Source organism: Nicotiana attenuata, chromosome 7 (assembly GCF_001879085.1).
Source record: "Nicotiana attenuata strain UT chromosome 7, NIATTr2, whole genome shotgun sequence".
Taxonomy (NCBI): domain Eukaryota; kingdom Viridiplantae; phylum Streptophyta; class Magnoliopsida; order Solanales; family Solanaceae; genus Nicotiana; species Nicotiana attenuata.
Window position 1 is genome coordinate 23,218,281 of NC_031995.1, and position 72,089 is coordinate 23,290,369.

The 72,089-nt window shown below is 39.9% G+C and overlaps 1 protein-coding gene and 1 long non-coding RNA gene across 3 annotated transcripts; one reads left to right on the top strand and one right to left on the bottom strand.

Moving 5' to 3' along the window:
- Nucleotides 23,711–25,048, top strand: LOC109230423. The gene is made up of 3 exons (XR_002068631.1): nt 23,711–24,005; nt 24,424–24,505; nt 24,604–25,048. It is a non-coding gene; the product is annotated as an uncharacterized LOC109230423 (long non-coding RNA).
- On the bottom strand, nt 25,827–38,882 carry LOC109228800. Of its 2 annotated transcripts, XM_019394005.1 has the most exons (9): nt 38,663–38,750; nt 38,032–38,123; nt 37,678–37,927; nt 35,190–35,313; nt 29,718–30,064; nt 27,862–29,632; nt 27,329–27,585; nt 26,701–26,803; nt 25,827–26,263 (listed from the first exon to the last, which is right to left on the bottom strand). In XM_019394005.1, exons 2-8 carry the CDS (start codon nt 38,088–38,090, stop codon nt 26,732–26,734), a joined length of 2,880 nt encoding a protein of 959 aa, XP_019249550.1. In that variant the 5' UTR covers nt 38,091–38,123; nt 38,663–38,750; the 3' UTR covers nt 25,827–26,263; nt 26,701–26,731. The 2 variants fall into 2 exon arrangements, with proteins under 2 accessions (XP_019249550.1, XP_019249549.1); XM_019394004.1 differs by lacking the exon at nt 38,032–38,123 and having other exon boundaries at nt 38,663–38,882.

The following is a 72,089-nucleotide window of genomic DNA, read 5'->3' on the forward strand; positions in this document are numbered from 1 at the left end:
ACAACAATCCTCTCACACACATGGCACATGACTTACTCCAGATTGGATCATCAAAACACTTTAGTCAGGGTACTTAAGCCAAATTAAGAACATACAATTTAAGGCATTCTTACAAGAGTCAACAACTGAGCCTAAGTGTCACACTAAAGTACCCGCTATATTCAAAGCATAACGACGTTAAGAGATCTTATTCCCATATCAGCCTATAGCCCACGAGTTCCTAACTAAAAGTTAAAAACTAACTACACCCGGTTCAAATGAAACCCTTGGAAAAGAACCGTGGTCCAAAGAAAAACCAAGGGGGAATTGATACACTACCTACAAAAGAAAAAAAAATTCCTTTCGACTTAGACCCTCAAGAAACCCGTCGAGTGATATCCATCATCAGGACAAGTCGAAACTTTAAATCTTTTTCATACATTCACCCATTTCGAAAAGCTAACCAAAGACCAAAATCAAGTCACAGTCCTATATATATATATATATATATATATATATATATATATATATATATATATATATATATACACATACATACATACATACANCCAGGTCACTCATGGTACTTCAGGTGGTCATTCAGGTCGACAGGGTCAACCTAAGTTTCCTCAGCTGCAGCTTTCGTGTAGATGTTATGAGTGTGTTGAGTATGGTCACAACAGGAGGGTTTGCCCGAGGTTGAGGGGTGCTCAGCCGCAGCAGACGAGGTCTTGCCATGCTTGTGGTGATCCGAGGCACATTGTTAGATATTGCCCTCTAGTTTATGGCAGCTCTCCGCATCAGAGTTCTCATGCTATGGTTCAGGCACCAGAGGTTCCACAGCCTGCCCAGCCAGCTAGGGGTGGTGGGAGAGGTGTTAGAGGTGGAGGTAGAAGTCATAGAGGTGGAGTTCAGGCCGCCAGAGGTAGAGGCCATCCAACAGCCAGGCCAGAGGCTGAGTCTTCAGGTGCAGACATTACAGGTACTATTCTGATTTGTGATAGAGATGCCTCAGTGCTATTTGACCCTGGGTCTACGTATTCGTATGTGTTGTCCTATTTTGCACCCTACCTGGTTATGCCTAGTGATGCTTTGGGTATTCCTGTTTATGTATCTACACCGGTGGGTGATTTTATAGTGGTCGATCGAGTTCATCGTTCCTGTGTGGTAGTGTTTGAGGGTCTTGAGACCCGTGTTGATTTATTGCTCTTAGACATGGTGGATTTTGACGTTATATTAGGGATGGATTGGTTGTCCCCGTATCATGCTATCTTAGATTGTCACACAAAGACCGTGATCTTGGCTTTGCCAGATTTCCCCCGTTTGGAGTGGAGAGGGACCCCAGGGCATACCACCCGGAGAGTTATTTCATATGTGAAGGCTCGACGCATGGTCGAGAAGGGGTGTTTAGCTTATCTGGCGTATGTTCGTGATTCCAGCGCAGAGGTCCTTTCTATTGATTCTGTTCTTATTGTTCGGGAGTTCCCCGAGGTTTTCCCTTCAGACCTACCGGGTATGCCGCCCGACAGGGATATTAATTTTTGTATTGATCTGGCTCCGGGCACTCAGCCCATTTCTATCCTGCCGTATCGCATGGCCCCGCCAGAGTTGAAGGAGTTAAAGGATCAGTTGCAGGATTTGCTGGAGAAGGGTTTCATTAGACCCAGTGTTTCTCCTTGGGGTGCGCCGGTGTTATTTGTGAAGAAAAATGATGGTTCGATGAAGATGTGCATACATATATACATATACATATATGTATATATATATATATATATATATATATATATACACATACATACATACATACATACAAACAAAGTATCCCCCACCCCACACTTAAAATGATGGCATGTCCCCATGGCATACAAAATATAGTAATGTGAGGTAAAGGAAACTTCCCTGGTAGATCAATCGTGATCGGAGACAGTGCCTAGGTCGAGATGACACGCCCTCCACAGCGCGCGCAGCCAAGCCATGATCTTCTTTTCCGATTTAGCATTTTGGGAGGCCAATGCATCAATTCGAGCCCCCAAGTCTGTGACAGAAGTGCGCAACCCTACCATTTCATGCTCTAAGGCTGTCATCCGCGTGTTTCATCCGACAAGAGATGTTCCTTCGGCCTCTGCAACTTGCACATGTGTGAGAGACTCTGCCCCAACTTCATCCTGCCTTTCATCTCCCTCCTCTGGTGCATTAGAATCATCACTATTTGCACCTCCAGGTACCACAGGGTCCTTCCCAATGGTCACTTTATCCGCCCGAAACTTTGTTTCTTTCTTCACTCATCCATCTACACTCAAGTTCTTTGGCACCCATGCTGCCCGACATAATCTAGTGACCAAGGAAGGAAAGAAGAACCCATAACGCCGCACTGGGCAACGGATGAACATCTCTTCGTGAATAACCTTGGCCACATCAAAATCTTGGCCATTTATGAAGCATCAGATCAATGCAGCTCTGGGACCATTCACTTCAGTGGTGTTGGAGGAAGGGAGCAGGCGGCTATTGATGATATACAGCCAACACTTCCCCTCAAAGGTGAGTGCCGCCGAATGAAACTTCTTCCCCGATATAATCCACACGACTTCCTTGTTGGGAACACATATTGTCTCAAAGAACAAATCCCACGTGGTGAATTGTCTGCCATGGGCTTCATAGTAGTCCTTCGCCTCAGGGTCCTCCCCGAACACTGGAAACCGATAAGCTCTCCGAATGGCCTCAATGGATGCATCTACATTCTTCTTTCGCACCGTGTAAACACCCTTCACATGTTCTGGAAGGTTCGCGAATAACTCTCGCACGACCATCAAATTAGCTTCGTCCGGTTCTTCAAAGAAAATATCCATCCTGCGCCGGACCAATTCATTGTACATGTTAGGATAGTCATATTGGAGGGACCCTAGATCAATTCCCCTTTCCGGTATGGGCTTCTTTGATGCCTTGTGACCAAAACGGTCCTGAGCCGCACTGGAGACGAACTTGGTACTATAATACTGGCGAACATTAGTGGAAGCTCGTGGCCGGGATGATCCAGCGTGACCACTGGAGGACGCACCGGTGGTTCTGCATTTCTTGGAAGGCATCATACTACCTGAAACAAAGATCACCATCAGCGAAAAACAAGAGGTGTGACCCAAAGGTGTTTACTCAGACTTCATCCGCACAATTGGTCACAAATTACATTCACGACTCAATATGGCATTTAAACAGACACTTGATGTGCACAATTCACCGGAACCCCCAAATAACAATTTGATAATCCCAACTTAACCACAGATAAACCAATGTCAACCTCACACGTCAAGAACAACTCTACTACAGCCTCAACATACCCACCAGCGTAACTAGAGCACAATACTAGAAGAAATCTACTACAAAATAAGAAGAAAACTATTATATAACTAAGAAACTCAAATAACCCAACAAAAATTTAAACAAGTGCCCTTACCTGGTGGACTTGTGAGTATGTTATGTGAGGTGAAGATGTTAGAAGAGAGAAGATGGTAGAGTGAGAAGATCAATTCTGTGGGGGTAGAAGGGTTGGGGTTCTTTTGGAAGAGAGAAGAGGATTATTTGTTTTGATTTGTAAGAGAGGGGTTGGGGTGGGGGATCGGGTATTTGGTTTCAGAGAAAAGGGGTAAGGGATAGCAGGGGAGGGGGGTTATTAGTGACTAGAATATTAAGAAGAAAAGAAAAAAGAATTAAAAAAATTAACTCTAACTAAGCTTGCAGACGGCGCTCAGTGCGCGGTCGGTCCGCGGTCCAAGCGCGGCCGCGCACATGAGGCAGTGTGAAACCTGATATACGCAGTCCAAGCACGGTCGATCTGCAGCCGCGGACGTTGCAAAGTTTGTGAGGCAGTGTGAGACCCATTCTGCGCGGTCTTTACGTAGTTTGAGCGCGGCCGCGGACCTGACCTCCAAATTTATTCTTGCTGCCACATTTTACCTATCTCCGGGTTGATCCCATCAGCGCCTGGTGTACTTATAACTCGCCCAAACTTACCTGCAAACTTGTTAGTACCTAAAAAAACACAAGAAAAATCCTAACTACACTAAAATCAACTACTAATTGGGTTGCCTCGCAACGAGCGCCTTAGTTAATGTCGTGGCACGACTAATACAACAGTTCAACGGGTTGCCTCCCATGAAGCGCCTGATTTAACATCGCGGCACGATGCAGGTAAGCACATTCAAGGTACGCTTAACATCGGAGGCTCAATCAAATGAATCACTGACACTACCTTTGTTTCATCCATGCCCACATAATGCTTTAATCTGTGCCCATTGACTCTGAACGAGTGAGAGTCATTTTCTGCAGCTATCTCTACGGCACCATGGGGTGAATTTCAACTACACGAAATGGCCCTGACCATCTTGACTTTAATTTGCCCGGAAATAACCTCAATCTTGAGTTGTATAGCAATACCTTATCTCCGGGTTTAAAACTCTGCTCAATAATATTTTTATCATGTATCATCTTCATTCGCTCCTTGTATAATCTGGTGCTCTCAAAAGCGTGATATCTGAATTCATCAAGTTCGTGCAACTCCGTGATTCTACTTGTTCCCACAGCTTCAATATCAAGATTCAACTGCCTCAACGCCCACCAAGCTCTATGCTCCAACTCTACCGGTAAGTGACACGCCTTCTCAAATACCAACTTGTATGGCGACATGCCGGTTGGAGTTTTGAAAGCGGTTCAATAAGCCAAAGGTGCATCATCTAACTTTCTTGACCAATCTGTTCTAGTAGCATTCACATTCTTAGTCAACACACTATTTATCTCTCTGTTCGAAACTTCCACTTGCCCACTCGTCTGTGGATGATATGGGGTGGCCACCTTGTAGCGTACATCATACTTCTCCAACAATTTCGCGAAGGCTCGATTACATAAGTGAGTGCCCCCGTCACTGATTATTGCCCTTGGAGTGCCAAATCGGGTGAATATGTTCTTTCTCAAAAACCCAATTACCCCCTTTGCATCATTTGTAGGGAGCGCTGCAGCCTCCACCCATTTGGACACGTATTCCACACCGACGAGTATGTACTTGTTGCCATATGAGCTGACGAATGGCCCCATGAAATCGATTCCCCATACATCAAACACTTCTACCTCCTGAATTGGGTTCATCGGCATCTCATGTCGGCGGGAAATATTCCTGGTTCGTTGGCATTCATCACAACCCTTTATCCATAAATGTGCATCTTTGAACAATGTTGGCCAGTAAAAGCCCGACTCCAAGACTTTGCAGCTATCCTTACTCCCCCGAAGTGCCCACCATATGGTGACGCGTGACATGCCTGCAAAATAGAAGATTGGTCTATCTCGGGGATGCATCTCCAGATCATGTTATCAATACAAATCCTGAACAGATAAGGCTCATCCCAATAATACATGAGACAATCACGAAAGAACTTTTTCTTTTGGACAGAGGAAAGTTCATAAGGAACAATACCACTCGCCAGGTAGTTTGCAATGTCTGCATACCATGGCACTTCCTCAAGACTCGTGGCTAGTAGTTGTTCATCCGGGAAAGTTTCTAGAATCTCTTCTACCTCAACTTTCTTCTCAACTCCTTCCAACCTGGACAAATGATCAGCTACTTGGTTCTCCGTTCCCTTTCGGTCACGGATTTCCAAATCGAATTGTTGCAGCAGTAGCACCCAACGAATCAGGCGCGGTTTTGACTCCTTCTTCTCGATTAAGTACCTGAGAGCAGCATGGTCAGTATAAACGATTACCTTAGAGCCTATCAGGTATGACCTGAATTTGTCAAATGCGAACACCACCGCCAGCATCTCCTTTTCAGTCATAGTGTAATTTAACTGGGCTCCACTCAGCGTTCTACTTGCGTAGTATATTGGATGCATGATTTTATCTTTTCGCTGGTCGAGAACTGCTCCAACAGCATAGTCACTTGCATCACACATCAGCTCAAATGGTTGCTCCCAGTCGGGAGCAACTATGATAGGTGTTGTTACCAGTCTCTTCTTCAATTCCTCAAACTCTACCCTTCATTCATCAGAAAACACAAAAGGGTGATCTTTTTCAAGCAGTTTACACAAGGGGTTAGCAATTTTGGAAAAAATTTTAATGAATCTCCTATAGAAACCGGCGTGCCCGAGGAAGCTTCTTATTGCTTTAACGGATGTGGGTGGTTGAAGCTTTTCGATCACGTCAACCTTTGCACGGTCCACCTCAATACCTTTACTCGACACTAGGTGCCCTAAGACAATACCTTCCTGTACCATGAAATGGCACTTTTCCCAGTTGAGTACCAAATTAGTCTCAATACATCTTTTCAATACTCTTCTCAAGTTCACAAGGCAATCCTCGAATGAGTTCCCCACCACTGAGAAGTCATCCATGAAAACCTCCATTATCTCCTCTACCATATCTGTGAATATGGACATCATGCACCTTTAGAATATGGCGGGTGTGTTGCATAGGTCAAACGGCATTCTTCGAAAAGCATAGATTCCATAGGGGCAGGTGAAAAATGTTTTCTCTCTATCCTCCGGGGAAATAGAGATCTGATTATACCCCGGGTATCCATCCAGAAAGCAAAAGCGGGACCTCCTGCCAATTTATGTAGCATCTGATCAATGAATGGCAGTGGGAAATGGTCTTTCTGGGTAGCCCAGTTCAACTTCCTGTAATCCATAAAGATTCGCCAACCAGTGACTGTTCGTGTAGAGATCAACTCGTTCTTCTCATTTTTCACTACCGTCATACCTCCTTTTTTTGGCACACACTGAACTGGGCTAACCCAGTTGCTGTCAGAGATGGGGAATATGATTCCCGCATCTAACCACTTAATCACTTATTTCTTCACCACTTCTTTCATGTTGGGGTTCAACCTTCTCTGATGTTCTCTGGAAGGTTTATCTTCCAGTAGAATCTTATGCATACAGAACGTCGGGCTGATACCCTTAATATCTGCAATGGTCCAACCAATTGCAGTCTTACACTCCGTTAATACCTGAAAAAGTTGTTCTGCCTGCACATCTAACAAACTAGATGAGATAATCACAGGTAAAGTTGAATTAGGTCCCAAGAAAGCATACCTAAGATGAGGTGGTAGGGGCTTCAATTCCAACTCTGGTGGCTCTTCAATTGATGGCTTAGATGGAGGGGTTTTCCTTTCTTCTAAATGCAAAGGCTCAAACTCGAGCTCTCTTCTCCAAAAACCTTGGCCTTCAAGAGCAAGTACCCACTCCGCCAAGTCCTCACCGTTTGTTTCATCTAAGTTCATGAGACAGGCTGCTAGAGGGTCTTTGATGTTCAGAGTCTCATCTTCCTCCTCCAAAATTACATCCACGGCCTCTATTAGAGAGCAGTTAGCAAATTCTCTTGGTCACCGCATGGATTTCTGCACGTTGAACGTTATTTCCTCATCATTTAATCTCATTTTGAGCTCTCCCATTTCACAATCAATCAAAGCTCTCCCAATGGCCAAGAATGGTCTTCCCAAAATTATGGGAATTTCCTCGTCAACCCGACAGTCAAGAATGACAAAATCTGCTGGGAACACGAACTTCCCTACGTCTACTAGTACATCATCGAGAATACCAAATGGCCTCTTCACTGTCCGGTCAACCAGCTGTAGTAACATGGACGTGGGTCTAGCTCTCCCAATGCCCAACCTTTTGTAGATAGCCAGGGGCATCAGATTTATGCTTGCCTCCAAATTGCACAGTGCCTTAGCAAACGCATAGTTGCCTATTGTGCATGGGATTGTGAAACTCCCTAGGTCAGACAGCTTCTCAGCAATGAGTCTTGTCACAACAGCACTGCAAGTCTGAGTCAGTGTTACCATGGCCAAGTCTTGAAAGTCGAACTTACGGGACATCAAGTCCTTCATCATTTTTGCATTAACCAGGCATCTCCTTTAAAGCTTCAATCAACGGAATATTTACCAGAATTTGCTTCAACATCTCCAAGGATTTCTTGTACTGCTCATCTTTCTGATACTTGGCCAATCTCTGGGGGAATGGTGCTGAAGGTCGCTTCTTCCCTGTGATTTGATTTTTTTCTTGTTCAGGCACTGCTTCTACTATTGGTTCCGGTGCAGCCTCAGTCTCTTTCACAACCTCTTTTTCTTCGTTGGTGTTCTCTTGCGTATGCTGTACCGTCACCTCCGTTAACCCTGCTGAATCATCTAACTCAATGGGTATTGGCACCAGTGTTTCCATAGGTCTGCTTTCACGAGCAATTTCTTGCTCCAGATCTAGCTCTCTACCATTTCGGAGACTCACGGCCATCAGCTACTCCGGGCCTTGCTCTTTTGGATTGATTTGTGTGTCTGCAGGTAACGTCCCGTGGGGACGATTATTTAAAGCCATCGAGATCTGTCCTATTTGAATCTCAATATTCTTAATCGTTGATTCATGTGAGACTACTCTCTCAGTTATTTTTCCAGTGGACCCAATCAATTGTTGCATCATTCCTCAAGTTTAGCAAACCCATATTCATGTCTCACAATCTGTTGTTGTTGCGGTTGCTGATAAGCCTGCTGCTAATTTTGCTGGTTGTAACCATGTTGCCTTTGGTAAGGCACCACTTGACCCTGTGGTCGCATAGCCCCAAGATTGTTGCTATTGTTGTACTGTTGTGGAGCTGGTCTATATTGTTGATTCTGCTGACCCTAATTCTGCCCACCTTGCCTTTGTCCCCCGTAGTTGGCCACATAGGTCATGTTTTCCTGATATTGCTGGTTATCACCTTCAGCACTTCACGAACAAACATAAGGTTGATTAATGCATGACGTGCATAAGCCCCCCATTAGTTGCATCAACTATGTGTACCTGCTGCTTCTGGCCTGATTCATCAACCTTTTTGGTGAGGATACTCATTTGTGTCACTAAAGTGGCCATATTTTCAGCTATGGAGTTATCTGGGTCTAAAGCCACTGAGTGCACTACAGGAGTGATTAGAGCGTTTCTTGTCGTCCATCCAGAGTTTTAGGCCATCTTGTCAAGTAGGATCTTGCTTTCTCTGAATGTTTTGCTCAAAAATGCTCCACTTGCTGAAGCATCAACATTGGCCTTCAAGCTATCAGCCAAACCCATGTAGAACCTCTACCCCAACATCTGCTCCGGGATACCATGATGTGGACATGTTACCAGTAGACCCTTGAACCTCTCCCACGTTTCTTGTAATGTCTCTGTTGGTTTCTGTCTGAAGCTCAATATCTCATTTATTTGTTGAGCAGTCTTATTTGGTGGGTAGAATTTGTTCACAAATTGCTTGACTAATTCCTCCCAAGTAGTGATGGAGTTTATGGGGAGTGAATTAAGCCAAGTCTAAGCCGCTACTGTCAATGGAAATAACAACAGCCATATTGCTTCCGGTGTCGCATTATGTTGCCTTTGTGTGTCACAGATTGACAGGAAAATCTTCAGATGCTGCTGAGGATCTTCAACGTATGACCTTGAGAATAGTCCCTTGTTCTGCAACAAGTGTAGCATGTTGTTTGTGATTTGGAATAATTCTGCTTGTATCTGAAGGACTGCAATTACGTGATACCGTACAGCATGAGGAAAAATGCATCTTATGCTTGTATGTCATATATGCATGTCAATGCAATGTATCTCAGAGATGAACTCATGTACTCACACTCTCAAAGTACTCAATCTCTTTGTCTCACACTTTCCACTCATCATGCTCAATCACTCGACACGCTCAATCCCTCAGTATTGTATATGGCCAATCCAGCCCAGGGAAGATCCATCCTGAATATATACATAGCAACTGCAAGTCAGTCACTCAGTACTGTGTAAGGTCGATCCAGTTCGGGGAAGATCCATCCCCAAAAATAAATACTTCAGAAAAGATCCATCCCTCAATATAAATCAATCGCGCTCACTGGGGGGTGTGCAGACTCCGGAGGGAATCCTTCAGCCCAAGCGCTATATCAAGCCAATCGTGGCATAAATTAATGATACTCGTTGCGGCGTGCAACCCGATCCACATATAAACAGCCATAAGGCTCGTTGCGACATGTAACCCGATCCACATATATACTTATATCACTCATAGCTCAGGCCCTCGGCCTCACTCAGTCATCAATCTCTCCAGTCTCTCGGACTCACGATGCCATGAAACTAGACCAAAATGATGATATGATGTGTCAATAATAGCAACAGAGACTGAGATATGATATGAAATGAATGAATATTACTGAGTATGAAATTGCAATTTAAACAAATAATTCAATAGCAATATGACCTCGGTGGGTCCCAACAGAATAAGCATGTAGCCTAGGCATGGTTTCTAACATGGATCACACCTCAATAGCTCAAGTACGTAGAGATTTCATGGTTACAGATAAGAACAGGTGACTACACAATACCACAGGAATAACGAAGTCACAATTCACACGGTGCACGCCCACACGCCCGTCACATAGTATGTGCGTCACCTCAACACCAAACACATAATACGTAATTCAGGGTTTCATACCCTTAGCACCAAGTTTAGAAGTGTTACTTACCTCGAACAAGACAAATCCAACATCGAGCAAGCCAAACGATGCTCCAAAAATGTCATCCCATGCGTGCCGACCTCCGAACAGCTCTAAACTAGCCAAAAGAAACTCAATTACATTAAATAAATCCCAAGGAAAAAAAATCCAAATGATAAAGGTCGAATCCTTATTCAAACAAAACCGGCCAAAAGTCATACCCGGGCCCGCGCCTTGAAACCCGACAAAATTTATTAATCCGACAACCCATTCAGTTACGAGTCCAACCATACTAGTTTCACTCAAATCCGACTCCGAATCGACGTTCAAAACTCAAAAATTCGGTTTATGAAGTTTTAGACAAAAATCCTCAATTTCTCTTTAAAACTCATGATCCAATTACCAAAAATGAAGATAAAATCCCGAAATATAATCAAAACCGAGCGTAGAACACTTACCCCAATCCTTGTGATGAACTTTGCCTCCACAATCGCCTCAATCCGAGTCTCACATCACAAAATATGAACAAAAGGCCAAACCCTCGATATAAAGGCTTCTGCCCAGCCATTTCCACTTTTGCGGACATATTAGCCGCTTCTGCGGCGTCACTTTTACGACCAAGATCTGGCTTTTGCGGAGAAGCAATGAAGACCTACCTTCGCACCTGCGGTAAAAATTCCGCTGCCGCGCATACGCGGGTGCGAGTCCAAATTGCGTTGCTGCGTGATAACTAGGGATTCTAGTTCATTTTACACTCCTTTTTACTTGAGTTTTGATTAAAAATGTATACAAATAGTCCCAAAGGCTTACATGTTGTACTTGTTTGCAGGGTTTTTCCAAAAAAGTGACAAGTAGTCAAAACCAGCTCAAACAAAGGAGTGAAACCTACACAAGTACCAAGAACAAATAAAGGCACTGCTGCAGCATAAAATCCACTGCCGCCGCAACAGACCCACCGCGGCCGCGGTCCATTTAGTACGGTCTGCGGTGGAAAAGATCAGAGAGATGCAATTTTGGAAGCTCAAGCACTGCGGTCCGCGGTAGATTCTTCGCGGCCGCAGTAACCTTATCGCGGCTGCAATCCATTTTATGCGGTCTGCGGAGAGGGGATTCAGAGAGCTGGGAGTTTGGAAGTTGGAAGCCACTGCGGTCCGCGGTCCATTTTGTGCGGACCGCAGTGAAGCCACCGCGGCCGCAATGCATTTTATGCGGTCCGCGGTGGACAGATTCAGAGACTCAGAAATCAAGCCTAACTGCGGCCACGGTGCATTTTCCGCTGTCCGCGGTACCTCCGTCAGGGGTATTTTTGTCCAAAAAATTTGGCCTTGTATATGTACTTCTTTTTCAGATTTTTAGGTTATCTAACTTTTAGCTGAGCACGTGAACGGTGGTTTTAGTCTATTTTGAGTAATTTTATAGCTGGTTTAATATTGAATCTTCAATTCTTAGTTTGTAATCATATTATATGGGCTATTCTTCATCTAAATATTTGATTTCTTCTATTATTATGAGTAGCTAGACCCATTAGCTAGGGTTGTGGCTCAACCCTAGTGTGGGTATTTGATGGGTCTTTTGTTCTAAGGCTTATATGTTTATGGGGTAGTTGATATTTGGACTGATTTGTGTTATCCATGTTGAATTAGTGGTTGCAAACACTAATTTGTGCCTATTTGACTTGGGCTCTTCTTGAGAAAGGGAACTTGAGTCTAGGAAAATCAGTTCAACAAGGAATTGGGGCGTATTCAAGAGATTGATAGCCCCAATTAAAGGGTTAAATCTAGAGATAGTAATACCCGACTTGAGCCTACATTGCTTGCATAATTTTGACACTCAATTGGTCTTGAGAAACTCAAATAGGGCAAAGTCACTCAAGCTACCGAGAGGTATAGAGTGAGTAGTGTCGTGCATTGGCTATATCGCGATCCCAAACATAACAGCTTTGCCTTAGGCTTTAGAACCCGTCAAGTATTCACCTAGGAGAAAGTCATTTCCCTAGTGCCTCGTTAACCATTTAGAAAACCTTACAAGCATTCATACTTAGCTTAATTTCGCATATCATTAGCATAAAATTAGAAGTAACAAACAAACAAATATGATTGGAAGTGTAATCGAGAGCACTACGCACTGCTAGATTAGATAGAAATCCAACTCCAAACATTGTTCTAGCTCCCTGTGGATTCGATCCCGACCTTCTCGGGTAAAAGCTGCATCGACCGCTCTTGCCACTTTGTAGTGGTGTAGGGTTGGAAGCGATCACTATGCTGACATTCGCTTCTGCACCCAAACTAACCGCATCTGCGCCTTCGCGGATGCGAATAAACCTCTGCTTCTGCAGACTCCTGCTTCCAACAACACTTCCTCTCCTGCGACTTGTTTGTGGCTTCTACGACCATCGCACCCACGCAAACCAGCCGCAGGAGCGATCACACCGGATCTGCCACCAGCAACTTAAGCCAAAAATGAACCAAACGATCCGCTCGTTCGAAACTCACCCGGGCTACTCGGGACCCCGTCCAAATATACCAAAAAGTATTATAACATAACACAGACCTACTCGAGGCCTCAAATCGCATATAACAACATCGAAACGATGAATCGCGCCTCAAATCGAACTTTATGAACTTTGAACTTTTAACTTCCAAAACTCGCACCGAAACATACCAGATCAATCTAGAATGAACCCAAATTCTGCACACAAGTCCTAAATGACATAACGAAACTATTCCAATTCCCGGAACCACAATTCGAATCTGATATCCTCAAAGTCAACTCTCGGTCAAACTTATGAACTTTCCAACCCTTCAAATTTCCAACTTTCGTCAATTTGTGCCGAAACCTTCTAGAAATATCCAAATGCAAATCCGGGCATACGCCCGAGTTCGAAATTACCATCCGGACCTAACGGAACCATCAAAACTCCTTTTCGAGGTCAAATTCACAAAAGTTAAACTTGGTTAACTCTTCCAACTTAAAGCTTCCTAGTTGTAAATCATTCTTCCAAATCAATTCCGAATAACCTGAAAACCAAAACCGACGATTTACACAAGTCATAATACATCATACGGAGCTACTCGTGCCCTCAAACTATCGAGTGAAGTGCAAATGCTCAAAATGACCGGTCGGGTCGTTACATTCTCCCCCACTTAAACATACGTTCGTCCTCGAACGTGCCAGGAGTCGTTCCAAAGCCGTCAAACCGCTGTGACCTTACCATGCATATACCCGGGGTCACCCTATTCCATATAGGCCTGACAACACAACATACTGAAGATCATTAATTCCATCTTAGTCCATAAACCTTAGAATCCAATTTTTCTAACATCCGGAATTTCCTACAAGACCCGAACCTCGTAATTTACACACTGCATAAGTCTGAACAAATTGTATCAAGCCATATCCACAACCCATCACATTATATACCACATAACTCAAATGCTCATAGCAATAATTTCTAATCACCGTAGCTGCTTAAAATAACTCGGTACAGGTAATAAACCTCATATCAAAAACCTCGTTCTAAAACCTTCGCACACTAATGATGATGAAAGAAATGCGCAGAAACTCATAACCATTCATTAGATCAACAAATCATGGACTCTCCCTCCTTCGACAAGAACTATAGCCAATTTCTAAGCCGACTTCCGATATTATTCTCCTTACATGCTATAATCAATCCGATAGTATCCATTCTAGGTCCAATGACCTCATCTCATCCAACACAACCACTCTAGTCACATGCCACATCAATACAATCTAAAGCCACAACCCGTGCAATCCGTGCACTAATAAGCAACAATCCAAATGTACTCAATCATGGGAAATGACTCAAACGAGAGAATCATCCCGCAAGTTCAACAAGTACAACCACAACCGAAATGCTACAAACCCATCATACCTAGTAGAACCAATACACACGAATATAATTCAAAGGATCATATCTTATCATAACCCCGCTGCAATGCGTGACCCCATCGAAACACTGGTCCATATGAAATAGCCCAAGCCACCCTGCTCAAAAATCAATAACCACGCGCAACTCGACATCAAGTGCCCAAGGTGCATGACCATAGCCACGGAGAAGCAAATAACACAATACCACAATCCGTAAAGAACATAACCAATGCGCAATCAATCATTCAGCACCTTAATACCCATCTCGCTCAAATTCTACCATAAGGCCCAAATAGAAACGCACCATGTGTGCATATAACCAACGAATCACAACCCCTCGTAGCATAGAAGGGTAACTCATAGAACATATCAGAACACGAATAATTCTCAACTCTAACCGAATGGCACATCCCTCAACAATAGTCGTACGGAGTCAACCAATCCGACCCGGTGTAGAATACACATCCTCATTGGGCCTACCAATGGACCCTAAATCAACTCTGGTCACCCATAAATAGATAAATAACCCTCTGAAAGTCCACAATGACTGAATCATAACACATACTATCATCTGGCCAACTTTGGGCACATCTTCATATTTCACAACCACGAAACAATATGATTAATGGAGTATTCCCGGTATCCAAATCCATAGAACACACGAATCACCATATCTGATCCCAACTCCACCGCTCGAACGACTAACACATCTCTCTTACACAATCATCCCACGAGGAATACTTCTCTAATTCTTCCGTGCCTCATAGCAATGTCTGAAAATCAGCAGTCGATCAACCGGGAGAGTGCCGCAATACCAATGAAGTATCCACAAATCAAAACACAGTGCACCTTCTAAAAGGCGCACCCTTCTCACGCAATACCAAGTAGTAATAGCATTCATCTAGACACCTGAAACCGTCCATGTTGTCTAAGAATTCATGACCTTTCCTTCAAAATTAAACCGTGACCTTGTACATACAAATCTCAATCCCACACAACACGCCGCATATATCATGTCATCACAAGAAAAGCAAGAGAATCACATAATAAACGTTGATTCACAAGCAAACTACATTCTCAATTAGCCAGGAACCTTCCATCTGATCTCATCCAGGAGAAAATCACAATACGCAACATGTTCCTCACACCAGTAGAAAATATCCACCTCGAACCGTGATAGAAATCATCGAGAACTATTTGGAATCCATTTGCACGTAACCAACTTATTAGAACCGAATCCCTCTAACTCAACTAAGCCACGCAGGCCACCAAACCCAAGATTATTGCCACAAAACACCTGTAGAGACTCACCATCTCATAAATACCCAACGAACCGATCATATCCATTATTGTGCTGATCCAACCTACTAACAAGTTGTCCTATTTCTCCGAGTTCCTTTAGAATTACCCACAAGTTGACCCTTCTCCTTGCCAGAACACCACGATCCTTACCCAAAACTTACCACAAGAGGTCCTAACATAAAACCACAACTGAGATCCCCACTCTGAAAAGACCTTCTAAAGTAGTTTCCTTCACCTCCCTGATACTGAAATATAGAATCCATAATGATATAGAAATACCGTGATTCTCGACACCATCCAATGTAAATCTCAGTTTCTAGCCATTACCAATCCGCAAAATTCTCAATTTCTACATGTAAATCTTGAATCCCTTAGAACCTTCTCAAGAGTTATCCACTCTGCTCAAATCTCAATTGCATGCCCAAATGGGCTAAACGGCATGTGCCCCATTAGTACAACAATACCCAAAGAAGTAACCCCACCTTAACCCAACCAAGCAAATTCCTACTCCATGCACACTACATCCTTCAAGAATAACCACTCAATCATTCCATGATTCCCATATACCATAGAGTGTAATACAACCCGTATCCAGAAATTCCCTTACTCGAGTCATCCTCGAACTCAACCTCTGCAAGTCATAACTGATTCACAAGTATACCTCAAACTAAAACCAATACAACACATAATCGTACAATCAAATCGTCGATAGCATACTCCTCTACTTGGCTCTAAGCCATGGAATAAAATATCTGATAACTTACAATAACCATACCCCATTACTACAGTGAGATTCAACTAAATCTTTCATGAGCTCATGTAACACAAACTATCTAATACTTCAAATTATCTACAAACCTCACATTCACCCTTGTGACAGTCAAGCCAACTTCCACAAGCGGTCCAAACTCAAATTGTAACACATAATATTCACTGTAAAGGAGAACTCTCTACAAAAAAAATATAGGGATCACGCAACCTCAGGACACCCCGCAGGAGATAACCCACCTATTTTGCCACAAACTGACATCTCTCTATACCCTTCCACAGCCACAACTACTACGCCATCATTTAATCTTCCTGAGTCTCAACTCATAACACGACATGAAAATCTACTTCCCTCCACAATTAAACAACATGAAAGATCCTTCAACACACCCATAACTCGAGACTGTACGCCAAATCAAGACAGAAATCAAGCACTCAATAGTCCTTTTTACATCTCAAGCAAACTCTTCTCGTCACATTCGAACAATCTGAACACTTTCCGCAGTCACATCATACTCGTTATATAGCCATCCAACCACTCATCGAGCCATAAATTCCACTATCACGACCCAAAATCCATTAAAGGTCGTGATGGCACCTAACACCGCTGTCAGGAAAGCCAAAAATAAATAATTAACTTGGTTCTCATTTTAGTATTTTTGAAATCATAATTTCCCTCAATTTAAGTGATAAAATTCATAGAGTAAATGATAATATTTTTACAACTACAATACTGAACAACCCATAAATGCCCCCAAAAACCGGTGTCACAAGTGCATGATCATCAACTAGGGAGTGAGATAAAATACCGTATCTGTCCGAAATACAAATTAGACAGGAAATGTATACATGACTCTGAAGGAGACTCTGCTGGCTGCGGATCGTAACATAGGATGCAGCTCACCTAAGTCCCCGCATCAACCACGCCTCTGCGACCACAAGGCCATTAGACATATATGCACCTGCACAAAAAAGTACAGCTAGTGTAGTAAGAGTACGTAAATCAATGCGTACCCAGTTAGTATCCAGTCTAACCTCGAAGAAGTAGTGACGAGGGGTCGACTCCGATACTTACTATGGGCTAACAATAAAATGTCGATATTATGTTTAAGCATGGAATACATAACATAGCTAAAAATCCAATAATCGAAAATAATTAACAATTCCCTTTACTAATAGAAATTCCCAAATTTATTTTTTTCATCATTTAACAATTTATATCCCAAGCCAATAAAGCAATGTCAATTATTATTAGTTCTAAAGAGTTATCATGCACAAGTCATGCCGAGGTCGTACGGCCCGATCCAACATATAAATATAAATTGTGCACTAAACCAACATATAAATATAAATTGTGCACTGTCGAGGGTCGAACGGCACAAACCATAGATGCATCTCTTAAACTGCCGAGGCGAACGGAACGCTCCCATGAGAGTAGTGGTAATTTACCCCGCTCTTGAAATATATTTGCAACACGGTTGCTCATAGATTTCTTAAGTTATTATAATATTCTTCAATTCTTTTTCAAAATATGAAATTCAAATGAAAACTTTCAAGTCTTGAAATCCTCAATTTTAACTCTTTTCAAGGCATTTAATAAGCGTACTCGATCTCAATTCTTTTCAAGGCAAATAATAAACATAATCAAATAATGGTATCAATAAGGCATGGTGTAAACCTAAAACTACCCGGACATAGGCATAATTAGTAGCTACGTATGGACTCTTGTCACCTCGTGCGTACGTACCCCCCACGAATTGAAGCACATATTAACTCAAGTCACCTATGTGGTAAATTCCCTCTTACACGGTTAGAAAAGAGACTTACCTCACTCCGAAGTTCCATATCCGGCTTCCAAGCCTTTCCAACAACTCAAACTGATGCCCAACGCTCCAAAACTAGTCAATAAATATGCAAATTAATAAATAAATACTCCAATACTTATTATAATCCAATTTACAATAATTTCCAACTCCGCTCGAAAAGTCGATAAAATCAACCCTCGGGCCCACGTGCCCGGATTCCGAGAATTTTCGAAGATAAACATTACCCATAACACCACGAACTCAAATATATAATTTATTCTCAATTCCATGCCCAAATTCGTGGTCAAAATCCAAACATACCAATTTCTAGGTTTTCTACCAAAACCCCAAATTTCCACTAATTTTCCATGAATTTCCATGTTAAAATCTATATATAATCCAAGTATTTAACTTGCAATATGTGGGAAGCACTTACTTTGACATAGATGATGAAGATGGAGCTCCAAAACCGCTCCTAGGTCGGCTCCCAAGGATAAAATGAGATGAAATGATCCAAACCCGTTTTTGCAAACTTATACACTACCCAGGCGACTCTTCTTCGCGTTCGCGATGAACAAAATTCTCAAAAGCCATTTCCAAACTTTTCTCAGATAGCATCTAGTATAATGGTTATAATTTTTTGTACGAAACTCCAAATGATAAATGGTTTAACTTTCTGAAAACTAGACACAAAGATATACAATTTTAATCTTTTGGTCATCTACCAATTCCTTATAGATTTCGAGATATAAGCTGCCAAAGTCAGCCCTGTGCAACACAAATTTCTTCTTCATCTTCCCAGACAGCTTGTAGTGTACCAGCCATAACTTTTTGGACACAAATCCAAATGGTAAATGGTTTATCTTTTTGAAAACTAGACACAAAGGGTTACAACTTTTTTTTTTGGATCATCTCCAAATTCCTTATAGATTGCAAGATATGAGCCTCCGAAGTCAGACCTGTACAACAGAGATTTCCTTCTTCGCGAACGCGAGAGTCTCTTCGCGGAATGAAACAAATTCAAGCCTAATGAAACTAAGAAATTCCAACTTCTACATTCGATCCCGAAACCTCTCAAATCAAGTCCGATTGACCTCAAATTTTGCACGCAAGTCACATTTCACATTACGGACCTAATCCAACTTTTGAAATCAGAATCCGAACCGGATATCAAAAAGTCCACTCCCGGTCAAACTTCCCAAAAACCTTCAAATTTCCAACTTTCGCCAAATGACCCCGAAATGACCTACGGACCTCCAAATCCATATCCGGGCGCGCTCCTAAGACCAGAATCACCATACGGAGCTATTCCCGGGCTCGTAATCCCAAAAGGACATCGATAACATTGAAATACACTTCCACCCAAATTCATGAAATTCTTCCAAAGTATCAACTTTCCACAATAGGCGCCGAAATGCTCCCGAGTCATCCAAAACATGATCCAAACATACACCTAAGTCAAAAATCATCATACGAACCTGTTGGAACCTTCAAATGTCGATTCCGATGGTGTTTAATCAAAAAATCACACCTTAGTCAATTTTCCAACTTAAAGCTTCTGAAACGAGAATTTTCTTTCTAAATTAACTCCGAACTTCCCGAAATTTAATTCCGACCACACGTACAAGTCATAATACCTGAAGTGAAGCTACTCATGGCCTCAAATCTTCGAACGACGCGCTAGTGTTCAAAACGATCGGTCTGGTCATTACATCCACTAATAGGGATACTACCGGACTTATAAGCCCAAAAGCACGTGCTCACACAACCAAAATCCAACTAGTCGTGATAGCACCTAACCCAACTTGCTAGGTAAGCCAATTAACCTATCCAGTTTCTATAAAATTAATAAGACAGTTAAATGAAAGAAATTATCTGAATCTTAAACATTCCCCAACGACTGGTAGTACAAATCATGAGCTTCTAAGATTAGAATGTACAAAGCTGGTATAAAATAAATACATCATCTGTTCGAAATGTACATAAACAGATGGTTATGAATCAAAGGCTACCTTGAACAAGAGGCAGATATGACCAAACTGCAGGTACATCTTCAAATCCAGCTCCTGTCGATCACAGCAACGTCAGCAGCCAAAATCTGCACGCAAGGTGCAGAAGTGTAGTATGGGTACAACCGACCTCATGTACTTAATAAGTAACAAACCTAACCTTAGGTTGAAAGTAGTGAAGAGCTGGAACAAAGGTCAGGTCCAACACCAATAGCCAAAAACAGTTCATAACAACGTAAGGCAAGTAATAAAATGGGTAATTCAGAGATAAAATGCTCAGCTTATTCATAGTTTCCCGATAAGTAGTTCTGCTTTTCAAGTATATCACTGAAAACCCAAATCCTTTACGAAAATCATCGAAAATATGACTAAGTTTAAAAACAATATTTTTTTCCAAAATATCCTTTCAACAATAAATAAGATGTTTCATTTTCTTTCCAGATAGCCAGTGTAAAATACATCACTATGCCCATATGTCAGTATGTGTGAGAAGTCATGAATGACGTGATATCGTACAGCATGAGGAAAAATGCATCTTATGCTTGTATGTCATATATGCATGTCAATGCAATGTATCTCAGAGATGAACTCATGTACTCACACTCTCAAAGTACTCAATCTCTTTGTCTCACACTTTCCACTCATCATGCTCAATCACTCGACACGCTCAATCCCTCAATATTGTATATGGCCAATCCAGCCCAGGGAAGATCCATCCTGAATATATACATAGCAACTGCCAGTCAGTCACTCAGTACTGTATAAGGTCGATCCAGTCCGGGGAAGATCCATCCCCAAAAATAAATGCTTCAGAAAAGATCCATACCTCAATATAAATCAATCGCGCTCACTGGGGGGTGTGCAGACTCCGGAGGGGATCCTTCAGCCCAAGCGCTATATCAAGCCAATCATGGCATAAATCAATGATACCCGTTGCGGCGTACAACCCGATCCACATATATACAGCCATAAGGCTCGTTGCGGCGTGCAACCCGATCCACATATATACTTATATCACTCATAGCTCAGGCCCTTGGTCTCACTCAGTCATCAATCTCTCCAGTCTCTCGGACTCACGATGCCATGAAACTAGCCCAAAATGATGATACGATGTGGCAATAATAGCAACAGAGACTGGATATGATATGAAATGAATGAACATGACTGAGTATGAAATTGCAATCTAGACAAATAATTCAACAACAACATGACTTCGGTAGGTCCCAACAAAATAAGCATGTAACCTATACATGTTTCTAACGTGGATCACAGCTCAATAGCTCTAGTACGTAGAGATTTCATGGTTACAGATAAGAATAGGTGACTACACAGTACCACAGGAATAACGAAGTCACAATTCACACGGTGCACGCCCATACGCCCGTCACCTAATATGTGCATCACCTCAACACCAAACACATAACACGTAATTCGGGGTTTCATACCCTCAGCACCAAATTTAGAAGTGTCACTTACCTCGAACAAGCCAAATCCAACATCGAGCAAGCCAAACGATGCTCCAAACGCGTACTGACCTCCTATGGGCTCGAAACTAGCCAAAAGCAACTCAATTACATTAAATAAAGCCCAAGGAAACAAATTCTGAATGATAAAGGTCGAATCCTTAATCAAACCCCAAAATCGGCCAAAGGTAACACATAGGCCCACGCCTCGTAACCCGATAAAATTTACAAAATCCGATAACCCATTCAATTACGAGTCCAACCATAGTAGTTTCACTCAAATAGACTTCGAATCGACGTCCAAAACTTAAAAATTCGATATATGAAGTTTTAGACAAAAATCCCAATTTCTCTTTACTCATGATCCAATTACCAAAAATGAAGATAAAATATCTAAATATTATCACAACCGAGTGTAGAACACTTACCCCAATCCTTGTGATCAATTTGCCTCCAAAATCGCCTCAATCCGAGTCCCACATCTCAAAATATGAACAAAAGTCCAAACCTTCGATTTAAAGGCTTCTGCCCAGCCATTTCTGCTTTTGCGGACATTTAGCCGCTTCTGCAGCGTCGCTTTTGCGACCAAGATCTCGCTTCTGCGGAGAAGCACTGAAGGCCTGCCTTCGCACCTGCGGCAAAAACTCCGCTGCTGCGCGCACGAGGGTGCAAGTCCAAATTGCGCTCCTGCGCTGATATTCGCTTTTGCGCCCAAACTTACCACATTTGCGCCTTCGCAGATACGAATAAACCTCCGTTTCTGCGGACTCCTGCTCCCAGCAACACTTCCTCTCTTGCGACTCCTTTGTCACTTCTGCGACCATCGCACCTGCGCAAACCAGCCGCAAGTGCGATCACACCAGATCTGCCACCAGCAACTTAAGCCAAAAATGATCCAAACGATCTGAACCTCGTACGAAACTCACCGGGGCCACTCGGGGCCCCGTCCAAATATACCAACAAGTCCCATAATATAACACGGACCTACTCGAGGCCTCAAATCTCATCTAACAACATCGAAACGACGAATCGCACCTCAAATCGAACTTTAGGAACTTTGAACTTTTAACTTCCAAAACTCGCGCCGATACATACCAAATCAACCCGGAATTAACCCAGATTTTGCAGACAAGTCCTAAATGACATAACGAAATTATTTCAATTCCCGAAACCACAATCCGAATCCGATATCCTCAAAGTCAACTCTCGGTCAAACTTATCAACTTTCCAAACCTTCAAATTTTCAACTTTCGCCAATTTGCGCCGAAACCTTATAGAAAAATCCAAATGCAAATCTAGGCACACGCCCGAGTCCGAAATCACCATCCGAACCTAACGGAACAATCAAAACTCCATTCTGAGGTCAAATTCACAAAATTCAAACTTGGTCAACTCTTCCACCTTAAAGCTTCCTAGTTGAGAATCATTCTTCCAAATCAATTCCGAATAACCGAATAACCGAAAACCAAAACCGATGATTCACACAAGTCATAATACATCATATGGAGCTACTCATACCCTCAAACTACCGGGCGAAGTGTAAATACTCAAACCGACCGATCGGGTCGTTACAACCTCACATGTAATCCAAAGGTGGATTTAGAATTTTTACTTTAATAATATTAGCACTACATCCGTGCCCGACTCCTACAACTCCCAAATGATTAATCTCGAAACAGTCGGGTTAAATCTCACTCTCTATATTATTGCTTGTGGTGGTTGAAGGCCTATAAGTAGAGGCCATCTGTGAAGTTTCAAGTACACACAAGTTTGAATGAAAATCATCTCTTATCTTGTCTCAATTTTCTGTGCTATTCTCTTGTTTTTACAATAATTTCCTTTTGGTTTTACATGTCACTTCAAATTTTTAATTATCTATCTATATCTCTATTATTGTAAAAGTGGGAACCCTTAATCTAAAAAGTTGGAATTACTTAAATACCCCTTAAAATAACATAAATACCCTACTTATAAAAACAATCCCCAACTAGACGTTCATACTCATTCACGAATAGTCACCACCATTCTGATCACAATATTTCACTAAAGGTTCCTGCTTTTTGTTTCTAATAGTCGCAGCCTTTTCAAATATGTAGAGAAAAACTACTATTTGGATTTTTAAAATGAGAAAAAACCTTAATCACTATTGTCTGTGTTTCACTCTGTAATTATTTGGACGGAGTTGTCTTGAAACAATCGAGTAGGGCCTTTTCATTAACGAGTCACCAAAAGGAGATAAAAGAGAATGGGATCTTTTGAAATGTGAAACCATTTGGTATTCTACAAAGTCGAGATGTTTTCATTCTTGATCCTAGATTAGGTATGATCATACTTACCTCGCTATTATTTCCCATTCATTCTGGTATGCTTTTGGTTTGGCACTTTCTAATATTTAAGAGTTTATGTACCTTCAGTTACACCACTATTTATTTTGAAAGGTAAAAATAACATATTGACTAAAGAAAACAAAAGAGATGTATTTTTTAAGAGGATGTCTGGCAAATGATTTTCGACAAATTAAAAAAAAAACCTTCGAATGTACTTTTCATTTTATCAGCAGAAACTTTATACACTTGATTTGCTTGTACTTTTCAAATGGTTTTTCATTATTACAAGAGGCGGAAAAGTTAACTGATGGCATTATCTTTGATAACTCTTTATAGGAATAAACAAATCATTTTCGTGCATAAATACTACTCCTACATACTTATCACTACTTCTATTGTCCTCCTTTCCAGATGTAGTCATGTTAGTTACGGTAAAACTATTTATTGGAGAAGGACGGAGCATGAGAAGAAAGATAATAGTTACAAATGAAGGGTAAGTTAAAGTTACGCACGTCTCAGTGAAAAACTATCATTTTACGTATTACATAAATAATGAAATGTAACTAATATTATTTGTACTTTAAAACACAGGTTTGATTTCATAGCTATCAAAAAAGTTCTACTCATAGATTTGGCTATGCGGAAGCCCATGTGGAGGATGACAATATGCTGGTGGAAAGTGGAGAAAGGAAGGAAGAAATACAAAAGAAGAAAAATTAGAATGATAAAGCATTGAGCATGGGAAAGAGGTCTGAGAAGTTGGGCATTGAGAATGAGTATCATTTTTATGGATCTCCATAAGGTAACTCCCAATCTCTCTCACATGTAATCCAAAGGTGGATTTAGAATTTTAACTTTAATAATTTAGCACTACATCCACGCCTGACTCCTATAACTCCCAAATGATTAATCTTGTAACAGTCGGGTTAAATCTCACTATCTATATTATTGCTTGGCGCTTGAAGGCGTATAAGTAGATCTATGAAGTTTCAAGTACACACAAGTTTGAATGAAAATCATCTCTTATCTTGTCTCAATTTTCTGCCATTTAGTTTTATAACAAGTCACTTCAACGTTGACTAACATTTTGAAATGTTATCTATTCATTTTGATATAAGAAAGTTGAAATTTATAGTTTTGTTCATCTTTGAATATCAAACAAATTGGGATGGAGAAAGTAAGTGTTTCTTTTATTTTCTAGAAATGACACCGAATTGATTTGGTATTTAGAAGATTTTCAGTTGAGAAAAGGAAAATCAAAAAAGATTAGCAGCACAAATACATTTGTGAAACAGCTGGGAAGAGAGACTTTGGCTAGATACTGATGAAGATTTACGTTCACGGAGGCCGTCGGGTTAGTTGAAAGCAGCAAGGTGTGGGTTATTAAAAATAAAGGTTAGTTAAAGTAGTCAAGCTATCACTTAAGATTGCTGGGGGAAGAAAGAATTTTGGCTACAGCAAATAACAGAAGTGTTCTATTTTCGTCGAAATTTAAACAACTACAGAGAAACAACAACAAAAAATAGGTTATCAGAGTTTTATTTACAGAAAACCTTCGCACAAACACAAAAAATCTGAGGCAGGAAAAGAAGAGGGCAAAGATCTTTCTAGATTAGCTTAAAAATGGGGACAAAGAAATAATCACCTGAAGAAACTGATCTTCTAATGCAAAGAATCAAATCAATCAAGAAATACTTGTGAATTTCCTAACAATCAAGACCAAGTAGGCTAGCCAACTGCATCTTAAAGAAAAAAAAAAAAACATCAGAATGGCACCGAGGATAAGTTTAGCACAATATCAAGTGCTAAGGAGAGACTAATAAGTTGGCCAAATGCTTTATATAAATAGGGCTTGAGGCATTTATAAGTTTACAGAATAACTTGTCCAACCTTAATGTCTCAAATTTCAGGATATCTCAAAAGCCAATCCTACTTAATCATTGAAACGAAAAAGACCAATTCTTTTTTTCAACTGATGAGCTACAATAATGATAACTCAGCCTTCCTTCAAGGAATTATTAGAGGTGTTCAAACTAAGAAAAGCAATGAGAAAGGAAATCCATGAAAATCCATAATATAGCTAGAAAATCCTTCACAACTCCACGTATACAACAGCTAACAGAACTGCAACTTCAGTGAGACAATCAGCCACCATGAAAAAGAAAAGTTATTTTCCAGACCGTTTTGATGTATATTGACCAGATATTGCAAAGCTGACCATTGGCATAATTCAACATTTCTGGAAAAGGCCCTGATCAAAAGAAGGATAAAATAGTCAAAAATGGTAAAAGTAACACGAACAAGGCAACAGCCTTTCAAAGCACTATCTAGTTGCTATATAGTTGATGTGCCAACTCATAAAATCACCTCACAAGTTGCCCTAGCAACCAAAAATAGATAGTCTCGACTCAGATATACTAAATCAATTGGTTTTCTCATTATGGAAAACTGTCAGTCAACCAATGAACTATGATTATATACGCTAAGAGAGGCAGGCTCCATGTTAGAATACATAAACAGGTTACCGGTTTGAACTCAGTTATAGCTGCATCTTACAACTTCAACCCATTAAACAGGAGCCGTTGCTGGAGCAATTAGTTTTAGTAAGCTAAATCCACCAAATGATGTGGTAAACAGTAACGGGGTCGTCAATATGTTATAAAGAAGAATGCAAGCAACATAATGTACCAAATTTTATGTCTTGGGCCTAGATGCACCATCAGTTTTGCCCATGACGTTTGCTAAAAGAGTGGCGTGCCAAGAGTTTCCTACCTGTTGCACGATGATCATCCTGCAAAGATTTGTTATCAGATACTTGACCTCGGAAATGAAGAATTGATCCAAAAAGAATCAGCCAAAAGGAAATGAACTCCAGAAGCTAGAAATTTGAAAGTGGTGTTTCTTCAAACAGACAACAAATGCCATGGTCAGAGAGGACCACGTGAAGATATTTTCTCCACATTCCTCTCAGAGATTACTTATCAAAAGAACATTCATCTCGGAGAAACATACAAGAGATTTACTCTACATACAGATTCAAAGAAAAGGAGGATTGAGTATTGTGAGTACAATGCCCAAAAACTTATATTACTTGGCAGTGGGAGTTTCAAGGAACATCACATGATACTGCAACCATGCTATTGCCTTCTTTTCATCTGTCAATCAAGCTCATATATCATGTGACAAAGATATCGAGCAAATTTACAATACCAAAATTATAACTCACATCATATTAGAAATGACAAACAAAAATTTCTCCCCTTCACAAAGCCTAGAAAGAAGTCCTGCTGAGAATATCATGTGCAAAATCAATTACCTTATACAGAGATGCAGCTGATTCAGATTCAACAGTTTGGACTGGAACATGTCCGAGTGACTGAAAAGAATCCAAAGCATCTAACGTCAGCTGCCAACCACAGAGAGCAATAGCACCAGCATTGGAAGAGGAACTGCCACTACTACTGCAGCCAGCAGCAGCAACATTTCCATTTACCCAAGGACAGAAAAAATTATGATGTTTAATTGGATCAAATTCAACAGCTTCGTCATAGTTGCTTTCTCCAATAGGAGGCCCTGCATAACATTTTCATTTTCATCATTTCAGAAAGGTAAAATATAAAAAACCAAATCAGCAAAAGCAGAAAAGAAGAAAAACATAATTAAAACAATAAAAGGAAAGATTTTTAAAATGGAAAAAGGTGAAGTCAACGTCAACTGTGGAACATCAAGAAAGTACCCAAACCAGTGCCTAAACCAATGTAAAGTTACAGCCAAGATGTGCTGAGCATTAACAGTTCTTTTAAAAGTAAAGTAGACATTAATACCCTGCAACTCAAGTAGAAAAGCTACCTGTCCCGTTCGCAAGCATATAGCCTGACTCGAAGAATCCACAATCATCAGTAGCTGGTGCATTATTTTGGGTTACTTCGTCCTTGGATGCTTCATATGCAGAATATACAACAGCATTGCAAGAAAGAGAAGGGTGTGGACTATTCGGAAGTGTAGGCTGCATGTGACGAGTCCTTTCACCACTTTCAATGGATTCTGCTTTGGCTGAGCCAACAATTTTTGAGCCACTATCAGCCCTTCCCACAGAACGAGATGTTAGATCTTGACTATCACCATTAGGATCAACTCGGTCCACTTCTTCAGGAACATAGTCACCCATTAGTCCGGGGTCTGGAGCAAATTCACCTGTTTGCCCCTGATTTTCCGTAATTTCAGCAACTGCTTCTACATCACCGGCGACACTATCTGCTCTGTGCACTGAAGCATCTGTCCCATGGATTTCAGCTTCATGACTAGCACCCATTCCAATACTTCCTCCACTGATCCCGACGCTAGGGCCATCCCTCACATTGCCAGTGGCAGTATCTGCATTCACTACTTCTTCATCATTTGTGCTACTAACACCCATTTCACCAGCACTTCTGACCACAGCTGGACAAGTACTCTGTTGCGCTTGATTACTGTAGTTCAATTCTGAAGTTTCCACTGGATCTGCACTTCTTAACATAGATGTTGAAGGGAAATTAACATCATCAAAGTCTCCTGGGAGATTCTCAACACTTTCCATTGAATCGTCATCTGCACTGTGAACAGTGTCCATTGCAATAACAGATGAAACATGTGTCGAGTCTCGAGTAGATGGCATACCAGTTAGCTGTTCCTGCCCTCGTCCAAAGGTATCATCTCTGGAAGCATCTCTGCCAATCTCAAAACCAAGCGAGAGGCTAGGACCAGCACCTGATGAATCCTTGCCATATGAGGTAAGCTGGGGGCCAAAGGCATCAGACTGGCATGTACGCTTTGATGGGCCAGCTGAGTACTGACTACCATCATTTACTTCATCTCCATCACGGTCTATTACAGTGCCTTCAACACTATCGGCCGGCTGTACTGGCAACTGTGGCCTATCAACTGTGCTTCCACCTTCCTCTAAGTTTCGTTTGCGAGAACTAGGGCCTCGCGATTCATATGAAGCTGCATGACCACCAACTTCACTGCTCGAAGGTTGACCAATAATTGGATGTCTTCGTTTACGGACATCTTGGAATTGTTCCGGCCTCACATCCATGTTCACCTGTGAAGAGGATAATCCACCAGCCATTGTGAGATTCAGATCTACTCCTATATTTGACAAAGACCTTCCCTCTTCAGTTGTTGCAGCTTCATCAAGGTCCTCTGTCTGCTCCTTCCCCATGCCATCAGCAGCAACCCATCCACTGATTCCACTAGCAGCACTTACTCCACGTGTCAATGCCATCTTCTTGCTTGTCTCAGGGATATCATTCGTATTTGGAGCAAAGCAAGCAGGGCGGACAACAGTAAGGAAATCCCAGATTCTCACAGTGGCTCCACACAAGCTACAATCCAACAAGGGTGACCGAGATTCACCTTTAGTAGACCTGGTACCCACAGCTTTGTTCTTACTAGAATTTTTTTTCTTTGAAGCAGGTAATACGTTTTCTCCATGGCCAAAATCTTGCAAAGAAGTGTGATATTTTGTGGGACCAATGGAGTACCCACTCCTAGCTGATTGAGCAGAATGTTCTTCACAGTCTTGAATATTTGGAAGCCATCTTGGCTCCCATCCACACAGGCTTATCAACTTATGGGCCTAAAATGCAAAGAATTTTCTAATTTGTTGAGAACTCGATAGTAGAGTGATAATATGTAGCAATTAAAAGAAATGAGACTCTTACATGAGAATAGACAAGGAAGACATCTTCTATGTTGGTTTCAGTTCCTGACATAATCTCTGACCTAAAGATGGGTTCCATGCCACCGAAAGCCTGCGACTGAGCTAGAAGGCGATCAATTTCTGAACTTCGAGAGATCCTAATGTGCTCAATTGCAGATGCAGCCACAATGGGGAGTGAAGGAAATTGAAGTAATCCATCACATCGATCCTTGTAACCACCAATTAAGGCTGATGGTGGTGTAGGAGGGAACTGGACCAAGCTTTCTGCACATGTGTTTCCTCTCCAAGGACAAGTGGCCTTATGCCCTTCGTCAAGTTTCTTTGCAAATTCTTCCCCCGCAATATCAGCTATCAAAAATAACTAACAGATGAGAAAACTTTCCTCAGTATGTAGGAAGCAACAATTTCAGTACACCCACTGATTAATACAGAAGGCAGCTTTTCATAGAAACCAAACATGTAAAAAGGAAGTATTATAATGATAAATGAAAACAAGCATCATGCATAAACAGCTTCTTCTTTTCCAAGACGGTTGATCTTAGCAAAAAAGCCGAGAAAGGTATGGTTACTTTGAATGGTTCCTCTTCCAGCATATAGGCATAGAAAAAGTGGCGTGCATGAATTTCAACGACAACAAAAGCCACTACCAGCTGCATCTGTGTATACATACTTGGGGTTGGGGTTAGCAGAAAACCATATCCACTGGATCCACTTCCTTGCAAAGGAAGCAATACATGAACAAAAGCAGCAAACTGGAACTTAAGGTAAGGCAACTTTATCCCACATAACAGAAATTACGGAGAGCTGAACAGATAACACTGGAAAAGGAAAGAAGAGTATGAAAAACTGAATTTTTTTCACATAAAAAAGTGGATAGAGGCTGGATAAAACCAAACAATCAAATACTAAACAAGGGTGTAATCGCCAATTGTCCATGCAGTATTGTGGCACAGTTGAGCCATGTAGCTTCCCAAAATACAATACAAACTTACAAACTTGCATTATAATCCCATTAATTAAACAGTAAACTCAAAGAGAAGCATGCAGGGAAAGTATGATTACTGAAGGATACTCGAAGCACGCATCTAATAAAAAATATATTTCAGCTTTTACAAACTTGCATTATTTAAATTCCCATTAATTAAAAAGTAAACTCAAAGAGCAATGAGCAGGGTCTACAAAATGTATTTAGTTTTCGAACCAAGTAATGCCCTTGTGATGAATATCACTCTTGCACTAAAATCCTAGTTACTGCTGGAAGCAAAGTACGCTATTATCTTGCTCATTCTTGTTTCATGATCTCCCTGGGAGTTCTTCCTACTGAAGTCTTTCCTTTTTGGAAAAACTTCAGTAATACTTCCTTCCTATGAAAGAACTGTTGAATCTATCATAACCAGTATGAAAGAAAAGAATATTATCGCCAAAAATCAGAATTGCAACATACATCCAACCAAACAAAACAGAAAGTCTACCAGATATTTACACAAGAGGGTTCGCTAATCTGCCCTTGAGAGGATATAACTCCCTTTGTTCTTCAGAAATACCCAACCCGGAGATAAAAAAAAATAATCAAATGTTCTGCTAGATCGCTTATTTTCCTCGGATTGTAGTTCAATTGGTCAAAGCACCACCCTGCCAAGGCAAAAGCTGCGGGTTCGAGCCCCAGTTCGATTTGAAACTCTTATATGTCCACAGTTCAATACTGACATAATTTTAGACGTCTGCCTGTGTCAACAAACAATTCGAAATAACTTGACTTTTTTTAAAAAGGTCAGTGTCAAATAGCAATGATTTGAAGCACTTCTTTTTACACGGTCAGCACCATGAATAACTCTGGAAAAGATAAAAAGATCCTTGGGGTTCCATGCAACTGAAGCAGGATCTTTCAACTTAAGATTAACTCGGGTGGATTAATTGATGGTATAGTAATAATAATCTCCGCATAAGATATTACAGTGTTTGGTTGGTTGCATTAAGAATATCGCCGCATAATTAATGTAATGTTTGATTGGCGGTATTAACTAATACCCGCATTAAATTATGCGGAAATTTATGTATTTTTTCTAATAACCATGGTGCCGGGGCCAACTTGGGCGCACCTCGACTAATTCCACGAGAACCTGCTACTTCCCACCAGCAACATATTAGTGTATTATTTTATGCAGGATATGATGGAATAAGAGCATATATATTAGCATTGCAGTGATCAAACTATTTTAAAGACAAAAACCACCTTTTAGTGTAAGTAATTTATGTATAACAATCTCTTCATTATTCATCACCGCTCCACAATCCCTTCACTATTAATCAAGGTAAATTCCACAAATGGTCATATAACTATGACTTTTTTTCACCAAAATCATATAACAAAAATCACAAGTCTTTCACCTATTCACACAAGTCACAATTGCCGGAAAACTCAACTTTACAACAGCATCAAACCCAGTGTAATCCCACAAGTGGACTCTGGGGAGGGTAGTGTGTACGCGGACCTTACCCCTACCTTGTGAAGGTAGAGAGAGGGGTTGTTTTCGATTGACCCTCAGCCTAAGAAACGGTAAACAGGAAACAACCAACGATAACAACAATAAAGAAGAAAGACACTACGGGGTCATTTGGTAGGGTGTATAAGAATAGTACTGAATAAGGTGTATTAGTAATGTGGGGATTAATAATGCATGGGTTAGTTATGCAGACATTATTTCTTATCCATTGTTTAGTGTGGTGTATTAAAAATTAAAATGCATTTCATATTTTATAAGAAAATTAGTTGTTTACAAAAATGCCCTCCATATTCTTTAGCTTTAAGGGACTTTAAGGATAATTTTGTCTTTAATCATGCTAATGCATGCATTAATAGCCTTGGTATTACTAATACCATAGTTTGCTATGCATTAGCTATACGAATAATACAAAATAGGGTGTATAACTAATGCTTGTATTAGTTATACATAGGTTTAAAAAGTGTACTAAACAAGGTATTGCTAATACACAAAGCTAATGTGTGCATTATTTTCTCTAATGCACTCTACCAAACGACCTCTACGTGTAATAACAAAGATTCAGAAATAAGATACAAGAATAATACTAACAATAGTGGTAAGAATGACACGTGGAATAACAAAGATCTAGGAACACGAAAATGTAAGAATATCACTAATACTACTGGTAAAATTAGGAGAAACTCTCGACTACCTATCAACCTTCAACCCCAATTCTCAACCTCCAGACCTTCCTATCAAGGGTCATGTCCTTGGTAAGCTGAAGCAATGTCATGTCCTGCCTAATCACCTCTCCCCAATACTTCTTTGGCTTACCTCTACCCTTCCTCAGACCCGTCATGGTCAACCTCTCACACCTCCTAACAGGGGCATCGATTTCTCTCCTCATCACGTGCCCGAACCATCTCAACCTCGATTCCCACAATTTGTCTTCCATAAGGGGTCACTCCCACCTTGTCCCTAATAACTTCATTCCTAATCTTATCTTTCTTGGTGTCAGTGTTATCAAAGGCAAAAAGCGCAAAGAAGCTCTAAGGTCCGTTGGGGCTTTAACGCTTTAATGAAAAAAGGCGCAAGCGGAGAAAAAGTAAAAATATGTATATGTAGTCCAAGACTAATAATTATAAGCATGAATAACAAATATATCGACAAAGAAATTGAAAAAAAAATTACGATAAAGTGAAATATCAATTGTTTAATGTCGTCTTTTCAGGATTACACTCATTGGCAAGGAAAAACATGCCTTAGAGCCTTGATGCAACACTAAAGCGCCCACAAAGCGAGGCGAAGCGCTCAACATATTTTGAGCCTCGCTTCAGGCTTAAGCGCGCCTTTGACAACACTACCTAGTATGCCCACACATCCATCTCAACATCCTCATTTTTGCTACTCTCATCTTCTGACATGAAATTTCTTGACTGGCCAACACTCAGCACCATACAACATAGGCGGTCTAACTAAAGCTCTATAGAACTTGCCATTAAATCATGGTGGCACATTCTTATCACACAAAACACGAGATGCGAGCCTCCATTTCATCCACCCCGCTCCAATACGATGTGTAACATCCTCGTCAATGTTTCTTTAGTATATTTCAATTTATGTAAATAGGTTTTGGGTCGAGTTGGTTGGGGTCGGTCCTCTTTAATTAGGTCAATATTTTTGTTAGATCGAAAATAAAAAATAAACTGCGGAGTAAAGAAAATGCTGCATCGGAAAGTTGACTTCCCGACAAATGTGACTTTTGTGCGAATAGGTGAAAATCTTGTGATTTTTTTGGATGAAAACATAGTTGTATGACTTCGATAGAAAAAAGTCATAATTATATGACCATTTGTGAAATTTACACTTATTAATTACTGTATAAACAATCCCTCCATTATGGTTTCAGCATATATAATATGCGAAAACGACCCTTTTCTATAAGGTAAATGATTTTATTAACAATTGGGAGAAACCCCGCATACAAGCCATATCCCAAGAGAAAAAAACCTACACCAAAATATGGTTCTCAACAAAAGAGATTCAATCCTTAAGGAAAAGGAAAAAATGAACCAAACGACTCCTTAAGGAAATAACTTCCTCGACAGTTGGACTTAATTAACATCAAAGTAAGGACGAAGCGAGCTAATATGCAAAGACACGCTATTGAAACACTGCTTTTTTAATAAGCTACAAAGATTATGGGGAGCAAAAACAAAGACGAACAGAATTTAAGAGTACTTAGGAAGAGAGAGAGATATAGGTGGAGAAGAGAGAGAGAGGGGAGAAAAATGTTTTGCAAGCTTTTACGACATTTTCTTTAATCAATTCTCTTTCTCTCTCCATCCATCAAACACAGACACACATATATATGCTGAAATAGGAAAATTTTGAAGAGAAGACACGCAAACAACATATCTCATTGGCACATTTAGAGGATAATAGTCAAGATTTATCACATTCTTTTTTCCAAGATTTCTTGTTGTCTAACTACACCATCAACTAGAATGTAAATTTTTAAGGTCCTTGTTGTCCGGTTGACTACCTAATGAGAATAAGCTAAACAACTTCAAATTGTAGTAACCCTCCTAAATATTACTCCCATTTTATGTGGCATGTAGCAGTATTTAGTCTGTTCCAAAAAAAATGAACCTTTCTATATTTGGCAACAATTTAACTTTAAATTTTTCCTTTTGCCCTTAATGTCATGCTTTTATAGCCACAGAAAATGTCATGGCAAATTTAAGACCACATGTTTCAAAAGTCTTTCTTTCTTAAACTCGGTGTCGAGTCAAATTAAGCCACATAAAATTGGAATGGAGAGAGTATATCATCATTTCAAATTCCTGTTTCATTGGTCATACTTGTTAAAATAATTTAGCATAATATATGCATCAGCAATTTAATCATTTTGGGAAGTATCTTTGTGAAGCAAAATTTAATTAAAACACCTACCAACAAAGCCTCGTAAACAATGAACAATAATTCACCTTCATCAGGGGTCCAGGTTGCAGAAGAAACAAATCTCAGATTAGCACCACAAGCTTCGCACTCAATTGTATCAGCATCCACATTCACCCAGCCTCTTCTAGCACATGTCAGTGAACTTGAAGCCTGCATCAACAATTGCATTAGAAGAGTTGTGCAAAGTATGAACATGATGGAAAATTTATGAATCGATAAGAAAGGGAAAAAATAAACCGAAATACCAAAGGGAGAAGCAATATTGCTTGTCATTGTCATGTTCAACCCTTCTTTGGGATAAAGCATAAGGGAAAAGGCAGTTGTAGGACACACCACATTCAGAGTGGAAGAAAAAAACTACTATGCCTCAATTGCAAACAAGTTGAGGTCGGTTGTATGAATCCTCACTTCACTTTTTAAGCTCGACTCATATCATCATCATATAAGTTAAGTATATATATAAATAATACTCCTTCCATTCCAATTTATGTGGCGGTGTTTGACTAAGCATGGAGTTTAAGAAAGAAAAACTTTTGAAATGTGATCTAAAACAAACCACGGATATTTGTGTGGCTGTAAATCAATTCATTAAAGGTAAAGTAGGAATTCTAAGGATAAATTATTTCTAAATAAGAAAAGATAACATTCTTTTTGGGACTGACGGAAAAGGAAAGAGTGGCACATAAACCGGAACGGAAGTAGTAGTAGTAGTAGTAGTAGTAATAATAATAATAATAGAAGTTCTGTAACAAGTCTAAAACCTAATCCCAACTAGTAGGTATCACTTATATAGATCTTTTTCTTCCATTGCGTCCTATCTTTAGCTACGTCTGCATTAGTTCCAAGAATTTATAGGTCTTTCGAAACAATTTCCTTTCATGTAATTTTAGGTTTGTCCCGTTCCCTTTTAACACCTTCCCTCACCATAGTTTCACCTACAAACCGGTGCATCATCTATAGGTCGACGCAATATCAAACCATCTCAAGCGACCTACTCTCAGTTCTTCCTCAATGTGCGCTACTTGCACCTTATGGCTAATGTGGTCATTTCTAATCTTATCTAATCTTGTATGACCATACATCTTAGCATCTGTATCTCTGCAACATTCATCTTGTAGATATGTTGGACTTTAGCAATCTAACATCCACTGCCATATAACATTGACGGTCTTTCTTTTTTCCTTTTATGAAGTAATTTGTTGCATAAAAAGAAAAGGCATCACAAAAAATGCAAGATTACAAGGAGTTACCTGCAGGAAGCAGAAATACAAAAGCAACAAAAGTGGGTTGCTAGCCCCTATACAATGTCTCAATCTAGGATAAGAGTGGTAACAAACTCCAAAAAGTGACCAGGGACAACTTTGTCAAAAGATTAGTTAAACAGTTGGCTGTAAGTGAGTTATGGAGTTGAGATGCCATCAAAACATTATTTGTTTCTCTCATTCCATAGACACCAAAAAATAACTGCAGAGATCATAAGCCATATCTTTTGATGGACTTGTCAACTTTCCAAAGACTCCAACTCAAGTCTGCCTCTGTTCTGTAGAACTTACCTCTCACTTTGATAGGTTTCCTTTTATAACGTCTTTAAACCATGTGGTTTTAATCCTATGAGTAACATCTTTATCTATCATTTCCTAGAGTGGGGAAAAAACATTTAAACTTTTAAACAGGCCCGACAATTTATTATTTACAGGCTTGACATCTGCAGTAAGCATACGCTTCTCTTTCCATGGGACACCTACAATCACATCAAAGACATGCTAATGGTTTGAAGTGTAAAAGAGTTTTTCCAGAACCAATTGAATGTTTCAACTATTTAATGCAGAGTGAATGACGTTGTCAGCTCTTCTTTATGCTTGATAAAATTAACTGCCTCCAAAATTCACAGTAAAATATAATATTGTCAAAAATCTATCCACCACCTCTTGACAGTCCACAGTGGCCAGGTACTAAGCATAACTTGATTCTTTTTCTTCTAATGCCCATCAAATGTCACAGCTAGAATGTAAGTTTCTCCTTTGGGCACCTGAGTCTCAGGTTCCTTTGCAGAAATGCAAAAGGAAGACTGCATTTGGCATACGTCTACTCTCCCCTACCCCGAAGGCCCAAACTAACTAGGTGCACTTCGTAAACGGGGAAAATCCTTGCACACTAGTAATAATTTAGCTCACTAAATCGTGATGTTTAAAATCACAATAGTTAACAATCTTGTTTTGTTAAATAGCGTACCATACTGGTTACAATCTTAAACATAATTATTCAAATTCTATCACGTAAGAGGCCTCGTGCTCAATCACATCCTAATACTGGAATAAACTAACATAAAATGTGTCTCTTATCCATGTGATGCAATTTCTGCAACAAGCTCTAAATAACAATAAAAGCAAAACAGGCCAGGAAATGGGTACATCCAGGAAATTTGGGTTTGGGGTTTTTTCAATAGGAAAAACAGGGTTGACAGGATCATGCAAGTGTCTTAAGAGATGATACAAAAGGAACCTTTCAGCAGACCTTAGGCTTCCCAAACCAGTTTGTGGGTCGGAATGTGGACAGCCTCCTCAATAGATCACCCCTTTCCCATGGTCTACATGAAGGTTGTGATGATCCCAGAGCAGAACCACCAGCACTAGTGCTCATTGAAGTCCACATGGGCTGTGAACCAATACGGGAAAGTGCAGCTGCTTTTGAACCCTGCGGCTGTACAAACCGATCCGTGCCCCCAGCATTTGTTGGAACAGCAGGAGATGATGCTCCTACAGAACTGCGTCAAAAAATTAATTTATTAATTCACTTCAGACCTAACAGATTGAAAAGATTGGAGGACAACAATCAACTTTGACCAGTAACTTCTGGGTCTACACTTACTTTCTTTTTTCTTTCTTTTTTTGTGTGTGACAAAGGCCTTCTAAATCTACACTTCTCATGCAGAAATCTGATTGATGCTCCTCAATCCCAAACTAATTGGGGGTGAACATATGAAAACCACTCTATTTAGCCCCCGTTTAATCGCATGGAATTCAGATTAAGACAAACAAATACTACACTACTCTAAACTGTAGAATTCACTGTTCTGCTAGCAAAACAAAGAAAGTCCATCAACCCAAATGCCAGTAATGGTAAATAGTAAATACAACAGATAGACAAGCAAAGCTCTTAATTAAAACTTTCTACGTGCATCGACTTCACACACTTCTAAAATTACTTTCTTTCTCAGTGGCATATAGACATCAATAAATAACCCATTACAATAACAACGAACTGAAAAAGTAAAAACCTTAATGTAATAGAAAAAATGAATGACAAATGTAAGCTCTTTGTTCTCATAAATAACAAGACGAATTACAATTTCATACAGCATTGCTCAAATTCTGAACTCTAGAAACGAATTAAATCGAAAAATTAAGTACTAGAATAGATAAGAAGCTCAATAAAGCACAAACGCAAGTAAAAATTGGGGAAATTGAAAAAGCTAGGGTTTTGGGGAGATGTGGTATACCTAGCAGCAGGTGTATGGGTAGGGGGAGGAGAAGAAGCTTTGGGGGGCAATTGAGGATCATGGGAAGAGCTTATGGCTTCTTCCTTCATAATTTTTCACCTTCTACTGTGTGAGAGTGCGTGTGTTTGGAAAACTCTCTCTCTCTCCGTGATGGTGTTGGAGCTCGCTTTACTGGGACTAATTTTCTGTATTTCAGTTTCGAGGAGGCAGTCACATATGTTTCGTTGGATGGAGTTGTCTTGTGTGTGATGGGGTGTATTGTGCCTTAGCGTGAGCCTCCGGCCAAGTGGAATTGCCTTACAGGCTTACACCTTGCACTAACGACGGAGTCAACAAAACTTTCTAAGGGTCGTTTTGTTCATTGGGTTAGAAAATAAAATTTCGATATAAAATCTCGCTTAAAATAATATATGTGATTAGAATAAATAATTCTTGGATAACTAATTTAGTGTTTGAGTGGATATATTAGAAAAAATAATAAATACGTAACAATGCAACATTTGGTTGGCCGCATAACAAAAATTTAATCTTTGAATAACCAATGTAGGAATTGGTTAGTGATATTAGATAATACCTCGTAAATCAAGTGAAAACCTACACATTATTTTATGCGGAATAGAATATGAAATAATTATATTAGAATATGGAATATCCTTAGAGTAATGATATCCTACTTAAAATTTTCTTGTGATGGGTTGGTTTTCGATTGTCTTAACTTTATGTTTTAATGATCTAACAAACTTACTGTCAAAGAATCGGATACGGAACCTGACACGCTTGGTACATATCGCAAATCAACAAACTTCAGCTAACGTGAACTGCTACAATTTCAGAAGATAGAGAATCAACACAGGGACCTGATACCCTTGTGTTCCCTAACAACAGTACGAAGTCAACTGTGTACAGCTGGAAAGTTACTGCCTGCATTGTACACAGAAATAGTGCACCACAGTTCTGCAGTCACTTGTCCTTTGACCATCCAAGTGATTACATCATTCAAGTGATGTCATCCAAGTTGTATTAACTAGTGTATTACAACAAAACATCACTTGAACACTTAAGAATCAACTTGAGCATTAAAGCACTCCAACCGTTCACAGATCAAGCATTCAATTCTCAAGTGCATCAAGAATATAGTTTAACACTACTACGGACCAGTTCCTAAATCTAGTATCTTGTTGTCCTTAGTTGAGTTATAACTTTGTAATTGTTCTTCATTGTAATTCCTAAATTGCTTATCTAGAAGTGTTGCTTAGGAACCCCCTTGTAAAACCATAAACCCTTGGTGTTTGTGTCGTGACTAGAGTTAGTCATGAGTTGAAGTCTTTGTAATAGGTGTATTGCAAAGTGGCTTGTAATAGGTGTATTACAAGTTAGTGAGGGATTAATAGTTTAATTCCTAGATTGCATAGTGAAGTTGAAATCCTACCAGTGTAGGTCGTGGTTTTTTATCCCCTCGAGCAGGGATTTTTCCACGTAAAAACTCCCTTTCCTATATACTTACTGTTTTATTAGCTTCTCAGTGGAAACTCATAGAGGACCTGGTCTCTATATAGTTTGGTGAACTCATATAAAGTATCACCTTAGCTATCATATATAACAAGAACAATATTATTTATTATTTGCCGTATAATAATTCCTTCATTACTACTCACAGCTTAAACAACCAAGGCATTACTATTTCTGCATATGTGAACTAAGAGAAAAAATTTCCTCATGTTTAGGGATGGCAATGGGTGGTGCGGGTGCGGGGCGGTACAGGTTTGAGCGTTAGCGCGGCGGTGTGGGTTTGAGAGTTTACGGTTGCGGGGCGGGTTCAAATTTTAAATTAAAAAAATTACGCAGGGCGGGTCGGGTCGCGGGTTGGGGATTTAATTTTTGAACTAACTAGTATTGTATCCTGTTGAAGTTTCGTTAAAGTGCTGCTTTCATAACTAGTTTTTTTTCTTCTTTGAATATGAATTTTGGTGCATTCAACAGGAGAAGCATTAGTAACTTTTTTATAAATCATTGCACATGCAAAATCCTTAAGCGCATTTAGATTTGACATAAAAGTGAGCAGAAAGTAAATCCTACATAATGGTCGGAATCTGTGTTATTTTCAAGTCACCTGATGTGATTAGGGTGGGAGTTTATTTGTGTTATTAGCAAAAAAAAAACACAAAAAAGAGAATTTTTATATAAAAAAATGCGGGGCGGGAGGGGGGGAGGGGGGATGGAGAGTGGGGCGGGTGAATGCGGGTTTAAATCCTATGCGGGGCGGGTTGAAATTGCGAGGGTTCATGCAGAACCCGCTCCGCACCCGCACCACTTGCCATTCCTACTCGTGTTGCACTTGCTAATCTTTTGGTTCTTAGTTGCTTCTTATTCATGGTGTTTTGAAGAACGTTTGACCAAATTCAAATAAAATTTACTAAAGAAAATCAAATTAATTTTCACACGACCAATCAACTATGTTTCACGAGCTAATTGGGGTTACCAATTAGTAAATTTTTTGATAAATTATGAAAACGTTCTACTTTTGTCGAGTTTATGTTATGCAAACTTATGAGCAGAAATAACCAAGTTAAATACAAAAAATTAATATATACAATTCTTTGATGAATGAATTGTAGTATTTAGTATAAAATATTTCAAGATTTCAAAAGTATGTTGGATAAGTTAAAGTTATCTAAGTCTTGTTCTTTTAGAAGTATTTTGCTTTTAAATTTATGAAGATCTCTGATATTCGACTTAAATTATGTATATTTATATGCATATTGTCTCGCATTTTACTCATATTTCATAGATTTCGGATGTAATATAATAATTTATGCTAATTAGTAATATGTTTATGTGTAGGAATCATCCGGAGGCAATTTGAAACGAAGGTTCATGAATTGAAGCGAAAAGGGACGAAACGAGAAAAAGTCGCAATATAGTGCCACAGGCAGCGTGGGGCGCTGCCTGTGGCGCACAAAACAAATCCTCCAAATTTTCAGCGCCAGGGCTAGCGCCCCACGCTACCCTTAGCTCTGGTGACGTGAAGTTGTCCTATTTCGCCCGGGACTTGATTATTTCGACCCCAAGATGCCCCCAACTCGTATAAACAACAAAACTAAAGCTATTTTGGGAAGGAGGATGTGACTTTGAGAGAGAAACAAGTACGAAACACTTAGGAGAACATAATTCATCAATTCTTGCATTCTTCTTCTAGTCTTCATAGATTTTATGTTTGAAAATAACATTTTGATGATTGTGATGAACATGAGTGGCTAAGAACCTCATTATTCTAGCGTTATGGGTCGTTCTTGACTATTGTAAATTGATGGTTGATTGTTTTGCTTGATTTTATCATATTAATTTGTTTATTCAACCTTGCACTTAATTATTCTATTGTGTAGCTAACAGTAGAGTACTATCTACGAATCTATAGTTGAACTCGAAAGTGGAAACTATAGATTGCATATAAGGTTGAATAGAGTATGTTTTTAAATCCGGACATCGGAGAATAGATTCCTGATTAGGGTAGACATATTCTAGTTGCCTTACTTGGTTATGTTTGTAGGAAATATACATGCGTTCTTGTCAAGTTTGATTCAATAGACATATAGTCTTAGGTTGGCTTGAATAGGCGAGTGAAGCGACGAAAGAACTTCACGAGCATAATAAACCCTTTTATTCAACAAATTAGATAAGTCTGGTGATTACATCAATCCGAAAAACGCAATGACAGACGTTAGTCCCATAACCCTGGAATATCCTGATCTCATTGAATTATTCCTAAGTATTTGTTTGCTCTATTTGCGATTTTATTTTACTGCTTGCTTATTAGTTCGTAGCAATTTAGTTATAAAAACCACAATCGTCTTTTCAAACTCACCTGAGCATTAAATATATAAATAGCTTAGATTGAAAATAGTTGATCATAAATCCCCATGGGAACGATACTTTATTATCACTTTATTACTTGTCGATCGTGTATACTTGCGTGTGTGTTTGGACCCAACAAGCTTTTTGGCGCCGTTGCCGGGATTAGAAATTAGCTACTTGTCTGAAATAAACTTTTATTTGTTTTTGTTCTAGATTTAATTTGTTTTGTTGTTTCTTACTCTACAGGTGTTCATATTGAATGCTACAAAGAAGTAACAGTTTGAGCGATCTTCCGCCTTTTGATCCTGAACCCGAAAGACTCCTCTACACGTTAAGGAGGGATGCGGAAGTAAGAGCTAGAACTGCAAAGTTAGGCGTTGTAGTCCAACCACAGCCAATCGGAATGGCAGAGAATGATGAGAGACTGGTGATTGAGACAACAAGGCCTAGTCTCACGAACATGACTCATGTTATCGTTAAGCTTGACATAACTGGGGACTTTGAGCGAAAACAATACATGGTGCAACTGATCCAATCTACAGGGCAATTTGTGGGTTTACCGAGTGAAGATCCACATAAGCACATACAGAATTTTTTGGAGATTACGGATACATTCAACTATCCGAACGTTGCCAAGGACTATGTCAGACTGACCTTGTTTCCCTTTTCTCTGTTGTGGAAGTAAATGAGTGGTTGAACAAAGAGCCAGCAAACTCAATCCGAACACGGGATGATCTAGCACGAAAATTCCTTATCAAATTATTTCCCACAAAGAAAATAAAGTCACCGAGGAGACAAATTTTTGGGTTTCAACAAAAAGTTGGCGAGACTCTACGTCAAGCCTGGGAGAGGTATAAAAAGCTACTCAGAGATTGCCTGCATCACTATCACACTGATGAAGTCCTGGGTCATACTTTTGTTGACGGGTTAGACGAATCATCCAAGATGAATATTGATTCGGCTTGTGGAGGTAGTTGTATGGCTAGACCGTACACTGAAATCCAAATCATGTTGAACAATTTCACGGCTAACGATAATAATTGGCAAGTAGATGGGGAACCACGAAGATCACTTAAGCAGAAGGCAGCAGGTGTTATTGAACTTGATGATTTCTTAGCCATGAGAGAAGATATATCAAAGTTAGCCAATTAGGTAAATAATATGACGATGCAACAAGCGCAACAGATGCAGCAGTGCAACAGATGTTTACATGTTATGATATATGTGGAGAAAGTCACATGAGTAACCATTGCCCATTGAATCCTGAATCCATTTATTATGTGGGGCAGCACAACAGGGGCTCGATGAACCAGAATACTCAGTATGAGAAAACTTACAATCTAAACTGGAGAAACTATCCCAGCTTCTCTTAGGGAGATAATCAGAATAGTAATAGACCTCAAGGAAATTTCAATGTACCAAAAACTCCACCATAACATGTAGAAGATACTACTAATGAGTTGTTAAATAAGCTCTTGCTTGATAATCAAAAACTCTGTCTTGATAATCAGCAACTTCGGACAGAATTCAATAATTTGGAAAGGCAAATTGGTCAAGTCGCCTCCACTTATAATGCTAGACCTAATGGGGCACTCCCAAGTAATACTGAGAAGAATCCCATTGAACAAGTGCAAGCAATTAATTTAAGAAGTGGGAAAGTATTGGAGGAGCTGCCACCTAAAAAGTATGTGTCTAAAGAAGTTTTTGAAAGATTGGTACCTCAACCAGAGGTAGAAGCTGAAAAGAAAGATGATAAACATAGGCAATAGATAGATATAAGGCCACCACCGCCTTTTTCTCAGAGGTTGCAAAAGTCGAAAGATGAGTCCAAGTACAAAAAATTCTTAGATATCTTGATCCGGGTGCAAATGAATCTACCTTTGATAGAAGTGGTGCAAGAAGTTCCTAAATATGCCAAGTACTTGAGAGACATCGTGACCAATAAAAGAAGGTTGATAGAGTTTGAAACGGTTGCACTTACTGAGGAATGCAGTGCTAGAGTACAGAGTAAGCTCCCGCCAAAGTTAAAGGATCCTAAGTTGTTTTACAATCCCCTTGACGATTGGTAAACATAAGGTTGGTAGAGCCTTGTGCGATATGGGAGCAAGCATTAATTTGATGCCACTATCAGTGTTCAAGCAGCTCGATCTTGGAGCCTCCAGGTCTACTACTATAACTCTACGGCTAGCAGATCGGTCATTAGCAGTGCCTGAAGGAATTATTGAAGAAGTGCTGGTGTGAGTAGGTAAGTTCATCTTTCCCGCAGATTTCATTATTCTTGACTACATGGCCGATGAGGAGGTTCCAATTATTTTGGGGCAACCATTCTTGGCCATTGGGGGCACTTATCGATGTGATGGAGGGCAAGCTAAAGATGAGAGTGCGTGATGAAGAAAATACATTTAATGTGACCTTCTTACGCATTATGAGGATTTGTGTATGATCTATGTGGTGGAATCAAAGTTGATAGAGCAATGTCCTTATGTGGAGCCTAGTAGCATGGAAAAGAAAATCGAGTTAGAAGAAGTGGTGTTGCGAGCTGAATGTATAAAGGTAAAAGAGAAGAGGGCCAGAGAGGAAAGAGGAGATCCTCCTATAGCACGCAACAAGGCAAAACTCCATGGAAAGAGGAGGAAGCGAAAGCGCCTAGCCTAAGCAGAGTACTAGAGTCGTGCCACGACTATAAATAAGGTGCTTGTTGGGAGGCAACCCATCATGTATTTTATTTATTCTTATTTTTATTAGTATTACGTTTTGTTTGTTTTTTGTTTTGCACATTAGGGGAAGTATGAGTACCCGAAGTTAAAGCTAAGGAGCATATTTGAACTTAAGTGTGGGGTCGTCCCAACCCTTAATATTGAGGATCATGTTGCTAGCTAGGCCCTAGAGGGTCTTAGAGAGTATTTCTCATCCTTGTTTTAATATTTTTCTATGTGATCATATCTCGAGGACTATGCATGTCATAAGTGTGGGGTGGGAGAATTAATTTCTGAGTGTAATTGTATGAAAATCTTTTATCATTTTTTATGTAACCCATATTTAGAAGTAGTCTAGTTTAAAGTAGTAAATTTTTAAAAAATAAGAAAAAAATGAAAATTAAAAAAAATCAGAAAAAAGCTCGGACTTTTCCAGACGAGATCTTTTGGACAATTTTCTTGAGGGATTAAATCCCGATTAAAAAATGCCAAAAAGATTTTTCTTTTGTTTTTGTTAGGATAAGTAAGTAATATCCCTTGGTTTTTCTTAGGACACCAGTTCTTTTCTAAGGGTGTAGCTTGAACCGGGTATTTTATTTTTATATTTTTAGGAGTAGGATAGAAAAAAACTTAGTTGCTCTAAGATACTTGTTGACGTGTTTGGTGCTGGTACATTAGGCAATGTCATGCCCTCTATCTTCCTGCATATTTGATTTGAATTGTGATGCAAGTAAAGTAAGTAGCCTACTCTGTGACGCCTTTTTCTCTGTTGTTTGACTTGTATGTCACCTATTGCAGTATTGCTTTTCTCAACTATGTCTCCTTGCTTGACTTGAGAGTTGAACAGAATCGCCTTGATTAGGTAATGTGCAATCTGCGTGTAAAGATTTATGTTATTCTATGCTACCCTGTATAGTCTAGAATTTGCCTCGTGTGTTAATCGAAGCGAAATCATTAAATTATGCTAGTCTAGGAGATGACATAGTCAGTTCTTTGCTTAATCATAGATGTGCTTGTCACTTAAAATAAAATAAAAATCGTTGCTAGCCTTTGAGCCTATAGACCTTTTCTTTGGCACCCACATTACAAGCCGCGTCCCTATTTCGTTCTTGATTTGAGCTTGTTTGTAACGATCCGACCGGTCATTTTGAGCTTTTGCACTTTGCTCGCCAGTTCTCGGGCATGACTAGCCCCGTGTGATGTATTATGACTTGTGTAAATCGCCGATTTTGGTTCTCAGGGTAATCGGAATGGTTTTGGAAGGACAATTCTTAGTTTGAAGCTTTAAGTTTGAAAGGTTTGACCAAGTTTTGACTTTTTAGTATTCGATCTCGGATTTGGATTTCTATGATTTGGTTAGCTCCGTTAGGTGATTTTTGACCTGGGAGCGTGTCCGGAATGTATTTTGGAGGTCCGTGGTAGATTTCGGCTCGAATTGGCTAAATTGGAAATTTGGTGTTTTCCGATCGGCAGTGGAAATTTTGATATCGGGGTCGGAATGGAATTCTGGAAATTGGAATAGGTCCGTTGTATCATTTTTGATGTGTGCGCAAAATTTCAGGTCATTCGGACGAGGTTTTATAGACTTTTTGATCGAATTCGGAATTCGGAAGTTTTGGAATTCTTAGGCTTGAATCCGAGGATGATTCGATATTTTGATGTTGTTTTGAGCGTTCCGAAGGTTGGAACGAGTTTGAATGATGTTATGAGGTGTGTTGGCATGTTTGGCCGGGGTCCCATGAGGCTCGGATAAGTTTTGGAAGAGTTTTTGGAAGATTTTGGCGTTTTGAGCATAAGCATGTAATGATCCAAAGGTCCATTTTTAGTTCTACAGATCGAAATTTGTTTTTGAGTCTTTCGGGATTTTGGTAATGAATTATAGGAGTGATCTGGAATGTTTGGTCTAATTTCATCAAGTCGCGATTGGGTATTTGACGCGAATCATGAGTTAATTGTTTAACGAGCGAAATGGGTATCACACTAAGCAAATGAGCTCCGAATTGAGTTTTGATTGAAGGACTATGTTCGTATTATTATTTGTGACTCATAGGAACAAGAATCATCGGATTCCGAGTTCGTATGATGGAGTTAGAGCCTTTTTAGTGAAATTAAGGACTACTAGTGCATCAGATCTGGTGTGCACCTTTAGCGACCAGATTGGACCACTTTAGCGACCGGAAATGGCTTTTAGCGACCAGAATCGGGTTTATTAATGTTGTTATGTTTTTTTTTCTCATTTTGACGTTTTTGTGGTGAAAGAACACGGCTTGGGGCGATTTTTGAGCAAGAAATCATGGGAAATCTTGTCACTTGTGATCATTTCTACTCCATAATATTGAATTATCATCGAATAATCCGACTAGATTACATGTTTTTGAGGTGTAAATTGGGGATTTGGACCTAGTGATTTGAAAATAAGATTTGAAGATTTGGAGGCCGAATTATTATCGGAATTTAGTAATTTTGGTATGGTTGGACTCGTGGTTGAATGGGTTGTCGGATTTTCTGAGTTTCGTCGGATTTCGAAGCGTGGGCCCGGGGGCCAGGTTTGAGCCAAATTCGGGATTTTTGGTCTAATTTGATAATTTTCATAAGGAATTCATTCCTTTAGTGTATATTGATGATAATATACTGATTTTGGTTAGATCCAGAGCATTTGGAGGCCGAGTCGAGCGGCGAGGGCATTGCGGAGTAGAATTTCATTCGGATTGAGGTAAGTAATGATTGTAAATGTTGTCCTGAGGGTATAAAACCCCGGATTTCATATCGTTGTGCTACTTTGAGGTGACGCACACGCTAGATGACGAGCGTGGGGTCGTGCACCGTTGGGGATTGTGACATAGTCCGTCCTGTATGACTGTTTAACCGCGTATTTGATTGAAAATTATTTGCTATCATCATGTTTTGGGCTGAATGCCATATTTGGGCCTCGTGCCAACTGTTTTGGACCCTTAGGGAATTTTTACTACTATTCATCACTGTGTAAAACATGAAGAATGTGAATTTCGTATGTTCATGCTTGATTGTCGGTATCTATTATAGTCAAAGGTAGATTGTATGATTGAAAAACTGAATTGCTTCCCTAGTTGAGATGTACGTTGTTGGGGTGTTTATATTCAGCTTAAAGTATGTATATTTATATGCATATTGCCCACATTTTACTCATATTTCGTAGATTTTGAATGTGTAATATAATGCTTTGTCTAATTAGTGGTATGTTTATGTGTAGGAATCAACCGAAGATAATTTGGGCGAAGGTGCCGGATTGAAGCGAAAAGGTGAGGAAGCGAGAAAAAGTCACAATATAGTGCCACAGGCAGCGCTGCATGTGGCGCACAAAACAAATCCTCCAAATTTTCAACGCCAGGACTAGCGCCCCACGCTACCCTTAGCGCTGGTGACGTGAAGTAGTCCTATTTCGCCCTGGACTTGATTATTTCGACCCCAAGATGCCCCCAACTCGTATAATCAACAAAACTAAACCTATTTTGGGAAGGAGGACGTGACTTTGAGAGAGAAACAAGTACGAAACACTTAGGAGCACATAATTCATCAATTCTTCCATTCTTCTTCTAGTCTTCATAGCTATTATGTTTGAAAATAACATTTTGATGATTGTTATGAACATGAGTGGCTAAGAACCTCATTATTCTGAGGTTATGGGTCGTTCTTGACTATTGTAAATTGGAAGTTGATTGTTTTATTTGTTTTTATCATATTGATTTGTATTCAATCTTACACTTAATTATTCTATTGCATAGCTAATAATAGAGTACTTTCTACGAATCTATAGTTGAACTCAAGGTTGAATAGAGTAAGTTCTTGAATTCGGACAGATTATAATAGATTCGTAATTATGATAGACATATTCTAGTTGCCTTACTTGATTATTTTTGTAGGAAATATACATGCGTTCTTGTCAAGTTTGATTCTATAGACATATAGTCTTAGGTTGGCTTGAATAGGCAAGCGAAGCGTCGAAAGAACTACGCGAGCATAATAAACCCTGTTATTTAACAAATTAGATAAGTCTAATGATTACATCAACCCGAAAAACACAATAGGAAAGACGTTAGTCCCATAACCCTGGAATATCCCCATCTCATTGAATTCTTCCTAAGTGTGTGTTTGCTCTATTTGCGATCTTATTTTATTGTTTGCTTATTAGTCCGTAGTAATTTAGTTATAAAAACCACAATCGTCTTCTTCACACTCAGTTGAACATTAAATATATAAATAACTTAGATTGAAAAATAGTTGTTCATAAATCCTCGTAGAAACGATACTTTCTTATCACGTTATTAAATGTCGATCGCGTATATTTGCGTGTGCGTTTGGACTCAACAATCTCATAAAAGGACTACCGAATGTGAAAGACTTATAAGTATGATCACGCATAAACTGTAGTTTTCAAGGAGTTCTAAATACCTTCGACACAAAGAATATTCACATTACAATTAACTGATTTAATAATATAGGATTGTCTAAGTGATTCAATAAGATGTTCCTCTTTCGATTAAAAACTATAAAGAATAAAATCACAACTATATTAAGGGGCCGATTGGCCATACAAAAATAATCACTTTTAAAAAAAAAAAAAAATATATATTTTTTCAAAATTAGCGTTTGCTGTCACACCTTTTTTTCCCTGAGGGGGATATGGAGTTTTTCCAATTGAAGTGACATTAATCAAAATGGGATTATTTATTTATTTCAGAGTCGCCACTTGGGATAATTTATGGTGTCCCAAGTCACCGGTTTATTTTAAATCCCAAATCGAGGAAATTTTGACTCCGTTTAAAGTCTGCGAAACTAGAAGACCGAGTAAGGAATTCTGTTAACCCGGGAGAAGGTGTTAGGCATTCCCGAATTTCATGGTTGTAGCACGGTCGCTTAGCAATTTATACTTGGCTTATTTTATCTAACTACTCATTTTAGGACCTATGTTTATTTTACCTTTTACCACTACTAATCACTTGATAACTTGTATTTAAATAATTATTGAGTTACGCGTACGTATACCCGTTTTAGTTTGGTGTGTCAAGAATCACGTCATGCGTACGTGTACATAATTCACAACACTTAGTTTATTTAAGAAAATAAAAGTTTGGTCAAAGTCGCACGAACGTGTACTTTGAATTTATTTGAAAAAATCGCAATCATGTCACGCGAACATGTACACAATCACGATAGTAGTTTAAAAACCGTGCATAAAAGCATTTCTACGAGTATTTGATTAAGAGGGTGTTTGGCTAAGCTTATAAGCTGGTCAAACTGGCTTATAAGTACTTTTTGGCTTATCTACGCGTTTGGTAAAATTAAAAGTGCTTATAAGTTAAGTGCTTATAAGCCAAAAGCCATAAGTTGGTCTCCCCCAACTTATCAAATTTAAGCTTATAAGCACTTTAGGTTTGACCAAAATATTTACTATTCTATCCCTAAAATAGTTCTTTTTAAAATAAAACTTTTCGTATACTCAGTTCTTCAACTGCTTATTATTAATTTCAGCACTTTTATCCAAACACGTAACTGCTTATTTTTTAAATCAATCTCAGCACTTTAAAGTGCTTTTCAGCACCTAATGCTTATCAGCTACTGTAAATCAGCTAACCCAAACGGGCTCCAAGGCGTTCTATTTACTAAGAATGTTTGACCATGGTCACGCGAACATGTGCCTTGGTTTGTTTTGGCATTACAACTATGTCACGCGTACCTGTACATAATTGTAATAGTTAGCTCGATTTTAAGTACACCTAAGGTTATAATCATGTTTATAAGCTAAATGTCCTATGTCTTGTGACTAAGTGTAAATGTCTAATACTATGTGAAATATTTATTTGAATTAATTGGGCAGCTCATATATTAGCTGCCCAATGGACTATAATTAAGAGGCTTTTGGCCTGATAAAGGTTGAGTTCAAATGAACTGTGGCCCAATACATACATTATCAATTATTCGGGCCAGTTAACTTAATTTAATTCAAAAGGATTTGGGCATGATGATGATTGAGTCCAAATGACTCTGGACGAATGCATATTTCATTTGAACGCATTTGAGACTAAAATTTTGTGGTCTATTTTTTGTAACGCCAATTATAGAATCTGACCTATATCTCATTTGTGTTTGAAAATATGATGCTAAGAGATATGGGAAATAAACAACACAAGTCATTTATTCGAAATCAGGCCCAATTCGATAAATTTTACGGATTTCCTAAATATTTTTATTTCTTATGTTAACACCATGTTAAAGTGATAAGTTTAAAAATCATATTGTGTTTCTAAAACTTTCTGAGAATAAATATCTATAACCAAACTATCAACTCAATTCATTAGCAGAAAATCTAAAAAAAAATACAATTCCATAGACCCAATTGGTTTTGGCCTGAAAATGTACCAAGTATACTGTCCAGTTTGCTTAGAAAACTCAGTTTTTTCGTAATCTGAAAATTCAAAAAAAAAAACTACCAAATTGGAATTACTGTATTTAATTGCTTTAAACAACACAATAAAGTTACTAACATATTAAACTAGCACGTTATACAAGACAAAATATAGAAAGAACTAAATTATTACAACTTATTTACTCAACAATGAGTTTAATTCCTTATACGTGCTGATGACAAATCTACATATTACTACTCCTAACAAATTTCTTTCAAAATGCTATTTTTTACTTCTACTTTTGTAGACAAATACATGGATCTTCAGGATATATTCTTTCTATCATGAACAAATGCATGAAGCTCAAACAAATTTTGAGCAGCCTTTAGAAACATTAAACATAAATTAGCAAAAACTTAAGTAAAGTAACTTGGATAAATGACCGACTTTATACATATCAGCAAATAACTTTAGCTAAATAAATTTCAATCAATATTGGTCATGCAATAACTTAACTCACATCCAAACAAACAAAACTTGACAAACACCAAATAATAGTCATGATACTGAAATTTGACAGAATAACAAAATCTTTAAACAAACTGAAATTTACATTATCAAGAGTAGTACCTCAGTAGCAGCAAGAAACCAAAATAAGATAGAAAATAAGTCTCGGAAAAATCTGAGCAAAAGCAGCAATAAGAAATACTAAACAGGAAAACCAAAATAGCTTCAAATTTAAACTCAGAAATCCCAGCAAAAGTATGAAACCAGTAGGAGTTCTTTTCTAAAAGTGAAGGAAAGAGACTCCAAAAGCAGTGCAGAATCAGTGTATTTTTAGGGAATTTTTCAGTGTTTTTTTTCAGTGTGTGTAAGTCTAGCTCTATCAGTGTGTAAGTGTTCATATGTGTTTATAATGAAGAAAAAGAGTGTTTATATAGAGTGAGGGAGTGAAAGAGATAAGGGTTAGGGTACCAAAAAGGAATCTGCCAGCATCCCTAAAATCAGAAAAGGCGTCTTTTCCTCAACAGAAATGGACAACTGTCCAATTTCTAGTACCCTCTTATCTCAAAAAATGGACAACTGTCCAAACTTTTGGATATTTTGGGATCTTATCCCTATCCTTCCTACTCAGCATTGGGATAGTTATCCATATTCTAGAAGTTTCTAGCAAATTCTGAAAGAATTCAGAATTAAGATGTAACGACCCGACCGGTCGTTTTGAGCTTTAGCGTGCCGTTCAGCAGTTTGAGGCCATGAGCAGCTTCAATTCAGGCATTATGACTTGTACGCATGGTCAGAATTAAATTTCGGGAAGTTCGGAGTTGACTTGGAGAGGAAATTCTCATTTCGGAAGCTTTAAGTTGAGAGAATTAACTAGGATTGGATTTCAGAGTAAACGACCTCAGAATCAATATCTGAAGGTTCCAGTAGGTTTGTATGATAATTTCGGACTTGGGCGTATGCCCGGATAGGGTATTGGATGACCCGGGAGCGTTTTGGCGCCTATTGTGGAAGTTAGCATTTTGGAAGAAATTTCATAAGTTTGGGTTGAAGTGCATTTCAGTGTTATCGATGTCCGGTTGGGATTCCGAGTCTGGGAGTAGCTCCGTATGGTGATTCTGGAGTTGGGAGCGCGATCGAAAGTGAATTCGGATGTCTGTGGAGCATTTTGGAGCCATTTGGCTAAAGATAGAAATTTGAAGGTTTTGAGAAGTTTGACCGGAGGTGGACTTTTTTATATCGGGGTCGGAATCCAATTTCTGAAAGTTGGAGTAGGTCCGTAATGTCGAATATGACTTGTGTGCAAAATTTGAAGTCAATCGGACGTGATTTGATGGGTTTTAACATCGAAAGTAGAAGTTTGAAATTCTAAAGTTCATAGTAATGTGCTCTAGGACTGGTTGGTATGATTGGTTGGGTTCCCGGGGGCCTCGGGTGGATTCCGGGTGGTTAACGGATCAAAATGGAATTTTTGGGAAGGCTGAAGCTGCTGGTTGCTGTCATAACCGCACCTGCGGTTGCTAAACCGCAGGTGCGAGACCGTAGAAGCGGTCCATCTACCGAAGAAGCGGCCCAAGGCCAGGCAGCCCAAGACCGCAGATGCGGCCCTAAATCCGCAGAAGCGGAACCGCAGAAGCGGTGGGCCTGTCCACAAAATTGGCCCAGACCGCAGAAGCAATCATCTTTCCACAGAAGCGGTGGTCGCAGGTGCGGCCCAGGACCGCACATGCGGAAAACGCAGAAGGCGGTGGCCTTCATTTATTCGGGCTCTAGGTCATTTTTGTTCATTTTCACTCATTTCTTGGGCGATTTTGGAGCTCTTAGAGGGGTGATTCCGCCCAGCATTTGTGAGGTAAGTTATTTCTAATTAATGTGAGTTTAATACTTGAGTTTTGGGTAGATTAACACATAAAAATTAGTGAAAATCATGGGAATAGAGTAAAACCTAGGGTTTTGTTAAAAATAAGATTCAACCACGAAATTTGTTGTAGAATGAAGTAGAAATCATATATTCTTGATCCTTAGGTTATAAAGAACAACTTTCATCGAAAAATTTCGGAATCCGGGCACGTGGGCCCGGGGTCGGATTTTAGGAAACTTGTGTTTAAGGTTGAGAAATCGCTTAAATTGTTAGAATGCGATCTTGCGAGCTTGTATTGACTGGTTCTTACCTCGTTTATTTAGTTTTGGATCATTCGGCTCCAAATTGAGAGTTTGAGCTCGTTCTTGGTATTGGAAGTACGCTTTGGAGCGAGGTGAGTCTCCTTTCTAACCTCGTAAGAGGGAATTGTCCCCATAGGTGAGTTAATTGGTTATGTGCTCCTATTTTCGGGGACTAAGTACGCACGAGATGACGAGAGTCTGTGCGTAGCTACTATTATGCTTAAGTCCGAGTAGTCTAGGACCCAGAAGCATGCTTACTTGTAATAAATGCAACCTTGTTGACAAATTTAAAAATGCTTGAACATATTGAACTTGTAAATGAATTTCTAATAGACTAGATATTAATTCTTGACTTTTAAAAGAGAAACTTGCCTTTTTCTAAATAATTGCTCCTTGATGAATTATTGACTTGACTATTTGAATGTGTTTATCGATTGTGGAACGGGCCGAACGCCTCGGTAGATTAAATAGATGCATCTATGGTTCGCGCCATTCGACCCTCTGGAAGTGCACGGTTTAAATATTGTTGGATCGGGCCGTACGACCTCGGCATGAGTTGCGCATGCTTGTATTGCTTGCCTTGATATTTGTAGATACTAATATCTGCTCTCCCCGACTTGAGAAAAATTCTAATTAATGGATTATTAATCCGGAGACTCTAAATAAAAAGGAACCCTTATCTGTTTGTGACTCATTCGAATTTACTGTCGTTATTAATAAATCCGTGATTTATCGCATTAATAACATTACTATTGGACCATTAGTAAGTGTCGAAGTTGCCATCTCGTCTCTACTTCTTCGAGATTAGGCGGGATATTTACTGAGTACACATTGTTTTTGTACTGATACTACACTTGCTGTGCATTTTTGTTGCACAGGTTTATGTGCGACTAGTGGCTTAGTGGCATAGCGGCATGGTTGATACGGAGACTTAGGTGAGCTGCACTTATCGAGACGACCCGCAGCCAGCAAAGTCTCCTTCAGAGTATTGTACTGTATTTTCATTTCTGTCCACTTTGTACACCGAACAGTTACTGTATTTTATTTCATTCCCTAGTAAATGCTTATGCACTTGTGATACCGGGTTCTGGGATGTCTATGAGTTTATTCAGAAATTTAAAATTGTTAAATGTTTCATTATTTATTTAGTGAAATTTATTATGTATTGTTTAAACGTACAAAAGAAGTGATTTTAGAATTATTTAAAACGAGAAGTTACTAGTTATTTGTTGTTGGCTTGCCTGACAATGGTATCCGGTGCCATCACGACCCTTAGTGGATTTTGGGTCGTGACAATATGGTATCAGAGCACTAGGTTCCCGTAGGTCTCACGAGTCATGAGCAAGTCTAGTAGAGTCTCGCGGATCGGTACGGAGACGTCTATACTTATCTTCGGGAGGCTGCAGGACTGTTAGGAGTACTTCCCTTCTTGATTACTCATCGTGCGATTTGATTCCTGGAGGCTTATGCCCATGTTTCCTCCCTACTCAATCCTACGCAACGCGAACCATTTGTTATAAATCGAGAATTGAAGAATTGTAATGGTACTACCGAGGTGGTGCAGGATGTTTCTCCCTGCATAGTTGTCTGAGCTATTATCGTCGCTTTGTGGTAAGGATATTCTATCGTTTCAGCTCAGTAGTCGTACTTCTGAGAGCTCTGAGGCTAGGCACCAGTTGCCATGATGTTTATGAATGGTTGTCGCGCAGTATTGATGTGATGGTAGGATGCTTGCCTACGTGTTGGGGCGGTGAATGACCTGAATAGAGATCTACTCAGTGCACGATTCGGAGATATGATATTTCACTTCCGGCGGATGAAAAGCAATTGGCCTATTAATGTCCAGATTTGGGGTGATGGAGTAACGAGACTTGGTATTTTCGAGCGTGGTGGAATTCTCATCTGCGATGTAGTGTCATCGTTCTCGATCGTACGTGTTAAGCTTGCCGGTGTTATGATCTTCTACAATTCGCCCTTGGGGTAGGATATTGTGAAATAACATTAGAGAAACGACTATTAGATATCGCGGGGTGCGGTGGTTCAGGATTGAATCGGTGTTTCTAATGTTGTCGGCTCGAGAAAGATGTTCTCCGGAAAGGTTTAAAGTTAGTAAGCGATTTGTGGGTTCAAGTGCTACGAAGATAGATTTTATTAGGGCAACAACTGAGCAGCAAAGGATGAGGAAGGACATGTGGGGAGTGTCAGGTGGTGGTTAAAATTTCTAGAAAGCCAGATATAAGAAGCGAATGTCGAGTAGTCGATTAAAGGGGGAGTTTCGCCAAAGTGGGAGAGTGGCGGAGTTGCATATGGGCTTTGTGGTAGGATGACTACGCACCTTAAGGAGAGTTTGAAATGATTTGAGAATTTTAGTGATTGGTGATTGGGGTCTACGGATTTAATTTGAAGTATTGGCTATTGTGCAGCGGGAGATTGGATATGACGGAAAGGAGTTGTTCGATATGGAGAAGGATACAACACAACATTGATTAGGAAGATATTGTCGCACATTCGGTTGATGTCCACAAGGAGTGAATGGACTTGTGTAGCTGGTGGATGAGCACGGGCCCAGGTGGGTTATTTTCTGTGAGCAGGTCAACGGTCGCGTGGTTGGCGAAGCTTCTGCAAAGAATTCTACTAGCCATGCGGTAAAGAGGTCGGTCATGTGAATGTGGTTAATTATTTAGAGTATCCGTAAAGGGTTTTACAGAAAGATTTCGAAGGATTTGGCGGGCTGGTTATGCAAGAGCATGTCAACAATGGAGAAAGAATCTTGGTGGGCCCTAGATTTGTGTAATGTTGGCTTCAGGCTAAGTGGGAGAGTCCCACCGCCTACGATTGGGTTGTATGGTTATCTTCTTGTGAGTTTTCGGGTTATCGGCGTATTGGTAAGTTATTTCGGCCAAGGGAAAAGAACGTAAGTGGTATCTGAACAAAGGGATTGGCAAAGATGTGCTACAGTTGGCTACTGGCTCATGTTCAGGCTTTGGGAAGATTCTGGATTTATGCTTCGCACAGAGGTGATTTACAAGGGAAGTGATCCAGTTGAATGCTTCATTGAGATGGGTGTTTCTGTGCCAGCGGAGCCTGGGAGTTGGTTATATTCGGGACCAAGCCAGAGTGGGTGGCTCTCAACAACGGTCCTAGTGAATTCAAAGGAGTAAGGTGTGGTGCCTCATGATTTCGAGCCTATAGATACAGTTAAGAATCAAGCCTTGTAGAAGCTTATGAGAAGGTGCCTAGAACGTTCTACGATTTTTTGACCTGCAGTGTAGCAATTGGGAAGTATGAAATGGTTCGTGGGATTTGAGACAGCATGGTCTCGTGATTCAAGGTCACTCGGGATGAGTGCGGATGGAGTATGTTATGTGTGGAATGGAGTTATTATTATTTCTAAGGCAATCAAGGATAAATTGGAAGAAGATAGATTGATTAGCCATAGTTGAATTGGCATATTGGTGGTAATGGTCAGTTCCTTTAGCGCGATCAAGTTTTGCATGTGATTGTGACGGTACGTGTGAGGCTTGTCGGCCGCCGTAATTGATGTTATTCAGAAGTATTCTACTGTTATGGCCTGTTATGTGTAGTCGAATCCCGGAGGGCTGTGGTGGCTTAGACCACTACTTAGAGATTTGCATATTCTACGATTATAAGAATTCACTCGTGTATTGCTATGGTTCTCATGGAATAAGTTAAGTAAAAGGTTTTTATACGATGAAGTGTTATTCTATTAGTGGTTTCGGAGTTACGATGAAAATCGTGTTCTATCGTATATTGGCATGTTGGGTGCAGTGAGTGGTATGGAATTGGAAGTGAGGATCAGGGTTGCAATTCGGTGTTGACAAGGGATGTCACGAGCTCGGATGAGCAAGAAAGGAGTTTCGATGTTTAAGGTAAGCTGGTATTGTCTTCAGCGTCACCTGAGATTGGCGTTTTGTGAAAAAGGCTTTGCATTCTGGTTAAGGATTCTTGACCGCTTTTCAGCGTTAGTGCGGCCGGTGGTTTGGATGTACAGATCTGTTATCTGTTACGGAAGGTTATGGGAGCGTGCTCACGTGAAGGTTGTATTAGTGTGGCATGTAGCCATTTGATTGATTGAAGAATTAAATCAAGTATGAAGATTGTGGTGATATCGTTAATTTGAGAATTGATGCCTGGAGGGCACTCGATTTATTGGGCTGTGGACTGTGGATGATTACTCCAGTTAAGATGGTTGTTCTTGTGTGTTATGAGAAAAAGGGGAGTTATTACGGACCTTTGAAAGGTTATTAGCCTAGTTCAGTGCGATCGGAATCAACTTGAGGTCTGCGGATGGATCTAAATATGAATATGGGCTCTATATCAGGCCAGATGTGTTCATTTCAGCAATGTGCTCCTTGTGGAAGAGTAGTCGGGGTACTATTTCGTCGTCAGCTATTTCATGTAATGATACATTGCGCCGTATGAGTTGTGAGACGACTTGGTGAATTTCTTATGTGTTGAGGTTCCCCGTAGAGATGATGTTATATGAGCAGGATGGCTCTCGAGATTCAGATCGTATATCCCACCTCAGTTGTGCTTGAGTTTTGTAGCCTATGACGCTATATGTCTCCCCAGGGATGGTATTATTACGCACATAGCGTGCTTGTGACCGACATTCGGTATTTTGTTGTAGTGAGCGATCTAGCTCGGTGTGTATCTTCTTATGTGAATTTTATGTATGGATCGGGTGGCACGCCGCCATGGTTATGTTGTTTGGATCGAGTTGCGCGCCGCAACGGTGTGATGTTGAGTACAGTTCCCTGTATCTGTCTTTATGTGTTTTGTTTCTTCTTTTCCTGAGGAAAAATTATATTAGTTGTGTGCCCGCGTCACATGTATGATTCGCGAGCGGGGTGTCCGTCTAATTAAGTTGACCGCGTCGCATGTATGATTCGCGAGCGGGGTAATTGGACTTCCTTTTCAAAGTTCGTTTTCCTTTTGTATCGCGTTTGAATTGGTAGCCCATTAGCACATTGTGGCATCATATGAGACTTTTGATCATGTTCGGGGTGGCTTATTGCCTGAGGGGTTTGTACTGGGTGAGGCGAGATCATTGGATTTAGGATAAGTGCAATCTGATCATATGAAGTATATTAAGGAGCTAAGACCATTATTTGGTTCAGAATGAGGTAATGGTTCTTGTCAGGAGTATAGACCCAATGATTTGTTGATTCGGCAGTTGGGTATGAATTTCTACACACCTCTCCCGTCTTGGCGGTATTGTAAGAGTTAGAGCAAGACCTATGTAGGTCATGAGGTGCAATGGGAGCATCAGATTCGTGGAATTTCGACTGATTTGATCAGAGAATGTTATTGTGGTCCTGTGAGTAAAGTGGTGCAGGGTGTGAATACAGCTAAGGTATGCAGTCATGTTTTGGTGCTGCGTATAGTTATTGATACGGTGTTCGTATGATGGAAACAGGCCTGGCAGAGAATTCCGGATGTTGGAATTGGACTCTAAGACTTATTTGCTTAAGTGAAAAAGGATATCTTCAGATTGATCGAGCTAGGGCGCCCGGCTGAGTTGTGGTAGCACGGTAGATGCTCGAGGTGTTAAACAATGATTTCAGACAAACCCCAGCACAATTCCTAGCACGTTCGAGGACTAACATATGTTTAAGTGGGAGAGGATGTAACGACCGACCGGTTGTTTTGAGCTTTAGCGCGCCGTTCAGCAGTTTAAGGCCATGAGCAGCTTCAATTCAGGCATTATGACTTGTACGCATGGTCGGAATTAAATTTCGGGAAGTTCGGAGTTGACTTGGAGAGGAAATTCTTATTTCGGAAGCTTTAAGTTGAGAGAATTGACTAGGATTGGATTTCAGAGTAAACGACCTCGGAATCGGGATCTGAAGGTTCCAGTAGGTTCGTATGATGATTTCGGACTTGGGCGTATGCCCGGATCGGGTTTTGGATTACCCGGGAGCGTTTTGGCGCCTATTGTGGAAGTTAGCATTTTGGAAAAAATTTCATAAGTTTGGCTTGAAGTGCATTTCAGTGTTATCGATGTCCGTTTGGGATTCCGAGTATGGGAGTAGCTCCGTATGGTGATTCTGGAGTTGGGAGCGCGATCGGAAGTGAATTCGGATGTCCGTGGAGCATTTTGGAGCCATTTGGCTAAAGATAGAAATTTGAAGGTTTTGAGAAGTTTGACCGGAGTGGACTTTTTGATATCGGGGTCGGAATCCGAAAGTTGGAGTAGGTTCGTAATGTCGAATATGACTTGTGTGCAAAATTTGAAGTCAATCGGACGTGATTTGATGGGTTTTAACATCGAAAGTAGAAGTTTGAAATTCTAAAGTTCAGAAAGCTTGGATTGGAGGTCGATTCATGGTTTTAGAGTTGTTTGATATGATTTGAGGCCTCGAGCAAGTCCGTAATGTGCTCTGGACTGGTTGGTATGATTGGCTGGGGTCCCGGGGGCCTCGGGTGGATTTCGGGTGGTTAACGGATCAAAATGGAATTTTTGGGAAGGCTGAAGCTGCTGGTTGCTGTCATAACCGCACCTGCGGTTGCTAAACCGCAGGTGCGAGACCGCAGAAGCAGTCCATCTATCGTAGAAGCGACCCAAGGCCAGGCAGCCCAAGACCGCAGATGCGTCCCTAAATCCGCAGAAGCGGTGGGCCTGTCCGTAGAAGCGGCCCAGACCGCAGAAGCGGTCATCTTTCCACAGAAGCGGCGGTCGCAGGTGCGGCCAAGGACCGCACACGCGGAAATCGCAGAAGGCAGTGGCCTTCATTTATTCGGGCTCTAGGTCATTTTTGTTCATTTTCACTCATTTCTTGGGCGATTTTGGAGCTCTTGGAGGGGTGATTCCGCCTAGCATTTGTGAGGTAAGTTATTTCTAATTAATGTGAGTTTAATACTTGAGTTTTGGGTAGATTAACACATAATAATTAGTGAAAATCATGGGAATAGAGTAAAACCTAAGGTATTGTTAAAAACAAGATTCAACCACGAAATTTGTTGTATAATGAAGTAGAAATCATATATACTTGATCCTTAGGTTATAAAAAACAACTTGCATCGAAAAATTTCGGAATCCGGGCACGTGGGCCCGGGGTCGGATTTTAGGAAACTTGTGTTTAAGGTTGGAAAATTGCTTAAATAGTTAGAATGCGATCTTGCGAGCTTGTATTGACTGGTTCTTACCTCGTTTATTTAATTTTGGATCGTTCGGCTCCAAATTGAGAGTTTAAGCTCGTTCTTGGTATTGGAAGTACGCTTTGGAGCGAGGTGAGTCTCCTTTCTAACCTTGTAAGAGGGAATTATCCCCATAGGTGAGTTAATTGGTTATGTGCTCCTATTTCCGGGGACTACGTATGCACGAGGTGACGAGAGGCTGTGCGTATCTACTATTATGCTTAAGTCCGAGTAGTCTAGGACCCAGAAGCATGCATACTTGTAATAAATGCAACCTTGTTGACAAATTTAAAAATGCTTGAACATATTGAACGTGTAAATGAATTTCTAATGGACTAGATATCAATTCTTGACTTTTAAAAGCGAAACTTGCCTTTTTCTAAATAATTGCTCCTTGATGAATTATTGACTTGACTATTTGAATGTGTTTATCTATTGTGGAACGGGCCGGACGCCTCGGTAGATTAAAAAGATGCATCTATGGTTCGCGCCATTCGACCCTCTGGCAGTGCACATTTTAAATATTGTTGGATCGGGTCGTACGACCTCGGCATGAGTTGCGCATGCTTGTATTGCTTGCCTTGATATTTGTTGATACTAATATTTGCTCTCCCCGACTTGAGAAAATTTCTAATTAATGGATTATGAATCCGGAGACTCTAAATAAAAAGGAACCCTTATTTGTTTGTGACTCATTCGAATTTACTGTCGTTATTAATAAATCCGTGATTTATCGCATTAATAACATTACTATTGGACCATTAGTAAGTGTCGAAGTTGCCATCTCGTCTCTACTTCTTCGAGATTAGGCGGGATACTTACTGAGTACATGTTGTTTTTGTACTCATACTACACTCGCTGTGCATTTTTGTTGCATAGGTTTATGTGCGACTAGTGGCTTAGTGGCATAGCGGCATGGTTGATACGGAGACTTAGGTGAGCTGCACTTATCGAGATGACCCGTGGCCAGTAGAGTCTCCTTCAGAGTATTGTATTGTATTTTCATTTCTGTCCACTTTGTATACCGGACAGTTACTGTATTTTATTTCATTCCCTAGTAAATGCTTATGCACTTGTGATACCGGGTTCTGGGATGTCTATGGGTTTATTCAGAAATTTAAAATTGTTAAATGTTTCATTATTTTTTCAGTGGAATTTATTATGTATTGTTTAAACGTACAAAAGAAGTGATTTCAAAATTATGTAAAACGAGAAGTTACTAGTTATTTGTTGTTGGCTTGCCTGACAATGGTGTCCGGCGCCATCACGACCCTTAGTGGATTTTGGGTCGTGACATAAGATTTCCAAAATTGACCCTTAAGGGTCTTGGAATTGCCTCGAACCAGACTGGTTCTGGGCCTGAGTCAGGTGACTCCTGGCCTAAGGACCTTGGGCTCTTAAGCTTTTAACAAAGCTATGGGCCTGTCAATCAGACAGGCCTAATTTATGAGCCAGGTGGAACGAGCCACTTAAGTGAGTCCCATTTCTTGACCAACTACTAAATGAAAAAGCAAGCAATTGATTTAAACAAATAAACAAACAAAACAGTAATACTTAAAAAAAATAAACATAAAATTAATAAAGGTAAAACAAATAATGATAAAATAATATCAAAACAGTAAAGCAAAGAGAAAAATGAAGTTATACCTAACACTGATTTTACTTCTTTCTAACTAAGTCTGTTTGATTAAACAATTTAAATAGAATATCAGACAATAAAAAAAATAAAAACGAAAATAAACACAAAATATCACGATGAAACACGTAATAAAGGAAAACAGAAAATAACATAAAATATACCTAAGAATCTATTTTGAAAAAAGAGAAATCTAGCCAATAAAAACCCTCATGCCAGTACACCCATCTGGGATTTGAGATCCTTGATGGGAGATATTGGCGGGAGGATTATTATACGAACTAGGTAGATTTTAGGGTTTTGAAAATCTCAGATCTAAGATCTAGAGTTTTCAATAGGGTATTTTTACAATCTATGGGTAGATTGGGGTTCTAGGGGGTGTGGTGGTTGTAGGGTATGAGTTTAAGTAGGTTTAGGGTTTTGCCGCCGCCATAGGCGATTTCCAGCGGCGGCTCTAGGGTTTCTAGGTTTTCGGATCTGAGATCCGTTATTTTTGGTTGGGTTTTTAGGGATTTGGTTAGTAGGGTGAGATTCAGGGAGGTGAGGAGAGTGTATGGGGTGAGTTTGAGGGGGTTTGCAGTTCCACCGCCGCTGTAGGCGATTTCCGGCGGCGGGGCTAGTGCGGAGCTAAAGTTTCTGGCTCTTTTAGGTGTAAGATTTGTTGGTTTTTATGGTATTTTTGGGTTTTGATTAATGGGAGTGGGGTTTAGGAGGAATGGGGAAGTGAATAGGGTGGATTTGGGGTAGTTTTAGGTTTCGCTGCCGCTATAGGCGAAATCCGGCAGCGGCTAAAGGCGGTGGGTGGAGAGGCGGCTAGGTTTAGGACGGGGGTGTTAGGGCGGCTAGGGTTTTGGGGGCGACTGAGAGAGAGAGAGATGTGAGAGAGTGGGGGAGTTTGAAATGAGGGGGTAGGAGGGGATTAAGACATTTAAATACTTAGGGGAGGATGAGTTCCGGGCCGTTGGATCTATTGAAGATCAACGGCCAGGATTGCTTGGCATCCAAACGACGACGTTTGGTTTAGGCGTGATTTCAGATTGGGTTGGGGTATTTGGCTTGGGCGATTTGGACTAGGTGTATGGATTTGGGCTGGTTTAAACTGGCCCAATTCGGCCAAGACCCCTTTTCTTTAATTTTAAAAACTAATTAATTTAAATAAATCCTAAATTAAGTACTAAAATATCTTAATTTGTAAAATTTAACTAACTATCTATTTATATTATTTACACAATTAGCCAATCCTAGATTAACAAAAGAAACTTACTAATTTAAACGCTAAGAGCTAAAAATGTAAAAATAAATTTTTTTTGTGATTTTTCTTTTAATAAAATAATTAATTAACGACTTAACCTTAAAAATACAAATAACAACCTAAAATGCAATGCACGACATTTTGAACATTTTTTAGGGTATTTTCCATGATTTTAAAATATTAAATGTGCACAAACATGCAACTAAATGCAAACAATTAACAAGAAATTCCTAAGAAATTCTATAAAAATGAAAAATAATTTAGAAAAACTTATTTTTAATTTTGTAGGAGTATTTCTAGTGGGGCCAAAATTACTTGCTCACATTTGGCCATGAAATTTTTAGTTTTCACTTGAAGATGAATTTCAGAATTTGGAAAATTTTAAAAACTCCAAAATGCGGTTTTTTAAAATTTTCACTTCAAATCACTCACAAAAATTCAAAAAATCCCAAGAGTATTCATGTCCATCACAACTCTAACTTTCAAATACCATTTTCACTTGAAAAAAAATGTACTCTTTTTCAGAATTTTACAATTCTTATGTCCAATCGCCCACTAAAATTCCTCCAATAAATTCAAGCAATTAAACAGTAGTCAAATCCATAAATAATAACCAAGTCACCAAACCATGTCAAACCATAAGGTAACCTACTCCATAGATATGGAGAAAGACATCACAAAAGAGTTAAAGAATATGAAAACATTAATCCAACATTACAATCCAAACTTGCGTATTGAATTGGTATAAGAAATATAAATTCTTGTGTCTTTAAGCTTCAAATGCTCTCCAAAAGCTCCCAAGATCAAAAAGTCCTTTTTGTTATACCATGTAGGATCAGCCTGGACGAAACTACTCTTTCCAAGCCGAAACAGGAAAATGCTATGTAAAAATTGCACAAGCGCGGCGCATGGTGCGCCGCCCCATGCGGTGTGTTAGTGGAAAAGTTCAGAGAGCAATTTCTGACGGACAACAACAAAAGACACTGTAGCGAGCAACTGAGTTCAATAATTAATTAGAGTGCAAACTATGACTAAAACACAAGTTTTTAAACTACCATCAATGAGCAACTGAGTTCAATAAAAAAGGAGCACATATGCCACAAATATGTCATATGCAGTTAACATAAAATAGAACTCAATAAGCTAAGAGAGAAAAGCTCAAGCGAGACAAACACCATATACTTACTAGGGGTAGATATAAAATCCGAAAAATCGAACTGGACCGAATTAATTCGGTTCTTCAGTATGAATTTTTTGAAAGTATGGTACTTTGATATGGTCCTCGGTATTAAAATATTGATATTTAAACCGAAATACCAAACTTTTTTACTAAATGTTACTCATAATTCGCAGGCAACAGCAACGTATAAAACCATTAGCTGTATCTTTCCGTTAGGTTTATGTGTTTAGCAGACAACTGATCACGCCCAACTCTAGTCCTAAAAAGGATAAGCGGTCGCTGCAAATATAATCCGGTTTAAAAGTCCGGAGTCGAATCCCACAGAGAACTAAGGTTTCGCTGTAATTGTTCAATATCGCAAAGAAGACAAGTTTGAACAATTTCTAAATTATAATATTAAGATTTTTATATCTAACTAATTAACCAACAAATACTATATAACGGTAAAATTATCAACTAACGAGACAAAGGTTTGGAGACTAAATTAAGGAGGTCTAGAGCTATGATTTCCCCAATTGTTGATTTTATTAATCGTATGTTTCTTATAGCTTTGACTTAGTTGCCTCTATCAATCATGAACTCTCCAGCTATCATAAATCTCTCTCAAGCAATTATGATAATTTACTAGACGCACTCTCTCAAGCTACGCTAGCTAGATTCACATTACAGTTCACTTAGATCGCACCCGAGGTATCGTTATCTCTAATCCAACCTCTAAACCCTCGGTTATGACTCTCGCCTATACTCCGGGAGTGATGTTGTTCAAACAACTACCTAAATATGCACTCTCTCTCAAGCAGATACATAATAAATAGGAACGGCTAATTGAGGATCCTTTCAATTAACCAAAATTAAAACATAGTTGAACAAATAGAGATTAACAACTAACTCAAAACTATATTAATATAACAACCAATTCATCCCCAAAAGGTTCCATCAAAACCCTAGAAAACGAATTAGCTATTCATAATAGTATGTAAAACTACAATACTAAAAATCATAACCAACAATGAAAAAATAGTTAGAAGAAGGAAAAACTCGTTGAAGAATTCCGCGCCTTGCTCCTATTGTGTTCTTGACTCCTTAGGTCGAATCTCCGGTCTCCTTAGCCTCCTTAGGTCTAAATTATGTCAAAAGTGTGTTAAAAATATGTCTCCTCCTTCTTGGCCGGCTTCCTTCGTTAATATAGGGTTTAGGGCTTAAAATCCCGTGTTTTGCACTTTGGTCCGTGAAGTTTACGCGTCCTGCCGCGGTTACGCCAGGACTGCGGCCAGAGTGGCCTTCAGAATCTGCAACAGTGTTCTGCCGCGGTCCTACCGCGGTTACGCCCGGACAACGGCAGACCAGCTTCAGTTCTGGTTTTGTCCCTTCGCTTGGTGCACTTTGTGGGTATTGTATGATTGGCCTCCTTTTCTCCGTAATTGATCCCAAAAGTACTCCACAGACTTCTTTTATTGGATATAGCCTGCAAAGCATGAAAAGCACTAATCAGAGCATCTTGTTATCACTTTTTACCGTAAAAGCTATAAAAAAATGTGGTTCTTTAGGGTCTAATTATAGTCTAATTTACCTATTATCAACACCCCACACTTAAATCTTTGCTCGTCCTCGAGCAAGTTGAACCACACTTCTAGGCCTAATCGTTTGATGCATTACCCTGTTTATGTCACACCGCCATTATGAAAGAACAACCTAAGCAGTGCAACAGCCACACCTCAGGTGAAGACTCTAATGCCATGCCACACTCGTGCTTACTCTATGTACTCTAAACAGAGGTGAAGACTTGCTTTTTCTTCCGGAGTTAAATGCCATTACATCACATTTTTTAGAGAAGTTCCACACACATAAAATCAAACAACAAAGAACTATAGATAGAACGAATTCACTCACTCTCAGTAAAGAACATTCACATGCCACACAGATACACCATAAGCTTGCCCTTAGTGTAATACTCTACTAATCGATTTGTTCAGTCTAAGATCAATAGGGCTTCATTTGGTTGGTATAGTGACTAACCTCCCTAAGCACTTTTAATACAATAGTTCCCCTTATTCCAATTTCCATGTTCAGCCCAGTCATTCTTCCACACTTGTTTCATAAGCTACCCCTCACTTTTCCTAGGTACAACTGGCTTTTTCTTGCCATTCAATATTTTAGGACCACCTATTTACAAGGTCCTTCTTCTATTATTCATTTTTTTTAACAACCATTGCACCATTCAAGTATTTTCCTGATTTTCCTTTTCCCACTCCATTACCACCCCACACTTTGACTTTTATATGATCTTTAACGATTCAAGTGCTTCTAGGAGGTAAAGGTTCAAAAAGTCAAGCTATTCAAACACAGGGATAGAGGTTATTGTAAGGTTATCAAAGAAACAGGCTTCAGGCTCGAAGGGGTTAACTATGGTAATTTGTACAGGTGGATTCATAATTATATAGGCTACACAAAGAAATGCCTAAATCATCTCTAAGACCAAACAACTTCTATTTCGCTTTGCACACACACAGGGCAAGTTCTTGGTATCGCATGCAAGCACAGAAGACATGTATTACCTCACACACACTTGGCATGTAACTAATTCCGAATTAGTTTGTCAACACACTCACGTGAGCGTTCAAGTAAGACAAGGCGTGCAAAATTAAGGCATAAGATTAAGAGTCTACAAGTGAGCCTAGACGTCGTACCCTCAAGTTCGTTTTAGTTATTTGCAGGTATGTACACTACGGGATGCATTCTTGCCCTCACCCATCTTAGCCCAAGAGAGTCCTAAGGGCCCTAAAAATATTAAAAATAAACTAACTACACCCGGTTCAAATAAAACCCTTGGAAAAGAACCGTGGTTTAAAGAAAAACCAAGGGGTAATTGCTACACTACCTAACACAAAACAAAAAATCTTTTTGGTATTTTCTTTAGACTTACTTCCCTCAAGAAAACTTTCTAGAAGATCCGTCATCAGGAAAAGTCCAATCTTTTAAAAAAAAAATTATTTAATTAAACTAACACAACTAAAATAGCATAGAAAGTCACCCAGACAATCTCCTCACCCCACACTTAAAATTGTGCATTATCCCCAATGCACACCATAACTAATAAAAAGGATAAAAGAGACTCCCTGGTAGGCCAAAGGCCGAAGCACTACAACTCATGGGGTACTCAGACTTCTCCCCAGCTTGGTCCTTCGTGCGGTAAGCTCACACTTAGTTCCAACCATTTGGTTTGCTGTTGCAGTCTTCCAATACCTTTGCTTTCCATGCTCCTAGAAAATAAAAAAATTGACACCACAAAAATAATACAATTAAAAAAAACAAATAAATAAAAGAAAGCAATAAAGCTGGGTTGCCTCCCAACAAGCGCTTGATTTAACGTCGCGGCACGACGCGAATCATTTTTTGCCTCCACCTCGAGCTTATGAATTGAACCCCCAATTTTGATTCAAGCTTATGATTATGGTCAGGGGCGGTGGAACGAATCTAACTGGCCCAAGGAAATAATGTAGTATTCTGCATTCCTTGGCCTTTGTATGAGGTATGTAATCCTGACTTTCTGGCAAGAAGAATTCCAGAATATATGCACCTTGTTCCTCATTCCTTGACTCTTCGATTGGTTCAGATGACTCTATTTCCATATCATCATCCAAACATAATGTGGAAAAATGCTTGGAGTGTGGACCAATGTGCTCAAACACATGAACTTCACGACTCTCAACATCCTCAACATCAGTGATACTAGAGTCAACAAAATTTATATCCTCAAAGTCCTTGGCTGGCTCTAGTCTCACTTCTTCAACATTGTCACGACCCAATTCCCATACACGGTCGTGATGGCGCCTCTCGTGAAGACAAGGCCAGCCAACTAACCCAAATCCTTTCACTAACAATTATTAAACATAAATGAATAGAAGATAACTCTTAATGGCATTAGAAATTTGTTAATTACTACCCGACCAGGGAGTCACAAGTCACGAGCATCTAAGGAAACCATAACACAACTACAGGCCAATAAATATATACAAGTAAAATTTCTGGAAAACAAAAGACAACATCCGGTGCCGCGAACGCTGGCGGTCACCTTGCTCAGCTACAATAACAATACCTTCAATCCGCTAATAACCCGCTATCGGGTGAACGATACCTGCAACTGCACGCGAGGTGCAAGGAGTAAAGTGAGTACTTCCAAGAGTAATAAACATATATAATGGCTGAAAGTAAGAAATTCCGAAATATTACAATACAAAGCTATAATCAGCTATTCAGCACATAAAACGGTGGAACAACAACAATACCAGGACAAGTAAGACAAATAGGTATAAATGCATGAATGTAATGCAATGCACATGACCGCTGCGGCGCGCAGCCCGATCCATTTGGGTACCCGCGCTCACTGTGGGGGTTCAGACTCCGGAGGGTCTCCTACAGCCCAAGCGCAATATCATCGTAGCATTCGCTGCGGCGTGCAGCCCGATCCACACTCAGTCCAGATATATATATGCATGCAAGCCACTCGGGCACAGTCAAATTGTTCATTTTTAGTTTCAATTATTAGGAATTATAGAGCTAAGTGTTTAAACCTTTATTTATTTACTAAACATTTCGAGGCAGTGTCTAACTCAAGACTGATATCATGAAATATGCTAAGCAACATGGAAGCAGTGATAAGGATCCCTGAAGGATGCAAATGATAGGCACAAGCCCCAAACATATTCATAAAATTCAAGTAGGATGATTATCAAACAATTTCTAGTCAAGAACACAGTACGAACATCAATCGAAACGGACTAGGTCACAATCCCCAGTCACAATCGACCCCGCACTCGTCATAGAGTACGTGTCTCGCCTTAATATAGCGTCACAATGTGATATACCGTGGTTTCAAACCCTCAGGTCATCATCTACATCTATTACTCACCTCTAGCCGGTCGAAGACTAGCTCGCAATGCCCTTTCCTCTCGAATCGACCTCCTCGCGCGTCGAATCTGGCCAAAACCACAACAAGTACGTTACAATGTGCCAAAGAAACATAACCCAATCGAAAAGACTCGAAAAATATCGAAAATCGCGAAATTAGCAAAACCCGAGCCCCGGGCCCACTTCTCGAAATCCAGAAAACTTTACATCAAAACGATCATTATCTCGCCACGAGTCTATACATATCAAACTCACAAGAATCAGAGTCCATTTGACCCCTCAAATCATCAATTTAAGTTCTCTTAAGTTTCAAGCCCTAACCTCCATTTTTAGCATTTAATCCCTTAAATTTCAGTGTTCAATCCATGATTTTACACTATATAAACATAATCCGAGTCCAATAGTTCATACCTGATGAAGCCCCTTCGAATTCTCTTCAAAATCGCCCAAGAAACCGCCTAAGCCGAAGTCCAAAATATTTTTCTTCTCTTTCAAATTCGTGAACCACTGTTCACTTAAACCCAGACCGTTTTTCCGCTTCTGCGGTTAATATGCCACACCTGCGTTCACCGCGTATGCGACCAAACGATCGCTTCTGCGATCTCACTTAAATTTCCCCGGACCGCTTATACGGTCTAGAACCGCTTCTGCGATCGCCGCATTTGCGGATCCACGTCCGCTTCTGCGGAAAACCCTGGTCCCTCAAGGACCGCTTCTGCGACCAATACGCCGCATCTGCGGAACCGCTTATGCGGTCCTTTTCCGCAGATGCGGAAATGACAGAACCAGCAAACTTCAAACATGCAACAAACTCCGAATTCTCCGTTCAACCACCCGAATTCACCCCGAGGCCCCCGGGACCTCAACCAAAAGCACATACATGATCTATTACCTTATTCAAACTCGCTCGAACCATCAAAACACTATCGTTAAAATCAAAATCCTCAATTATCCTCAAATCAAAGCCTAAGTTTCTTAAAAACTTCCGAATTACGCATTCGATCAAAAACCCGACCAAAACACCTCCGAATGACCTGAAATTTTGCACACATATCCAAAATCACCTAACGGAGCTACTGCAACTCTCGGAATTCTATTCCGACCCTCAGATCAAAATCTCACCTATTCACCGGAATTCGCCAAAATGCCAACTTTGCCAATTCAAGCCTAATTCTACTCCGAACCTCCAAAATCACTTCCGATCGCACTCCTAAGTCACAAATCACCTCCCGAAGCTAACCGAATCACCGAAATTTACATCCGAGCCTTCTAACTAATAAGTCAACGTTCGGTTGACTTTTCCAAACCAAACCTTCCTTAAAGAGACTAAGTGTCTCATTTCCTATCCAAACCAATTCAATTCAACTCTAACTCACCCGTTGCTGATAATAAAACATGAAAGAGCAATAAATGGGGGAAACGGGGCTGTAATACATGAGACGACGGGTCGGGTCGTCACATCCTGCCCAACTTAAACCAACACTCGTCCTCGAGCGTACCCAGAGTTGTCCTAGAAGCTAACCAACAGCTGAATAACTTTACCAAGCATATACCCGGGGTGATCTCACGTCACCCTATCTCATATAGGTCCGACAACACAATATAGCCGAAATCTCACAGTCCATTTAAACCATAAACCATAGAACCACATTGCACTTTCCGAAATCATACACAATATCAGAACCTCACATC

Coding starts and splice junctions, on each gene's coding strand:
- LOC109228800 (XM_019394004.1), bottom strand. CDS start 38,751: ATGAAGGAAGAAGCCATAAGCTCTTCCCATGATCCTCAATTGCCCCCC. Junction 37,928..38,662: donor ACCCATACACCTGCTGCTAG/GTATACCACATC, acceptor TTTTTGACGCAG/TTCTGTAGGAGCATCATCTC. Junction 27,586..27,861: donor TATGCTTGCGAACGGGACAG/GTAGCTTTTCTA, acceptor AATGTTATGCAG/GGCCTCCTATTGGAGAAAGC.